This window comes from Oncorhynchus masou, chromosome 10 (genome assembly GCF_036934945.1).
Source record: "Oncorhynchus masou masou isolate Uvic2021 chromosome 10, UVic_Omas_1.1, whole genome shotgun sequence".
Taxonomy (NCBI): domain Eukaryota; kingdom Metazoa; phylum Chordata; class Actinopteri; order Salmoniformes; family Salmonidae; genus Oncorhynchus; species Oncorhynchus masou.
In genome coordinates, this window is record NC_088221.1 from 23,132,875 (window position 1) to 23,204,963 (window position 72,089).

The 72,089-nt window shown below is 41.6% G+C and overlaps 2 protein-coding genes and 1 long non-coding RNA gene across 7 annotated transcripts; 1 reads left to right on the forward strand and 2 right to left on the reverse strand.

Moving 5' to 3' along the window:
* Positions 1-311: 311 nt before the first annotated feature.
* On the reverse strand, positions 312-22,094 carry LOC135547363 (SPRY domain-containing protein 7-like). 2 transcript variants are annotated; one of them, XM_064976341.1, is made up of 5 exons: positions 21,775-22,094; positions 21,488-21,604; positions 7,793-7,959; positions 1,675-1,777; positions 312-1,193 (listed from the first exon to the last, which is right to left on the reverse strand). In XM_064976341.1, exons 1-5 carry the CDS (start codon positions 21,869-21,871, stop codon positions 1,096-1,098), a joined length of 582 nt encoding a protein of 193 aa, XP_064832413.1. In that variant the 5' UTR covers positions 21,872-22,094; the 3' UTR covers positions 312-1,095. The 2 variants fall into 2 exon arrangements, with proteins under 2 accessions (XP_064832413.1, XP_064832414.1); XM_064976342.1 differs by lacking the exon at positions 312-1,193 and adding an exon at positions 1,920-2,020 and having other exon boundaries at positions 1,690-1,777.
* A 14-nt stretch (positions 22,095-22,108) lies between these two features.
* On the forward strand, positions 22,109-26,088 carry LOC135547362 (tripartite motif-containing 13-like). Of its 4 annotated transcripts, none has more exons than XM_064976338.1 (2): positions 22,109-22,316; positions 24,333-26,088. In XM_064976338.1, the coding sequence occupies exons 1-2, from the start codon at positions 22,278-22,280 to the stop codon at positions 25,491-25,493; spliced, it is 1,200 nt and encodes a 399-aa protein (XP_064832410.1). In that variant the 5' UTR covers positions 22,109-22,277; the 3' UTR covers positions 25,494-26,088. The 4 variants fall into 4 exon arrangements, with proteins under 4 accessions (XP_064832410.1, XP_064832409.1, XP_064832411.1 ...); XM_064976337.1 differs by lacking the exon at positions 22,109-22,316 and adding an exon at positions 23,548-23,630; XM_064976339.1 differs by lacking the exon at positions 22,109-22,316 and adding an exon at positions 23,637-24,251.
* A 4,012-nt stretch (positions 26,089-30,100) lies between these two features.
* Positions 30,101-40,420, reverse strand: LOC135547364 (uncharacterized). The gene is made up of 3 exons (XR_010456694.1): positions 36,593-40,420; positions 36,352-36,446; positions 30,101-36,118 (listed from the first exon to the last, which is right to left on the reverse strand). It is a non-coding gene; the product is annotated as an uncharacterized LOC135547364 (long non-coding RNA).
* Between the last annotated feature and the right edge of the window lie 31,669 nt (positions 40,421-72,089).

Consider the following 72,089-nt stretch of genomic DNA (forward strand, 5'->3'; position numbering starts at 1 on the left):
TTTCTGATCAATTTGATGTTATTTTAATGGACAAAAAATGTGCTTTTCTTTCAGAAACAAGGACATTTCTAAGTGACCCAAAACTTTTGAACGGTAGTGTATATTACAAATTCCAATTTGTGGCTAACATTAGATAGGCTAGGGATAAGGGTTATGAGTTAGGTTAAAGGGTTTAGGTTAGGGGAAGGATTAGCTAACATGCTAAGTAGTTATATAGTAGCTAAATCTCTCCATGATGAGATTCGAACGCGCAACCTTTGGGTTGCTAGACATTTGCGGTATATTAAATAAAGTAGTCCCAAAAGAGGAAATGCTTTCAGAGACAAGTTTCTTTATTGTATTTGTATTTGGTTTAATATTCAAAATCTCATTAGTGCAAACAAAAATAAGCGTTTAACATTTAAGACCGTTTTCACGCTTCAAAGGAGGATATGCATTTATCTGACCGGTGAAATACAGTAGGGTCGGAAAATGTCACATCCCCAAATACAGCCAATGAGTAGAGCTTCGCCAGATTGCTGATATTTGGAATGCCAATCAGAGCAGTGACAAATTTCTTTTAAAGACAGATCATAATTAAAATAACAAATCAAAATTCATATAATTAAATCTAGAATTAGAAGTAAATTATCAGGGAAACAAAACATTGAACATTAGTGTCAGCTTAACAAATAAATATAAATAAGAAAACACCTAAACATTGTTTAAACTCTCTTTTCTGAAGCAGCACCCATAAAAGATTGAGGCAATGCAGGATGATTATAACTGAATAAAATAAATATTGATTGACTTGACTGTCTTTCAGTTGCAAATGCACACCACACTTGGTCTACTCTATGCCATTCACTGTTGTCTGGGGATCCGTTTTCTTACTGCTCCAGTGTTGGCATCAAACAAGAGCTAAACTACCCACATTGACCCAGAACAGCATTAAAGCAGAGCATAACCAGGACGCAACGCAACACACACAAAGGGATACTCAAACTAGTCGGAACGAAGAGGTCACAGATTTCTGCAGAGCAACAAGGAGCACTTTTAGCTGAGGGTTGTGTGTGTGTGTGTGTATAAAGGTCTGGAGGTATACGGAGGTGCTGCTCAGAAGATCTGCTGCTCAAACAGAATTTTCTCGAAGCCTTGCGGTGCCGCATGGTAGAAGTCACTGAACTGGCAGTCTAAGATGGCGCTGTCATCCACTAGAACAGAGGAGACAACAAATCAACATTGGTTCAGTCAGTGTTTCATGAGGGTACTTTCGCAGGCATAACTCACTGACTGCAACAACAACAACTAGTAGTGTTCAATTGCATTTACATCATTTGCTTCCAACCAAAAAGAAGGATATCAGTTTCAGCTATGTACAAACTGCCCTCTTGTGGCAGAAAAATACTACAACCATGACTACTACAACCAACTTTGTGGCAGATTTACTAGGCATTTGAGCCTGTTTTTTTTTCCACTGGGAATTAAAAGGTAGAGCATGGGTTAATATATAATATGTAAATAACAGTTCAGAGAAACAACATTCATAAAATAAAATAGTTTTATATTTGGTATTGGTGTGCATGCAGCAGTGTACACACACACACACAAACACACAAACACACAAACACACAAACACACACACAAACACACACACACACACACACACACACACACACACACACACACACTCACCATAAACCACCGGGAACACGGTGCCTCTGATCCCTGAAGCTGGACAGTGCATATTCTTCCCATTCAGATAGAGATTCATCTCCACGTGGTCATATGTGATGCCCTGAGATGGAAAACATACAACTGATTAGATCAATGTTGATTGTGGTCAGTTTATTCTATTCCTTTAGGCCATATCTTTAGAAGTATTTAAACATCAATACAGCTGATCAGTGATCAATCCAGTAAGAATTAGATTAGAGAACTTGTTGGTGGTCATTTCTTTGATAATCTCGCCCACTGGGCCGGTTCTCTCTGTTGAGATGTCTGGTGTCCGAGCGCCTCTGAACGGGACATGACTGGAAGCCTATGGCAGGAACAGACGAAACATCCAATGGTTTTAATTGACTGAACTCTGAGTCCATCACCATCTAGCGCAACCCTTAGAACCTCCATCTAAGTGTACTGCATCTGGGGGCCAGTATTGTTTTTGTGTTTCCCCACCCCCCTGAAAAATAGTATTATTATAAAAATGTTTAGGAACTCAGTCTGGCTTTCGACATACTCTTGAAAGTTGTAATAGTAGAATTTGGGTAGTGCAGTAAGTTTTTGGGAAGTGCAGCAAGTTTTCCTCTCATGTCAGTCATTGCATACCTTAGAGAGCTATTTATCAGAAATGTCCAGATCAACTAGCCCATGTCAGCTCATGTTTTTTAGCCCATACATTCTGTTGTAATGTTTGAGTCACTCAAAAATCACATGAATACACATTAGACATGGCAAGAAAATAAGCTTTAAAACTGCTAAAGTTTCTCTGCAACCCATGACAAAATGTGTAGAATTGCAGGAAATAAGATTTAAAACATGCAAAAGGTGTGAACAGTTTGTCATGAACAGTGCTTGTGCCCATAGAAACAGTGCTTGTGCCCATAGAAACAGTGCTTGTGCCCATTGTTCTGCACCACTGCCATTGGTACGGAAAAGACTGCTTGTAATTTTTACTGGGATAGTGTTCTGCACAACCACAACATACATCATCAACTGCCTTTGATGGCGTGTTTACTTTTTCTATTTGAAGACATTAGTGCACAGTGTATAATGTGTTACAGGACAGTGTCATGGTGTTGCCCTCTTTGGGTACAGCGAGCACCATCCCCCGCTCTCTGCTCCTTCAACCAGGCTGCTGTGGTCAGTGAGGCCGTAAATTCCTAGGGAAGACCCTGCCTCATGGCCACACAGTATAGAGATAGAGTGAAGCTTCATAGAGAACAAAGGAATTTCTTCCACCTCACAGAACTTGAGGTCTGAATAACATTTACGTTCCGGAGAAAGTATAAAAGATGGGTGAAGAATCCAGCTACGAACTGGTCCGTTTGTTACAACTTGGGGAAGCTCATGGGAGACGGTGCGGCCACATTACCATAACGCTGTTTATGTAGTAGCCTCAGATATGAGGTTTACATCTAATTGTTGTATAAGATGAATGAGTGAGTATGATACTGTTTGTAAAACTGTGTAATGTGATTTTGGACTGTTTAATGAAGGAAACTCCAATTCCCTTTTGAGTTGAACTAAATCAGAGGACCGCCCACGAGCCCAGTTAGGGTCAGGCATCCTGGGACAGCCCCTTTTCGGCAATTTTGAATAAAACCCCAATCTTGAGAATTCCTCAAGTAGACCATGTTTTTCTCCATTACGAGGGGACAAAGGTTGCAGACCATTGCTGAATCTTTTAACCATACTACGTGGATAAACTCTTAGATTATTGATACCGACAGAATAAGAACAAGTCTTTGATATTAATTACTAGTCTGTAGCTAGGAATTCTGTATCATTGAACGGGAAGAATGACAACCGCCGAAACATCCATCCTACAACAACATGAATGTCGCTCTGAACTATCCCCTCTAACCACGACAGACAGAGACAGAGAGAGAGAGAGAGAGAGAGAGAGAGAGAGACAATTCTACAAAAGAAAAACTTTTCAACACCGATCAAGACGACACACTGACCATAAATATATATATTGATTGCAATTGTTCCCGAATGAGTGAGCGTTCATGTGCAAAGGATTAGCATTTCAATTGTTATAATTATTAACTCTGTAGTGACTTCAGGTGAACCTCACTCCCCCTTTTGTCTAACAAGCCGCCATGCCAGTTTAGCCCACTAGGGCACATTCTCCTATAATTTCTTGAAAACATATTTACTTTGTTTGTTTATGCATTTCTGTGAATTATTTAGTTAGTAATAAATAAATGATTTAAGACGTTGATGTATGGATGACTCAAAGTGAAGACTGGGTTCGTGCATTTATGACGTTTGGAATGAGACTAACGTGAGGTAAAGTAAATAATTAATTATTCAGAAGGCTATTGATCAGATATGAAAATATCTGAAAAGTTATTTTAGGAAATAATAACTTTGTAATCTGAATATTTTCCTTGGTCCCCCGACTTCCTAGTTAATTACAGTTATATGATTAATCAGTTTGTTCACGTAATACTAATTACGTAATACTAATTACGTAATACTAAATATGTAATAGTAATTATTAGATAAAACTCAAAGTCTTCATTTAATGATAGTAAAGACACTACAACAGCTAGCAGAGTTACCCTGGTTATCGATTAGCATGAACGCTCTATGGTCCTACTACCTCGGGTTCCAATGAATTAGTTCCATGGTGCACCATAACAAACACTTTTAAGCCTCAATTTGGAGCCACGCCTCAGTTATGTGCATCTCTCAAAATTGGAATGATCATGTCACTCAATAAATCCACACAGTGATGGAGTGCTGCATCAGATGACCTGGCCTCCACAATCACACAACCTCAACCCAATTGAGATGGTTTACGAAAGTTTATTTTTTTATTTCGCCTTTATTTGACCAGATAACTTGTTCTCAACTAGCCTCTCATTTACAACTGCGACCTGGCCAAGATAAAGCAAAGCAGTTCGACACAAACAACAACACAGAGTTACACATGGAATAAACAAGCATACAGTCAATAACACAATAGAAAAAAAGAAAATCTATATAGAGTGTGTGCAAATGGCGTGAGGAGGTAGGCATTCAATACGCCATAGTAGCGAGGTAATTACAATTTAGCAGATTAACACTGGAGTGATACATGAGCAGATTATGATGTACAGGTAGAGCTACTAGTGTGCAAAACAGCAAAAAAATCTAATAAAAACAATATGGGGATGAGGTAGGTAGATTGTGTGGGCTATTTACAGATGGACTATGTACAGCTGCAGCGACCGGTTAGCTGCTCAGATGGCTGATGTTTAAAGTTGGTGAGGGAAATACTAGTCTCCAGCTTCAGCGATTTTTGCAATTTGTTCCAGTCACTGAAAACGGATGGCACTGTGATAGACTGCATCCAGTTTGCTGAGTAGAGCATTGGAAGTTATTTTATAGATGACATCGCCGATGTCGAGGATCGGTAGGATAGTCAGTTTTAATAGGGTAAGTTTGGCGGCGTGAGTGAAGGAGGCTTTGTTGCGAAATAGAAAGCCAATTCTAGATTTGATTTTGGATCGGAGATGTTTAATATCAGTCTGGAAGGAGAGTATACAGTCTAGCTAGACACCTAGGTATTTGTAGTTGTCCACATATTCTAGGTCAGAACCGCCCAGGGTGGTGATGCTAGTCGGGCGGGCGGGTGCTGGCAGCGAACGGTTGAAAAGCATGCATTTGGATTTACTAGCATTTAAGAGGCGTTGGAGGCCACGGAAGGAGTGTATGGCATTGAAGCTCTTTTCGAGGTTAGTTAACACAGTGTCCAAAGAAGGGCCAGATGTATACAGAATGGTGTCGTCTGCGTAGAGGTGGATCAGGGACTCACCAGCAGCAAGAGCGACATCATTGATATATAGAGAGAAAGGAGTCGGCCGAGAATTGAAAACTGTGGTACCCCCATAGAGACTGTCCGGGCAACAGGCTGTACGATTAGACACACTGAACTCTGTCTGCAAAGTGAACCAGGTGAGGCAGTCATTTGAGAAACCAAGGCTATTGAGTCTGCCGATAAGAATACGGTGATTGAGAGTCGAAAGCCTTGGCCAGGTCGATGAAGACGGCTGCACACTACTGTCTTTTTATGATATATATTTTAGTACCATGAGCGTGGCTGAGGTGCACCCGTGACCGGCTCGGAAGCCGGAGTGCACAGCGGAGAAGGTACGGTGGGATTCAAAATGGTCAGTGATCTGTTTATTAACTTGGCTTTTGAAGACTTTAGATAGGCAGGGCAGGATGGATATAGGTCTGTAACAGTTTGGGTCTAGGGTGTAGCTTTCCAATCTTTGTCGAGCACAGCTGATTTGTACGGGTCCAGGAGAAGCTGGGGAGGCTTGGGCAAGCAGCTGCGGGGGGGGGCGGAGCTGTTGGCCGGGGTTGGAGTAGCCAGGAGGAAGGCATGGCCAGCCGTTGAGAAATGCTTCTTGAAAATGTAGATTATCATGGATTTATCAGTGGTGACTGTGTTACCTAGCCTCAGTGCAGTGGGCAGCTGGGAGGAGGTGCTCTTGTTCTCCACGGACTTTACAGTGTCCCAAAACTTTTTGGAGTACAAATTAGCTGTGCTCGACAAAGATTGGAAAGCTGCCGCGGTCATCCCCCTCGGCGGCGGGGTAGCCTAGTGGTTAGAGCATTAGACTAGTAACCCAAAGGTTGCAAGTTCAAATCCCCGAGCTGACAAGGTACAAAATCTGTCGTTCTGCCCCTGAACAGGCAGTTAACCACTGTTCCTAGGCCATCATTGAAAATAAGAATGTGTTCTTAACTGACTTGCCTAGTAAAATAAAGGTAAAAGAATATATATATAAATTGGTTCATGACTTCCCTGAAGTTGCATATCGTGGGGACTATACTGTTGGAAAAGCATTCCAGGTGCTTTTGAAGCTCATGAAGCTGGTTGAGAGAATGCCAAGAGTGTGCAGAGCTGTCCTCAAGGCAAAGGGTGGCTACATTGAAGAATCTCAAATATTAAATATATTTTCATTTGTTTAGTTACATGATTCCGTATGTGCTATTTCATAGTTTTGATGTCTCCACTATTATTCTACAATGTAGAAAATAATAAAAAATAAAGAAAAACCCTTGAATGAGTAGGTGTGTCCAAACTTTTGACTGGTACTGTATAGCTCACTAGGTTAGGATATTTAAGCCTCCAAATATCCACTAGATCCAATATATCCATAATATTCAGGATTTCCTTGTGTGCATGAGGTGTATGAGGTGCATGAGGGTGACAGTTTGTAGTGCGATTTCCTTTACGGTCCATTGAGGTACTTAAAACCGTATTATAATCTCCCACCATGATAATTGAGTCATGTATTGCATGTAAGATCGATAAATTATTATATATATTTTCAAAGAAGCGTGGATCATCATTATTTGGACTGTATAGATTAATGAGCCAAATCGGTTTATGGTCCAATAGCATATTTAAAAGGATCCACATTCCTTGCGGATCCATTTGAACAGTTTGCACGTTTGGATCGAAATTATTGTTCATTAATATTGTCACCCCTTTTGAGTTTCTTTGCCTATGGGTGAAATATAACCCCCCACCCCCCCCACCCCAGTCATTTTCCCACTCAACTTCATCTAAAAGGTGTAGAATGAGTTTCCTGTAAACACCAGATATTAGATTCCTTCTCTTTTAGCTAGGTAAAGACTGATCATCTTTTCATATTATCTGCTAAGCCATCACAATTATAACTACCGGTAGTTATACTTATTTCACCACTTACCATAGAGATACAAGTTTTGATTACACTTGCCATAACATACGTTTGTAAATTTACCATTAAGAAGTACCATGATAATGGAGTTTCCATATAGCTGTTCCATGATATTTGCACTGTTAGTTTATAATTCTTACCTTTTGAAGTTTATTCCCTTCATTACCTGGATGCATTATTGAGTAAGTTTTTTTGCCTATGTATCTGGAGTTGAGGACTTCCTTTTGTTTATTAGAAAATAATAATATGCCTATGTTTGTCAAGTATGCCATGTGCTTTCCTTGCTTGAGTTGTTATAGCTCATGTTTATTGACACTTTATATAGACCTTGAGTGTGTTTAGTATGACTTTGTTGCGCTCCACCAAACCAGTCCACTCACCATGATGTCCCCCTCCTGTGGAAGACTGTTGGCAGGCAGGCGGTTTTTCTCCTCGTTGTTGTGGTACACCGAGCCATCATGCCTCAAGACAAGGCTGTTGATGTCCCGCCCCATGGGGACCTGGTTCAGGTTCACCTTCTGAGTGGCCACACCTATCCCCCATATACCTGCACACAGAGTTCAGAACCTTAAAAACAAGTTCCCCAACACAAACCGTATTGTGCTGCTTTTTAAACCATTTCACAAGAAGTTTACAGAGGTGCAAATACAGTGCCTTCTGAAAGTATCCATACCACTTGACTTAATCCACATTTTATTGTGTTCCAGTCGGAATTCAAAATGGATTAAATATATGTTTCTCACCCATCTACACACAATACCCCATAATGACAAACTAAACATGATTTTTTAAATATTTGCAAATGTATTTAAAATGAAATACAGAATAACATTTACATAAGCGCACAGTTCTGTAAGGCTAAGAAACTAAACAGAAAACAAGATCCCACAAAACCCAAAAGGAAAATGACAACTTATATATTATCCCCAATCAGAAACAACGATAGACAGCTGCCTCTGATTGGGAACCACACTCGGCCAAAAACAAAGAAATAGAAAACATAAACTTTCCCACCTGAGTCACACACACCCTGACCTAACCAAACATAGAGAATTAATAAGGATCTCTAAGGTCAGGGCGTGACAAGAATCACCTTTGGCAGTGATTACAGCTGTGAGTCTTTCTGGGTCTCTAAGAGCCTCTCTTCTGGGTCTCTAAGAGCTTTCCACACCTGGATTGTACAATATTTGCCCATTATTATTTTCAGAATTCTTCAAGCTCTGTCAAATTGGTTGTTCATCTTTGCTAAACAACCATTTTCAAGTCTTGCCATATATTTTCAAGTAGATTTAAGTCAAAACTGTAACTAGGCCACTTAGGAACAGTAAATGTGATCTTGGTAAGCAAATCCAGTGTATATTTGGCCTTGTGTTTTAGCTTATTGTCCTGCTGAAAAGTGAATTTGTCTCCCAGTGTCTGTTGGAAAGCAGACTGAAACAGGTTTTTCAATAGGATTTTGCCTGTGCTTAGCTCCATTCTGTTTCTTTTTTTATCCTGAAAAACTTCCCAGTCCTTAACGATTACAAGCATACCCATAACATGAGGCAGCCACTACTATGCTTGAAAATATGGAGAGTGGTATTCTGTAATGTAATGTGTGGTATTATTTTTGCTCTGTACAGGCTTCCTTTCCGTTTACTCTGGAAATTAGGTTAGTATTGTGGAGTAAATACAATGTTGTTGATCCATCCTCATTTATCCTATTACAGCCATTCAACTCTGAAACAAACATTTCTTTAAAGTCATGGTGAAATAACTGAGCGGTTTCCTTCCTCTCCGGCAACTGAGTTAGGAAGGACGCCTGTATCTTTGTCGTGACTGGGTGTATTAATACACCATCCAAAGAGTGATTAATAACTTCACCATGCTTAAAGGGATATTCAAATGTCTGCTTTAAAAAAATGTTTTGTGGGAACACTAACCATACCCTATAAAAAGGTATGTAGTCATTGAACCTTTTGTTTTTTTGAAAATGATTTCACACTGATATGAAAGATACGTTTTTGGAAACATAAGGAATGTATCGCAAGCGATGGGTGTTAATGTTTAGACTAGCATCGGGGTGCTTAACAAAACACTCCCAGTCAGAAGCTACTATTGTCAATAGGTGCTAAAAAAGTTAGCATCTACAGTATGAATGGGGTACATAGTACATACCCTGCCTTCTGTGCACGCACACCCACACCAAAATACATTACCCGTAGTAACTTATCTATTTTATCTCCCACACATAGACAGACACAGTGGCGACCAGTCATTCAAGACAGATAGAACCCCACCTGTTTAGCTTAAAAAAATAATTATAACTGTGTGATTTGCATGCGTGTCACATGTCAGTTTGCAAACAATGTAAAATAAATAATAATAATCATTGAGTTAATAAAGCCGCATACAAACATGGTCTCTTTTTTGCTTTCTTGAGTAAGGCAGCTCCAAAATACAGGTGTTTCAGACTAGCTCAGTGCTTTCTGTGGTGGTGGGGCAGCCAACTTAAAATACGGAGCATAGGGGTTGGTAATGTTCTCTAGTTGCGCCGTGATTGGCTCAGTGTTCTGTCACTCGGGGGAACACTACGCCACTGCAAAAACCTACCAGAGTTAGAAGTGCCCATCCAAGAAGGCTCAAATTCATTGGATTCAGATAAAATGATATCAATGACATCATCAGTGTTTCCTCTGCGTTCATTTACGTGGCGCTATGCCAAGGCAGAATCATTGCCGCTACACAAAAATAAACATCCTATTTCTACCAAACAGTTTCAATAAAGTTCTGTAAAACACATTCGCTTTTCTTGGTAAATAGATCATCTGTCTGGGTTCAACATAGTTCTAGAGGTTATTTAGCTCTGTGAGCTGTGGCAGGCAGCCTGCAATTTAACTAGTTGGCTAGCTAACGTACCTTTCTTGCAGGTTTTCACGTAGGTGCACTCTGACTTGATTCAAGTGAATTGTCTTTCGTGCCGCAAAGGTTCTGTGTTGGGCACTGGTCCCTGGCGTGCCGTTTCTCGCGCAGGTTCACTCTGAAGTGATTAAAGTTATTGTATTTCGCACTGCAGAGCGCTGGTCACTGGCGCGCTGTGTTTCTTAACTCCATAAGCTAGCTATAACCTAACCTAAAAACTAATTTAGATTATAATATTAGTGATAGAAACATGGTTAACAAACGTTACTAGTCTAGCAAGTTAGCTAGTTAATTTGGAAGATTCAAGGCAAGCAAGATGGCTACATTTATCGGTCCTCGATTAGATTTTTTCCCCTCAGTTTATTGAAATATTTCCCGCCACAGCAACGAAAGAGAAATGGGGCGCAGAGACAAGTGTCAGTTAACAACTTAGCTAGCTGTCAAATCAGCCTGAATTAAATGAAACTTGTTTAGTTAGCTTAAGCTTTTAAAGAGTTAGCTATCGTTTTTTATAAGATTATGGCTTACTGTACTGGACAGAGAAGAGGCAGAATCCCAGGAATGAGGTAGGGATGCATGAGGGACAGAGTGGAGCAGAGGAGAGGAGAGAGCCAGGAGGGGAGAGGAGTAGGCCTACAGTATTATGTGTAGTTTTGTAATGCTTGCTATCTGTAGTAGGTATTGCCCCAGACACCAGTAATTCCACTGAACTACACTCTAAATGTCTTCTAATGTAAAATATGTTTCAGATTGTGCACTAACCGTGGCTCAGTAATAACGCATTATGTCTGTTGCTGTTCACATGCTCCAGAACTGCTGGACCTTGCTGAATTGCTGGGTTCTGACTACTTCACAAAAGCTCAAGGTGTTTTTTGTTCATATTTTCTTCACTTGTTATTTAAATGTCACCTGACTTATTTCACAATGTTCTCATTTACTTGAAGATTGCCAAGAACACAAACTACAGGTCACACAATAGTGGACGAAATGTTGAAGATTCTGGCTCAAGTTGTGGAGGAGCCTATCCTCCATGCCATCCAGACTAGAGGTCGACCGATTAATCGGAATGGCCGATTTCAAGTTTTCATAACAATCGGAAATCGGTATTTTTGGGCGCTGATTTCCGATTATTATTATTTATTTATTTTTACATTTTTTGAATACCTTTTTACTTAACTAGGCAAGTCAGTTAAGAACACATTCTTATTTTCAATGACTGCTTAGGAACTGTGGGTTAACTGCCTTGTTCAGGGGCAGAACGACAGATTTTCACCTTGTCAGCTCAGGGGTTCCAATCTTGCAACCGCACAGTTAACTAGTCCAACGCTCTAACCATTGCACTTCATGAGTAGCCTGCCTGTTACGCGAATGTAGTAGAATCCAAGGTAAATTGCTAGCTAGCATTAAACTTATCTTATAAAAAACAATAAATCATAATCACTAGTTATAACTACTGATCCAGTTTAGCAGGCGAACCAGGTGAAATTGTGTCATTTCTCTTGCGTTCATTGCACGCAGAGTCAGGGTATATGCAACAGTTTGGGCTGCCTGGCTCATTGCGAACTAATTTGCCAGAATTTTACGTAATTATGACGTACATTGAAGGTTGTGCAATGTAACAATAATATTTAGACTTAGGGATACCACCCGTTAGATAAAATACCGGTTCCGTATTTCACTGAAATAATAAACGTTTTGTTTTCAAAATGATAGTTTCCGGATTCGATCATATTAATGACCAAAGGCTCGTATTTCTGTGTTATTATGTTATAATTAAGTCTGATTTGATAGAGCAGTCTGACTGAGCAGTAGCAGGGCCGTAATCATTCATTCAAACTGCACTTTCGTGCGTTTTGCCAGCAGCTCTTCGCAAGCACAGCGCTGTTTATGACTTCAAGCCTATCCGCCTAATGGCTGGTGTAACCAATGTGAAATGGCTAGCTAGTTAGCTGGGTGTGTGCTAATACTGTTTCAAACATCACTCGCATTTAGATTTGGAGTAGTTATTTCCCTTGCGCTTGCGCGGCTTTTGTGGAGCGATGGGTAACGATGCTTCGAGTGTGGCTGTTGTCTATGTGTTCCTGGTTCGAGCCCAGGTAGGGGCAAGGAGGGGGACGGAAGCTATACTGTTACACTGGCAATACTATAGTGCCTATAAGAACATCCAATAGTCAAAGGTATATGAAATGCAAATGGTATAGAGAGAAAGTCCTATAAATACTACACTGCTCAAAAAAATAAAGGGAACACTAAAAGAACACATCCTAGATCTGAATGAATGAAATATTGTTATTAAATACTTTTTTCTTTACATAGTTGAATGTGCTGACAACAAAATCACGCAAAAATGATCAATGGAAATCAAATTTATCAACCCATGGAGGTCTGGATTTGGAGTCACTCAAAATTAAAGTGGAAAACCACACTACAGGCTGATCCAACTTTGATGTAATGTCCTTAAAACAAGTCAAAATGAGGCTCAGTAGTGTGTGTGGCCTCCACGTGCCTGTATGACCTCCCTACAATGCCTGGGCATGCTCCTGATGAGGTGGCGGATGGTCTCCTGAGGGATCTCCTCCCAGACCTGGACTAAAGCATCCGCCAACTCCTGGACAGTCTGTGGTGCAATGTGGCGTTGGTGGCTGGAGCGAGACATGATGTCCCAGATGTGCTCAATTGGATTCAGGTCTGGGGAACGGGCGGGCCAGTCCATAGCATCAATGCCTTCCTCTTGCAGGAACTGCTGACACACTCCAGCCACATGAGGTCTAGCATTGTCTTGCATTAGGAAGAACCCAGGCCCAACCGCACCAGCATATGGTCTCACAAGGGGTCTGAGGATCTCATCTCGGTACCTAATGGCAGTCAGGTTACCTCTGGCGAGCACATGGAAAGCTGTGCGGCCCCCCAAAGAAATGCCACCCCACACCATAACTGACCCACCGCTAAACCGGTCATGCTGGAGGATGTTGCAGGCAGCAGAACGTTCTCCACGGCGTCTCCAGACTATGTTACGTCTGTCACATGTGCTCAGTGTGAACCTGCTTTCATCTGTGAAGAGCACAGGGTGCCAGGGGCGAATTTGCCAATCTTGGTGTTCTCTGGCAAATGCCAAACGTCCTGCACGGTGTTGGGCTGTAAGCACAACCCCACCTGTGGACGTCGGGCCCTCATACCACCCCTCATGGAGTCTGTTTCTGACCATTTGAGCAGACATATGCACATTTGTGGCCTGCTGGAGGTCATTTTGCAGGGCCTTGGCAGTGCTCCTCCTGCTTCTCCTTGCACAAAGGCGGAGGTAGCGGTCCTGCTGCTGGGTTGTTGCCCTCCTACGGCCTCCTCCACGTCTCCTGATGTACTGGCCTGTCTCCTGGTAGCGCCTCCATGCTCTGGACACTACGCTGACAGACATAGCAAACCTTCTTGCCACAGCTCGCATTGATGTGCCATCCGGAATGAGCTGCACTACCTGAGCCACTTGTATGGGTTGTAGACTCCGTCTCATGCTACCACTAGAATGAAAGCACCGCCAGCATTCAAAAGTGACCAAAACATCAGCCAGGAAGCATAGGAACTGAGAAGTGGTCTGTGGTCACCACCTGCAGAACCACTCCTTTATTGGGGGTGTCTTGCTAATTACCTATAATTTCAACCTGTTGTCTATTCCATTTGCACAACAGCATGTGAAATTTATTGTCAATCAGTGTTGCTTCCTAAGTGGACAGTTTGATTTCACAGAAGTGTGATTGACTTGGAGTTACATTGTGTTGTTTAAGTGTTCCCTTTATTTTTTTGAGCAGTGTATATTAACTACAACCTAAAACCTCTTACCTTGGCATATTAAAGTCTCATGTTAAAAGGAACCACCAACTTTCATATGTTCTCATGTTCTGAGCAAGGAACTTAAACGCTAGCTTTTTTACATGGCACATATTTTACATGGCACACATTTTTACATGGCACATATTACTTTCTTCTCCAACACATTATTTAAACCAAATTGAACATGTTTCATTATTTATTTGAGGCTAAATTGATTTTTATTTATGTTTTATATGACGTTAAAATAAGTGTTAATTCAGTAGTTGTAATTGTCATTATTACAAACAAACAAATAAATAAATAAATAATGGGCCGATCAATCGGTATCGGCTTTTTTGGTCCTCCAATAATCGGTATCGGCGTTGAAAAATCATAACCGGTCGACCTCTAATCCAGACATCTTGTAGCCAATGGCCTGGAGCCTGATGAAACTACAGATGTGGCAACTAATAAGTACCTGGATTTTACATGTCAGGTATTATTTCAATTGGAGTTGTACAATTATTTTAGGTTGTGATATTCTACAGTCATCGATGAGTAATAATGCAATTGTGTATGGATTTTTGTACGTTTTCCAGATACATGGATCAAGAGGGACACCTTTACAACCAGTTCCTCGGCCTGGTCTCAGTCCCTCGGCCTGGTCTCAGTCCCTCGGCCTGGTCTCAGTCCCTCGGCCTGGTCTCAGTGCCTCGGCCTGGTCTCAGTGCCTCGGCCTGGTCTCAGTGCCTCGGCCTGGTCTCAGTGCCTCGGCCTGGTCTCAGTGGCTCGGCCTGGTCTCAGACCCTCGACCTGGTCTCAGTGCCTCGACCTGGTCTCAGTGCCTCGACCTGGTCTCAGTGCCTCGACCTGGTCTCAGTGCCTCGACCTGGTCTCAGTGCCTCGACCTGGTCTCAGTGCCTCGACCTGGTCTCAGTGCCTCAACCTGGTTTCAGTCTCTGATGGTAAGGCAGACACCATCGTTGCTGCCATCAAGGTGGTGCTGCACATCAAAAAGATACCAACAGAGATTGTACGTCCTGGGCACTGATGGGGCTGCAGTGATGACTGGTATGGACACAACACAAAGTCTTAGCATTAACAATTTCTTCCATTTCTTTTTCTTTCACAGTATGTCCTGTGATACAAACAGGACAACTTAGTGGTGTGGCAAAACAGGATGCCTTCCTGTGGACGGTGCCTGTGGCTTGTGCTGCCCACTGCATTGCTCTGGCCTGTAAAGATGCATCAGCTGAGGTCCCCTATATGGACACTATCAAGGAGCACCTGCAGCAGCTCCATAGTTACTTTGCCAAAAGCAGTAACAAGACAGAAGTCTTGAAAGCTGCTTCAGCGACCTTGGGACTTCAGTACTTAAAAGTGAAGGCGAGATTATGCTTCACATTTCTTCACTTGGCTACTCTGGTCTCCTCTTGTTTACCTACTGCATCTACACTAAAATAAATGTATTTTGCAGGAAGTGAAAGATGTTTGCTGGCTGTCCCAGCACCTGACCGTGGCTAGTCTTCAGCGAAACCTCAGCGCAGTATTGGCTGAGGTGAACCGGTGCCCAACTGCTAAGGGCCTCGACGCTGTCTGTGCCATGTTCAGGTAGGCCTACATGTATTATAGATTATAGTGGACTCAAAACTGTATTTGAGTGGTCGACAATGTGGCTTTTAAAACCTATTTTCTATTGTGAATTGACAAACTTTCCTAACTCTCAGATTTGTGGCAGCACTTTACCTGCAGGGGGACATGATGCCACGCCTGACGCGGCTTTCAAAAGTATTCCGAAATGAGGATGTAAACTTCCTGGCCATAAAAGAGCAGGTACATTCTTTTCTATTTTCCTGTTCAAACATGTGCAAATGTGTCGGTTTAACGGTCACAGGACAGCACTACGCAATGAAATATTTAAGAACTATTTGTAATGGATGTGAAACGGCTAGCTTAGTTAGCGGTGGTGCGCGCTAAATAGCGTTTCAATCGGTGACGTCACTTGCTCTGAGACCTTGAAGTAGTTGTTCCCCTTGCTCTGCAAGGGCCGCAGCTTTTGTGGAGTGATGGGTAAAGATGCTTTGTGGGTGACTGTTGTTGATGTGTGTAGAGGGTCCCTGGTTCGCGCCCGGGTATGGTCGAGGGGACGGTCTAAAGTTATACTGTTACATATTGACACTTCATGATAATAACTTCAAGCAAAACAACTTGTGTTGTAGGTCCCTGTGACAATGGCATCACTCCTCGCCATAAAACATTCTGGTGATTCCCAGGGGTAATTTCTGAGCCAAGTCCACCAGGACCTCGATGACCCAAAGGGTCTGGGCACATTCAACTTCGAGGAGAGGGAGAGGCCCGTTGGAGAAGACCAAGACCAGGGAGCAGTTCTGGGCTCGGTTCAGAGAGGAGGTAAAAACATTTGTTTTCAAATGTTGTGATGAAAACAATGTTACATCAATTGTGTTGGATAAACTAAGACAGCTATTAATCACTCATTTTCTGTTTTGTGCTGTAATTAGGTCATGAATCCATATCTTGTTGGCCTCAAGGACAGCCTAGACTGGAGGTTCCAGCACCTGGAGATTCTGGGGGCCTTCAGTGTGTTAGGACCTCAGGCTGTGTTCTCTAGTGAGAAGATAAACACCTTTAACCTGACCCTCCTCTCCAGGCAGTTCTTGCAAGCGCCAGAGGCTGCTATGCTGCAAGAGTGGTCCTCTTACAAGCAACATGTGCTAGTTGGAGCATTCAAGGTATGGCATGAGTGTGATAATCTTTTGAAGACAACATTTTAGGCCAGTGTTGCCCAACCCTTTTTCCTGTTGAACTCCCACTCTGTTGGCTCTTCTTTAATGTTGTACATCTTTTTGTGTTTCAGGGCTTGGACCAGCTGACGGCAAAGACAAAGCTGGCCTCGCAGTTTGATGATTGGGGGCAGCTCTAGCGCCATCTTACCCAGCTGGTAGCAATCGCACTGACTATACCAGTGTCTTCCGTTAATTGTGTGAGGGACTTCTCTGCAATGCAACAAGTAAGAATATTTAAATGTGAAAGTAGATCATCTTTGTCCCTCACCCATCTCTTATTATTCTTTCTGTTATTTCAGGTCAAAACAGACTTGAGGAACAGCATCTAGCCACCTGCATGCAGCTCTTCATCAACGGCCACCCCCATCGAGGAGCTTCGAGGGAGGTCGTCGGAAATCTTTTTCCCGAAAGCCCAATAGAATAATGTGCTCTGACAAAGGCTGTAAACTATGTCAGAAATAGGTTGTCGTCAGAATCTGGAAAGAGATTTCCAACTCTCTTTTGTGAGGAACATTAATTAGTGGACTAATTCATGTTCAGTCAAATGTTTCTCTGTTAATTTTGTCAAGATAAACTTTTTATTTCAGAAATGTCTCTGTTTCTTTAGATAGCTGCAGCACTCAACCTTAAATTGCATCCTGTATACCAGGTATTCCCAAACTGGGGGGGTATGCGCAATGCAGTCGGGGGTATGCGAAATAAAAATGTGATTCACATTAAAAAATATATTATTTAAAAAAATTCAAAGAGTACATTTATATTTTCAATGGGGCTTTACATTTGTTTGTTTTTCTCGCCTGAGTAGCCTCGTTTCACTGCCCAAAATAAAATTCAACCATCTAGTAATCAGCGAAATAACAATGTCAAACACAGGTAGCCTAGTCAAATAATTAACATCCCATCACATTAACGGTTACTCTCTCGCGGGAAACCTTCACTCTTGCACAGACATTTAGAAACTAAACACGACCATTTGAAGAATAAGCCACAGGAGTTTGAGTGAGAATAAAGACAATTTTCGAGGAGTAAGACATGAATAAAAGCAACAGATACCATTAATAAGAAGGGGCTAGAAGTGTCTTATATGGTGAGCTACTGAGTGGCTAGGACAGGCAAGCCCCATACTATTGTGGAGGACTTAATTCTTCCTGCTGCCGCAGATATGGCTGGGAAAAGGCCCCCAAAAAACGATACAGACAATGCCTTCATCAAATAACACTGTTTCACGACGCATCAGTGACATGGCAGGAGATGTTTTGAAACTATTATTGCTTTGCATACAAGCCAGTGAATTATATGCGTTACAGCTGGATGAGTCAATACGTGGTGGGCCTGACACAGCTGGTATAAATCTGTTATGTTTATAAGGGGGTCAATTAAGGAAGACATAATATACGACAACTACTAGAAATAATAGAACATTATGAAACATTAAGAAGCCAGGCCTGGTATTTCTAGGGGATTTTGAAAAGGCATTTGATAAATTAAGATTGGATTTTATTTATAAATGCCTGGATTTTTTATCAATTTCGGTGATTCTCTTGTAAAATTAGTCAAATATAATGTATGGCAACACCAGGTGTAAAATAGTAAATAATGTCTATTTATCATAGTTTTGAATTGTCAAGAGAAGCTAAACAAGGGTGTTCGCTGTCACCATATCTATTCGTTATGGCCAACGAAATGCTAGCTATTAAAATCAGATCCAATAACAGAGGATTGGAAATCCAAGGCTTAAAAATAAAGGTGTCCATGTATGCCGATGACTCAAGTTTTATAATAAGTCCGAACGCTAGATCCCTGCAATGTCTCATTGAAGATCTAGATAACTTTTCTGTACTCTCTGGACTAAAACCTCATTATGATAAGTGTACAATATTAAGTATTGGATCTTTAAAAAATACAACTTTTACATGACCCTGCAGTTTACCTATAACATGGGCTGATGGTGAAGTAGACATACTTGGTATTCATATCACAAAATATATAAATAAGCTCTCCACAATGAATTTCAATAGAAAAGTTGTAAAAATAGACAAGATCCTGCAACCATGGAGAGGTAAATACCTGTCTATTTATGGAAATATTGCCCTGATTAACTCCTTAGTCATATCTCAGTTTACTCACTTATGGCGCTGCCTACTCCTGATGATTTGTTTTTTCAAATCATATGAGCAAAACATATTTCGCTTTATCTGGGACGCTAAACCAGACTAAATAAAGCGTGCCTATCTATATAATGAATATGAATTGGGTGGGTTGAGATTATTAAATATAAAAGCACTAAACCTCTCTATAAGCTTCACTTATTCAAAAGTTTAACTTGAACCCTAAATGGTTCTCAAGTAGATTACTAAGAAAAGCTCATCCATTGTTTAAAAAGGGTATTTTCTCCTTTGTGCAGATTGCCATGTCTCATTTTCGATTTATTGAAAATTATATTTTGAAAAAAAAAGTGTCTCTTTTTCAAACAAGAATTGCAGAGATGGCTACAATTTCAATTTCATCACCCTGAAAAGACGGAACAAATATTACAACAAATATTATGGCTGAACTCAAATGTGCTGGTTGATAAAATACCTGTACTTATGGGAAAGATGTTTGAAAATGGTATTTTGATCTTAAATGATATTGTAAATTGGAATGTTAGAGTTGTGTCCTTCATGGAGTTATCAGAATTGTACAGGAAGGTCTGCTCAATCCAAGAGTAGAACCAACTGATTACAGCATTACCCCAAAAATGGAGGAGGCAGGTGGCAGTGGGAGGAGGTAGGGAACTGGTCTGTCTGCCCAATATAAAGGATCAAAACTTGCGGAGGAATAAAAATAGCATAAATAGGAAAGTAAACCAGTTTAATTTGAGGACCAGGATGTTGACAACTGTGCCATACAGATTGCAAAATAGTTGGGAAGAGATTTTTGATGTACAGATTCCATGGTACAGGGTGTATGAGTTGATATATAAAACAACACAAGAATCAAGACGTCATGCTTTTCAGCTAAAATTATTATAAAGAATTCTTGCCACCAACAAAATGTTGAATATTTTGGGCATAAAATCATCAAAGCTCTGCAGATTTTGTTGTGAGGACACAGAATCAATAAACCATTTATTTTGGTATTGCCCTCAGGTTCAGGAATGGCTGAAAATGCATAGCATTGATCTAAAATTGACCCTAGAAATAGTACTGTTAGGAGATCTGGAGAGACCGGGTCAGTCAATTACTAATATACTAATACTCTAAGTAAAAGTATTTATTTTCAACTCGTAATCTGTGGATTCACTAATGCAATCATGATTCAACATTTCCTAGTTCCCAGTTGTGTTTAAAGCACCATAAATCCAGAGAATGCCAGACTTTGATGACAAAATTTGCCCACTAAGGACTGCCGCATTACCTTCCTGTTAAAGTGAGCACATCAAAACAAAGTGAGTCCAGAAATGTCTTGTATGCTGCTACATAAATCATGTAATATGCCAGGGATATAGTATTACTTTCATAGCTACAGTATACATAAGTGTTTGTTGTGTAGTAAGCTGTTAGTAGCCCATGCGCCTCACCCTTATAGTTTGGTCCCTTTAACCCTCAATTTGGCCTACTGTTCTGACTTGGTGGTGCACATGTAGCCTATAGCCTGTTTTAGAGAAATGTAATCTAATATTGTAAGCACTTTCATTGTCTGCGTATATGCCCCCTTTATTTATCCTACGTTTCTGACTTGGTGTACAGGGAGAGTACTGTAAGAACGGCCTATGTTCTGAATTCTGTCGCTGTACATTTCAAAAGTGCTGAACAAAGTTATATTGACTACATCTGTCCTAGATCGCTCATTGTCTTAATCGAAATTACAGATTGCCTCTTGGCCGCTCGTCGTCCCCTTACTCCATAGTTTGTACATCTCATGTGTCAGTAGAAACCACATTTGTTTAAGCAAGTCAACCATATCAGCTATATTTTTTTAAGGCAGAAAATGAGGCTAAATTAACTGTTTTGCTGTCAGACAAGGCTCCGCTGATAGCCAGGTGTAGCAGTGGTAAGGTGTTGGGACTCTGCTGTTGGGACAGTTTTATTAAGGCCCTAACAGTTTGTGGGCACTGTTTGTCAACATTATAGGGACACTGCCCTGTGTCGGGTGCCGTCTTTCAGATGGGACCTTAAATGGGTGTCCTGACTCTCTGAGGTCATTAAAGATCCCATGGCGTAAGAGTAGGGGTGTTAACCCCGGTGTCCTAGCTAAATTCCCAATCTGGCCCTCAAACCATCAAGATCACCTAATAATCCCCAGTTTACAATTGGCTCATTTATCCCCTTCCTCTCCCCTGTAACTATTCCCCATGTCGTTGCTGTAAATGAGAACGTGTTCTCAGTCAACTTACCTGGTAAAATAACGGATAAATTAAAAAAAGCAATACTAATAATTACAAAAATAGTGCAATTCATGTATTGTTTAGTGTTGTGTTGTGTAGTGGTTTTGCTGGCATACATTAAAAACAAGTGTTAGATGCTAATATCGCAACTGGACAGACAGGTGGACAGTATATGGACACATTTTCAATAATTTACTTACCTGTGGACTGGATCTTGAGCTCAAAGTAACTCTTGTTTTGGTGCAGGGGAGCGTTGGCAAGGCAACAACCGGTGCCACATATTCTCCGGCCACTCTTCACTATGACTACATCCGTGCCTAAAGGAGAAAGAAATCTAAATATTTTTTTATTTACGACTGCAGTGCCGAAAACAGCCAGGTGGATGTTAGACCCCTAGCAAGCTACGTTGATTTGTTAGCAAAGTTAGGCTAACCAGACCGGCCTTTACAGCTTAAAAAACAACCGTCGGAAAGTGTTTGCCTCTCACCCATATGATGCGTGTCTAACTGGACGGTGGGCATTTCTTTGAGAGGAAGATGCCCCGTTCCCCCATCTCCGCAGCATCCCAGACAACACGTAAACATTGCAGCAATTTTACACGGTCTCTTCTACTTACCACAGCCACAAAGTCATAAACCCCGTGTATTTCTACAATGTAACTTCTTTAAATGTGATTTTTAAACCTTTAACTATACTGCTAACCTTATGCCTAACCTTAAATTAAGAACACAAAGCACATTTTAGTTTTCATGAATTTTACGATATAGACAATTTGTGGCTGTGGTAACTAGTGGAAACCTTCCTTGCGCTGAAATATTATCCGGAAACAGAGTCACATCGACGAAGTCAACGAGCTCCGAAAGAGCTCATGAGAAAAGCTACCATCATTATGAAACAGGGACACCTGGTGGGATCCATAACACAGTGTCATGAGCCAAACATACGCTCCTCTCAAATGCGTCCAATCGCATTGCTTGCGAAGATACGCAGATGCTCCTGATGGCATGGAAACAAGGGAAGAAAATCAAGGTCAACATATTTTTTTTACACGTGACTTAGTAGCTATTGGTTATCAATGTGTCAAGCATTGGGACACATGACATGGTCGTGTGTGGAGTGGCAATTCCATCTCCTGCCAAAAAAGGGGAAAATGCCTATAATGAACACCCCTAATGTTGCTGGGTAGACCTATATGTAGTGAGTTTTTTTTTTTTTATGTAAGGAGCACTTTCAGTAGCATATCACTAAATCCTTTGATAGTGCTTCCAATTGGCTACTTTGTATCCATGCACTGAACATTGGTGGAGTTTAACATTAATTTACAAACTCAAACTCAATGGTGGAGTTGAACATTAATTTACAAACTTAAACTCATACCTGATTCATATATATACATATATCTCTATCTATCTATCTATCTATCTATCTATCTATCTATCTATCTATCTATCTATCTATCTATATACATATACATACACATATATATACATACATATATATATATATACATATATATACATATATATACATATATATATATATATATACACATATATATACATATATATACATACATATATATACATACATATATATATTCACATACATTTATATACATATATATATACACACACACATATATATACATATGAATGCTGATTGCCTGAAAGCCGTGGTATAAAAGCCGTGGTATATGAGACCATATAGCACGGGTATGACAAAACGTTTATTTTTACCGATCTAATTACGTTTCTAACCAGTTTATAATAGCAATAAGGCACCTCGGGGGTTTGTGGGACATGGCCAAAATACCACGGGTTATGGCTGTATCCAGGCACTCCACTTTGTGTTGTGCATAAGAACAGCCCTTAGCCGTGGTATATTGGCCAATTACCAGACCCCCTCGTGCCTTATTGCTTAAATAGATTATCGTTATTACTTCATAATGATGTATAAAAGTGGGGCGATAGACACAGTGAACAAAAACCGGGTGACTAAAAACATAGTGGTTGTGACAGTATTTAATGCTGTAATGTTTTGCATGGCAACAGTCCCCCTCCCAACTCCAACTTGCAGGGATCCTCTGTATTTTTCGTACTGAAAAAGAAAACGCATCTTGTTTGTGAACCGTTAAAAAATGTGTGCGTAAAACCGTTGTCCATTAATATTACTGAGATGGTTTCATTTTCTGCGCGCCCCTTGTATCGGGCGCTATTTGGAGCTGGAAGGTTCACTACAGCATAGCACTGTGATCATGAAATGGTTAATTTTTCTCCCGGAAAGGGCGAAGTCTGCACAGCAACAAGAAGTATGATTGCGTTGGACTGTGCGTCTCAGCAGCTGGTGAGGTCCCCCCCCCCAGTTGCATGTTGCTTTACGCCTGCAAAAGCTGTCATAGCCATACCCAATACCTTGCCAATAGGACATACTCGTGTGTGATCTAAATTATACACTGCAACTCGTTTATACGGAGTGGTAATCGTAAGTGTACGTTTGTGTTTATGTAGCATAGCTTCTACTGCTAAGGAAACGTTTCAGCGGGCTTTTACCGTTGAGGCAGGGAACATAATCGTTACCATCTCTTCTGCATATAGAACAGTTGGATGAAACGGTTGTGTTGTGCGTGCAACTTTAACGATTGCGTGATATGTCGTCTCAGAAAACAAAACAAATCTAGCGTGAACACTAAAAAGTAGGTCGTTGAACTTAGGCAAGGGTCCGTGGCGAAGCGTCTTTCAGACAAATAGCCAATGCAACTGGCATGATGTTCCACAGCGCTTTCTATTTTCATCCTTTACGCGGACACATCGACGCTTCTCATTTTGACGTTGGCTGAATTTTAACACCAGTCGCTGGAGTCGCAGGAGTTTCGTGCGTTTTAGTGTTGTGTGTAATTCTAGTGATGTGCATTTCCACCATCAATGGCTCTGAATCATTGCGCTGCTAGGTGATGTAGATAAACGGGTATGTATGATTGATGAATAGTGTATTGTCCTATTATTTTCGATTAGTTCTCCACTCAATCCTGGTTGTCTTTTTTTTCAGAACACCATGGAGCTTCTCGAGGAGGATCTCACCTGCCCAATTTGCTGCTGTCTCTTTGAGGACCCGCGAGTTCTGCCGTGCTCGCACAGCTTCTGCAAGAAGTGCTTGGAGGGGATTCTGGAGGGGAACAACCGAGGACCTGTTTGGAGACCCCCATTCAAATGTCCCAGTTGCCGCAAGGAGACCCCTCAAAACGGCATAAACACCCTCCAGATCAACTACTCCTTACGCGGAATTGTAGAGAAATACAACAAAATCAGAGTTTTACCCAGGATGGTGCTGTGCAAACACCACAGTGGTCAACCGCTTAATATATTTTGTGCCACAGACTTTAAACTTATTTGTGGATTTTGCATAACAACTGGCGACCATAAAGGACATAAATTCTGTGCCCTGGAAGACGCATATGAGCAGGAGAAAGCTGCGTTTGAGGAGCTGTTCCAGGGAGTGGAGAACTGGCGCAGCGCAGATACCATAACCTGCCTGGAGACACTGGAAGCCAGTAAGAAGAATGCACTCCAGTTAGTTTCCAGGGATGCAGAGAAAGTAACGGACTATTTCGTCAAACTGATCAGCACCCTGGACCACAAAAAGAACGAGATCCTCTCTGATTTCGAGACGCTGAAGTTGGTGGTGATGCAAGCCTACGATCCCGAGATTAACAAACTAAGCACTGCGTTGGAGGAGCAGAGACGCGCGCTCAGCATCGCGGAGTCCTTCAGGAATGTGACTGACCCCCTCTGCTTCCTCCAGCAGATGCAGGAGTTCAGGGAGAAGTTGCGCGTTGTCCGGGAAACGACGCTACCCTCCCGGATAGACATGGATATCGGTCACATGGTCCGGAACTTCGACGTCAAAAATTGGGACTCGGTGAAGCTCAAAGATGTGGACAAGCTCTCGGTCCCCCAAGAGAGTAGCGCGTATTGCTCAACGACTCAGCGTGTCAACGGCAAAACGCTAGGGAGAGTCGTCGTGATTGTTGTGTGCCTGTTACTATACGCCCTGGTGCTACCGCAGCTGGACAGCCTGACCGTGGTGTCAGCCCAAGTCTCCTCGCTCTGCCATAGTTGCCTGCGCGTGCTATCTGGCTGGCTGGAGATGGCTACCGGTGCGTGGCAGTGCTGGAGAGAGGTAGTGGATGCCTGGTGGCTGCGTGGCTGAAATGTATCCTGAACCTCTTTCAAACAACTGGCTAATTTCTTTTGACGTCGTAGGTTGCTTTAGATTTCCAAATATGTTATTTTTGGATCTGAAGCAAGCTGCAGCAGTTTGATAGAAAGCCTATATGTAAAAGTTATATGCCTAAGTAGATTTATAAAAAACACTAGAAAGCTGTTCAAGTATTTACAAGTACATATGTATCATGATTTTAGTATTTTATATAGAATATATAAACAGAACAACCATACCACTTAACGAGAATCAAAACACTATTGCAGTACATTGAATGTTGTCAGATTTGAGAACAGCTTGTTTGGTGAATGTTAAGCAGCAGCTCTGTCCTGGATCACCAGCCATCCTTCTCCAAGCCATATGATCATGATCATACACTTTAACAACGATAAGCCTGAGTTACCTCATATTCATATTAAAGTAAATAACGATCATGCCATAGGCTAGATTATTTAGCAAAGGCCTAATATTTACACCTAGAAAGTCTGAGTTTGATTTATTTTATGGACAGTCTGTTGTTGTCATAACGCCACATACCATGTCACCAGCCTCATCTTTTGCCAAAAATAAAACTTCAATTTGGTCTTTTTCTTCATCCTTTATTTTGAGTGACTGAGGGGGTTTCACCAAAATTGTCCGGCTGTTTTATGCACGTGCACTTTTCCCGGTAAACGTCAGAAGTGAAGCCTTGTCTATTGGTGTGCACACTGCTCAAGTGAGATGAAATACTGACATTATGAAATGCCATGCACTCGCTCAGACGTTCCAAATTCTTGTTTGATGCTGGCCTTCCCTGTGGATCCGTCATCACTGTGCATTTAACCTCCACGGGGGGCAAGGTTGAATGTTGCATAACTATACAGACATCGTCATGGTTTGTCAAAATATCACGTTAGGCTATATAGCAATTTAATTTTCATTATTCAAAAAAATGTTTTTGGCTTATGTAGACTTTATTTTTGCAAAATTGAAAGGCAACAATAAATTATAGCCTACACATCTGGGATGAAATACAGATTGACTCAACTGTACCAGTCCCTGTCAATGTGTGCTCAACTTTGAATGTCATGGGTTGTCATAGATGGCACTTGTTGCCTACACTGGGCAACTATGCAATCCATGCATGTTGCGAGTGGATCACAAAAGAGCAATTCTTAGAACTCATCGCGTTTTTTTTATTCCAACATATAGAAAACAAACCATGTCATAGGCCTACAACTTTTCAATTGAAATTTGCAGCACTGCATGTATATAGGTCCAATAAAAATGAACGTGCAGGCTCTACTGTCCATTGGTCATGTCCTGCAGTTTGGACTTTTCTGAAGGAACGAAATCCTGACGGAAATCCCGTGATCAGACAACAAACCTATCATGAACCTATGATGTAAGCACTGACCACAATTCAGGACCAACGTCACAGCATGTATATATATAGCCCGACTGTTGCCGGGCAAATAAGGTATGAAAATGTAAAGTTGGTCTCTCTCTTTCCTATAATAACTAAATTAATATAACTTATAAGACTTCAAACAAATGCAAATATACATATATATTATATAATTAGGCATAATGATGCACCCAAAATATTGGGTGATGACATGACCTGATGAAATGGTGCCTGCATACATAATGATCTTACATAACAATCATTTTCTAACAATTCCAATTCATTATTCATAATCCAACTAAATTCAACATATTGGATAACATTCCGTGGGAATAACATATAGGCCATGGTTTCCCAAACTTGGTCCTCGGATCCCAAGTGGTGCACGTTTTGGTTTTTGCCCTAACACTACACAGCTGATTCAAATAATCAACTAATAATCCAGTTTTGATCATTTGAATCAGCTGTGTAGTGTTAGGGTAAAAACCAAAACGTGCACCACTTGGGATCCGAGGACCGAGGTTGGGAAATGCTGATATACGCTATACCTCTTAATTGCATATGGTGCGAAAATTGCGCAATCAACAGAACTGTGTCTCAGAGGCCTTTCTTTACAATACAACATGTCCATTGATGTATTTATAACCCCCAAAAAGTTATCGACCAAATGTAAATATTTAGTTTATATTATGATTAACACTAGGTGTTTAAGAATATGCAATAGTTTAGGCCGAGTCTGACTAGTGAATTTTATTATTTCTAAAGTAAAATGATTAGTCTTATATGAAGGAACAGATGCGCACTTAAATGACCAGAATAAAAAATAAATGTTAAAAAAAATGATTGGTAGCCTTTTCCAAACGCGCAAAGAGAGGTTATAATGCGTGGCCAACACTTTTCTATTCCCAAACAGACATGTTATTTTATATTTCAAAGGCACTCCATCTTCAGACGTACAATTAGGGCCTCTCACTAAATATTGTCGAATAATTTCACAAAATAAAGCATGGAAAAGTCATGACATTGGGATGGGTGCTCTTCAAAACAGTTTTAAGAGAAAATACCCGTAATTAAAATGGCAATGTTTTTTTCGCTAATTATGTGCAGTGACAAAGTTTGGGAAGTAAAGGATAAATGCATAGAACTATTTTTGACCAGTGTAAAGCATTCTATACACCAACTGCCTACATAAAGTAAACTCCCCTGAAAACCCACCATAGTCGATACCCGAAATAGGTCTGTAGAAGTAATTGAGCAATTAAGTTTTTAGGCTAAGCATTTAATTGCAAAAAATGTATCATTTAAATATTATTTAAATAGCCTTATAAAAACGTGTGGGACACGGATCATCTCGGGATGGTAGTCTATAGTGCAATGTGTGTAGGCTAGGCCTATGTGTGTATTTGTGTATTATACTAAATTAACATATTGCTTTATATTCTTGCTTTAAAAAGTTAGAATAAGCCTAAAATAAGATATGGACTCAAACCATGCATATCCTGACTATGCGTTTATCTGTCCATGTTAGCCAGTGATAAGCCTTTTTCCCTTTAATTGGCATTGCAGCGCTCTGCACCATTTGCTTGTCACAATAACCGTATCCTCGGCTTCCAGGCCTCACTCACGTTGAAAGTCTGGTAGAGGCCCAAAAATCAAGCCTGTTATAGGCAAGCCAGAGATCAAGAAATCATTTTGCTAAAGTTTCACAATAATACACACTAGAATATAGGGCGTGGTTTGGTGGTTGACTGCATTAGCCTGAAACTTTAAATTAGATTTTAGGCCACAAGTGATAAATAGTGGGATTCATCTTGATAACAGGCGACGAGGTTTATTCCATTTGTGATAATTGATTGTATATAGGAATTTATAAAATTGATTTGTTTATGCTAGCTGGCACAATATATTACCTATGTAGACTATCCTCTTTTAAATTGCTGATAATATAGACACGCTATAGGTCAATAGACAGGTCACTTAGGGAATATCATTGGTACATTTCAAATTGGCCAAATTCCCTGGAAGGAACACTTAATAGGCTGATCACGCGCTGCAACGCCACAATAATCTGAAGGACATTGACAAAAAAGTATAGATCAAGCGTTAGCCTCGGTAGATTGCAAGTTGGCGAGTGTGACCATGCATGGCCTTGCAGGAACTCGTAGGCCATGGCTTGTAAATATATCACTGGCCTTTATCAAAGTTAGGCCTATCATCAGTAGCATATATGCCACGCTACAGTATAGCATGCCTTTCTGCCCACGATTAGCCAAAGATCTGTCAGTCCCAAATGCCTATTCGGTGACCTTACCGCTATATACAGGTGTGAAACTCGCTGTGTGTTGTGATAAACAATCGCGAATGTTACCTGCGAGTTTAGGTGTTGACACAAGACTGGTGCTATAAATATAAGCTAATTGTAGGCGAGCCACAATGAGTTGGACAAGTTTACGAGTCTTCGGTTGCCCATAAACTTGCTAAAATATATATGCCAATTGCAAAATTCTACTCATTTAGCCAAATAAGTCTATTTGTCTCTGCCTCATTTAAATTGTCAAAATAGACAACCACCCCCAAAAGCTTCGAAATTAGGGTTACATTATTATACACATTAAGTTTATTTAAAACGGATCAGCTAGAAATTAGTGTTTGGAATATTCCCAGAAACAAAAAAGCTAATTTACCCGAATTGGCCGATATAGCCTGTTAGTCAAAGTGAATGGATGTAAATAAAACAGTTGAACTTACAGTGCGGCTCACTTGAGGCCTATACACAGGCTAGGACGCTACTTCGTTTTACTAACTCTTGTTCAAGGCCTATCTTTACCAAAATAATGCTCAATTGATTTGCTCAGCAGTGCAAAGGTGAAGGTTCTAATGTGTATTCTTCTCCCACAAAAAGGCATTGTAGGCGGTTGAAAAACTAGATCGTTACAGCACAGTAAAACGTTTTACCAAAAGCTGGTGCAAGAGGCCTATACACATTATAACCTTCATAGAATTCAAATATATGGTCAATTGATAAATTACGTTGCTTATTTGTATCGTTTCAATAATTGGATTTTCTCTGAAGTGCATGGAGATAGAATTAGCATTTGGCTTGACAATACACATTAACAGCATGATGGTCTATTGTTGTACCGTAACTTTAAAACACTACGAAGTGCGAACTTAATATAGTGAGAATATAAAAAAAGGAAAACGTGCATCATTTCAAAAACGTTTATTAGAGAATGCAATAGAAATGCGTTTCAATACAAAAAAACATGGGCCAGTTTAAATTACTACTTGTTTGCATGATTTAATGTGCAAAGAAAATGTTAATGTATATACAAATATATGAACATAACCCCCCAAAAATTAACTATAAAATAAAACATACATGTAAAAAAAGTTTAATGGACAAAAACAACTGCTTAACCTAATAATTATGTACCCGTCATAAAGATGACGACACAGCGTCCCTCTCCATTCGGTGTCTTCTCCTGTGCACCGTTCACCTGCGATGCGCAGTAGAGGGACTGATGCATGCAGACTCGCCGTAAGTTAACGGTGGTAAGCGGTCAGCTTTGCTTCAGCAGCACGTTCAATACTGGAGGCTTCAGCAGTAGTTTTAACTCCAATATTTACGTGCTGCTACAGCAAGGCAGCCAGTGATGAGGCAGTCGGATCCCACACACACACTCTCCCACACTCTTTTCCGGGTAGTTCCACAGATGCTGTCTGTCCAGGCGTTACTGCGGCAGCACAGTACGGCCTGCATCTCTGTGTAACCCACAAACCATTCTGTGCTGCTACAGCACCACCACAACCAGCTCCATCTCTCATCATCTGATTCTCTCCCTTACACACACACACACACCTCTCACTCCCTGCATACACACACACATCCTCTCCAACTCCCTCTCCTGCATACCCTCATCCTCTGGCTCACTCTCTCCCCCTCACACGTTGGAGAAAGAAACAGTAATTCCACATGAAACTAGAACAAAAAGGGATTTTTGGGGGGATTGTCACAATATTATCCATAAAATGGTCCTTTGGATGAAGTATTGTTGACATATATTTGAAATTTGTATTTAGAAGCATATTTGAGAAATAATTATTCCAAGTTAGCATATTTTACATTTCAGCCCTACCCAGGAGCATTGCAAGATACCATAACTGTTGATCTATATGGGGGTACAAACGGCATCTTATCATTTGAAACCTCATTGTGTCCACTAAAATGAGTAAAACATTTCATTATGCAAGATTTCAATGTACATTTCATATTTTGAAAGGTATCACAAATATAGAGACTTCAATTTCTCATATTTTACTGACAGACGGTTAGAGTGGGATCTCTGGGACTTTTTTGTTTGTTAGTTATGACCAAATATATGTGGGGTATGTAGAACTCCATTCATTCTATTGCCAGTACAGAACAGAAGAGTAGCGTTCAGTACAGTACACCAGAGTACAGTATAATGTACTCGCAATAGGAAGAATGGAGTTCTACATACCCCACATATATTTGGTCATAACAAAAAAAGTCCCAGAGATCCCACTCTTACCTTGTGTCAGTAAAACAGTCCATAAAACACAATGAGAAATGTATAATTTTCATACTTTTCAAAATCCTAATAGATTTAATTATGTAAATGTTTCTCATTTTAGAGTACACAATGAGGTTTTAAATAACATGAAGATTATGTTTGTGCCCCATATAGAGCAACAGTTATGGTGTCTGGGTCGGCCAACACCGATCGATTATTTCTCAAACATGCTTTTAGATACAAAATGTCAAATATATGCCAACAATACTTCCTCCAAAGGAACATTATATGGATTACATTGTAGAAATTAAAATAATTTCTCAAATTGTGAGGAATCACCCGAAAGCAGCATCCAGATGGCCTATCAGTGTCTGAAAGGAACTCCAGGACTCTCAAACCATCTGAAAAGCACAGAAGAGAATGTGGGTAAATAATCATCTAAATAAAAAAGGCAAAGTACTGAGGTTGTACTTTTTCTCTCTTCTACAACAGATCACGTGTGTTTGTGTATTATGACTGGTTGAGACTGAATCAGCTACATTGAAGGGGTGATGCAGTTTCAATCACTTCACTTTCAAATCGCACATCAGGCCAGTTTTACTTAGCTAAACTATAGTGCCATGTTTATAAATCTGGCCTCAAGGCTTGGGTTAGAGTAAATATAATTTATCTGCATACAGCATTTTGTTTCCAAAATTACAAATATTACAGCTCAGACATGTACATCTTAATTATTCAACAATAAAAATCTGGCAATTGCTATACCTCTAGAAAATGCCCATTTTGAAAGTAATCAGTCAGTTCAAGAATGAAAATTCATAACTCACTATATCCCCCAAGATCAGTAGAACATAAGTACTATTAGACTGAACCACAGCATGACAAATGGACATAAATCTCTAATCACAATGTCAATGTCCAAGTCACTTGACAGACTAGTCCCAAACTCTGCTAAGTCACATTTATTATACTGGGGGAAAAAATACGGTTGACTGTTTGAACGAAACATCCTTCAACTTCCATCTGGTCAAAGGGGAACCTATTGAAAAGTAGAGCAGCAAACAGACAAACAGGGTTTATAATGTGATACACCAGTTATGGTGTGGTATTAACTAGCACCATAGGCACAATTATGGTTACCCTAGTTTCCAAATATCGCCTGCTTCCGCTGATTTGATCAGGTCCGATAACCACTCTGGTAATATCACTAATGCACTATGGCACAATTCAACAACTCTGATCAATGTCACCAACAGAAAAAAAGGGACGTCTGGAAGACCATTAATTAGTTGATGATCCACTCCCCCCTGGCCAGCCAGCGATAGCATCTTCATAAATGATTGGTGTAACTTATTAGAAGGGGACTGGGTTGTGTGTGAAAAATGACCACAAATCTGTGTGTACAACAGAGGCATCCAAAATCCAAGGATATGAAGTCCATCACCATGAATTACAACTGGACCTTGTCAGAGTTTAAAATAAAGCATTTGGAAAACACATCAGAAATGAGAGAATAATGTGTGGTTTTTCTATTCTAAGCGGGTGTTTATAATGATTAACAAACAATGACGCCATCTGGGGCAACTGTGGGTGTATAAGGAAATAACCCAGCGTTAACAGTGCTGTGTCGAGAGATGGGCCCTGGTATTACAGGGTGGGAGCAGAGAAGTGAACACAAACACATTTGGCATCTTACAGTTTAATTACACTACAACTTCTAAATTAACAGCAGGACTGCCAGTTAGCTAAAAAGACATTTGGCCTAGGATTTTCTCACAGGATTTAATTTTCACTCAAGTTACACCATATGAGAAATAATATCTTTAGTCATTTACCCCCCCCCCCCCCAAAAGGTGAAATTGTACTAAACAGCTGATAGGATGTGTTTTAATTTATTAGAATTTCAGATCGTTGCGTCCTATGGCCTCCTAACACAATCTTTTCAGTATTTCATATTCTTCACCATTTCAGTTAAGATTTGAGTGAGCCTCAACTTGAAGCCTTTTCACCTGTACAAGACTCCACGGGAAGTATGATACACAAAATCTACATGACCAGGGGATAGTGTTGACCATTGATGGCAGTATCCCAGGTGTTCTGTGGCGGAGTGCTTTTGGGTTACAAAAGATAATGCCTGCTCCATTGTGTTCTGCTAAGTGTTCATAGAACAGAAAGTACTTAACCAGGACAGAGTGTGAGCGAGGGATACAAATACACTCTCCCTCTCTGAGGCACAAATATTAATTTGGACAAGGTGGGTCAAAAGACACGCAAGGAAACTAATGATTAATAGATTTCCGTTTCCCTCATACAAATTCTCTCAGATAATTAGTTAAATAGCCACTGACAACTAAATGTGCAGCAAAGCAAACCACAAATGACTTCTAGATAGGTCACTTAAATATGTCCCCTTTTTAAAAGAGGTTTTGAAATGGGGGCCTCAATTGCAACTGGCCTATATTTCATGACGCTGACAAGAAATATTTCTAGTTAAGGTCCAAGTTTTAGTGGTTTATCTAGAACACTAATTAAAAATGAAAATCTGCGTTAGCAAAGGTGTATTCTGGTCACTATGTAAATACAAACACGAGAAGTGTTAATTATTGCCTGAATAATATTAATGCTTCAGACTCATGTACATCGTAATAAATAATTAAACTGTACCACTTTACATACCAGCAACTACAGTATACAGACTTACTTCATTTCAGTTGATTACATTTCACATCAGGCATGTCATATTTTTCTAATTAAATTGCATTCCCACTCTCCCGGCTGATTGAAAATAAATCTAACCCGATTTGATCTAAAGAAAGAAAAATAATACACTTGTGCACTCCACACACCACTCCCACTCCTTGAGACATTCCCTCTCTGGGTCTCTCTCGCTCCCGCTTTACCTTCATGAAAAATCATAAATTAACTCAAACCAGGTTATTGAATGAGGCCTCAGACTGCATCAGTGGGCCAAGAGGAGCCTTGACCAGTTGTCACTACAACCCAATATCCACACACACCATTATGGCTTTAACCTTTCCCTGCTCTCTCCCATTGTCGCCTCTGTTCCTCAGCCTTTTAACCAGTTCCTATGGCTCGCACCCTGAATAAGCAACTCAGAGTGACCTGACTCTGGGGGCAAAGGTCGAGTGACCCCTTTCCACAGGGGCAGGACGCTCTAGACCCCCCCATCACAAACCCTTCTCTTGTCAAGAGCAAATTTAGTTTAGCCTCACTTGTAACACAAGTCTGTTCTGCTATGTGTGTATGTTGTGTAGGCTATATGGTACATTTCTAAGAAGTTTCTACACTATACTGACAATTGTTTTATGTAAATGTTAAAATGTTGCTTTATTGTTATTCAATAGGAGAATGATTATCATTTAAATAATTAATTTGATAAGAGTTGATACATCCAGACTTCAGTTGAGGGAAAAGTTATAATTTCTTTGATTATTTTAAGTAGGTTATGAGGATTGTATGCACAATGCTGTTGAGTATAAAAAGCAGTTACATCATAATTCAGTTTAGACAGCAACTAGTACCAAACATGCAAATACATTTCAAATAACTGAACAAGTTATACATGCCTGATATTACATTCTGGGAAAGGATTTTAGTTTTGAAAGCAGTCCCATGCAACTTCACATACATCTAAAATGGCACACTAGATAAAATAAATAAATAATATAGTTAAAGTCAAACTCAACATAATAGGGCAATTTCCTTAGCTATGGCTTTATTTTCAAGAACATCCCTCCATACACAATAACACAGATGTACTTCCAACTTTAGTCTAGTTACACCATGACATGGTGTAACTACATGATGTAACTAGACTGAAGTTGGAAGAACTGGGTACTTGTGTATGGAGGCATGTTCTTGTCCATTATCTAAGAATGCTATCTTTAAAAAGTCAAACTATCACTTTCTAAAATATAATATAGGCCTACATTTGAATTATACTTCAATGACACACAACCTACAAACACATTTCTTACTATCCCTCTCCCACACACGACACTGCATTTTTCATAAAATCATTATAATAAATTGAACAGAATATAATCACTATTAACAGAACCCAACTACCAAAATCCAGTCACATTAAACCAAAATCACAATTATCAGCATTCATCAAGAATGGTTAGGGACTTAAAGCTGACCATTCCACACTTGGTTTGGGTGTATTCATGTATTTTAGAGAGTTCATTTCACCCTAAAATAGTAGAGTTTAATGTGGTGAGTAACTAGCCAGAGGTAACTGTTTTGGACAGGGGTGTGTGCAGGCAGGGAGGTAGAGGTTCAGTTTATTGTTTATAGTAATTTACACCAGGCCTGACATCTATAAATAGGAACCCTTCTGAGCCATAGAAACACCGGTCATGCAGTTGTGGGTGTTAATCCTGCAAAAACTCCAGCAGTCCGTTCCCACTTGTCCAACACAACACAACACATGCCCAGTAGAGCACAAGGCAGGCAGAGTGACCGCAGAGCTAACTGACTGACTGGGGTTCCCTCTGCACAACACCAATGTCAGAGAAGGTACACACAAACCAAGCCTACAGTTTGTTAATTTCACGCGACTCCACTAATGGAGACTTGCGAGTGACCTCCGAGCACCAATCTATCTCCCCATTCACAGTCAGGCGGGTCTGTTACAGTAGGGCCCTTCTCACTCCAACACAGCACTAGAGAAAATAAAGGAAAAAGATCAACTGGTAAACACTACACAATATATTTTCAAGTCAATTAAATGTTGAGGACTGAGAACACTAGGGATGAGAAAAAAAAGCCTGGCAGGCCGACCATCTGATAATGCAGAAGAGGAGAGGTAAACAAAATTCAAACCCGGTTGTATGTGGAAAACATAAAACCCAATTGAAAACATTAACACAACCAGCCTTATCTCAACTCTACATACCGGTCCAGATGCATGTATAGTAAACTGGGGGGGGACATCCAGCCAAGGTTAGGGAGAGGGCTTCCCATACAACTATTCCCATGAACAGCATGCGTCTGGAGAAAAAGAATGCCCCACACAAAAACCCCAGGCTCACAACTGCCCTGCCTGTACGGTAAACCAAACACATGAATGTACATTGTACACAAAACTTGGTTAACTACCAAAACACTAGAACTAGGTGTTTCTCTTGACTACTTACCACTTCAATAGAGCCGCTCTATCTCCCCACTGCAGGGCCAGAAAAGCCATCAACAGGAAGTAGACAAAGCAGAAGCAGTGTGACGCCGGCCATTTCAGAGCTACGTCCTGACCGACGCCTCCTCGGCACTGGACCCACAGAGAAATGACAGAAACAACCCTCACCCGGCCATAAACACTGACACCAAACCAACGCCTGTCGCATTAGTAATCAACATGAGTCATCTCTCCATGAGAGGAGCAGGCCAGAGAACTAGCAGTGAGGGAGATTAGGATCCAAGCTCAGTGTGTGAGAGAAAGAGGAAGAGGGGTGTGTGAGAGAAAGAGGAAAAGAGGGGTGTGTGGATTTAAGAGACACACCCCCAGTGTATCCAAAGCACTCTCACACGTACACAGTGCACCCCATCAACATGCTTGGGCCAAAACTCTCCATTCTGACAAGTGTCTAAACTCACACACAAACCCCAACTTACAGTTAAACTGTTCTGCGATGCATTCCCACATTTGAGTCCTATGACAGTCTCTCCCTCCCCATCCCACAAGCTAGGTTTAGCATAGGGCCCCAAAATATAACTACAATGTTAGACACATTGATACATTTTTTTTTTTAAATTTATCCACAGTTCCCGTTCGTGACGTGTAAAGAGGGCTATGCCACTTTGTGATGCTGGGGGCCGGTGGAGTGGGGACATCATGAAACATCCCCAAACCCAGCGGAAGAGAGGCCCAGCAGAGTGCCACTACGGTTACATTCTCACATCTCCCCCACGCGGTTGACTGACTGATAAGATACTCCATTTCATTTGATGTGGCCTAAAGAGAGTGACTATATCCCATAGTCATCTTACAGTTGTGTGGACTGGCACCCATACACAAACAATATGAATGATATATTTTTACACAATTAAGCTCAAGGACCGCTTGTAACCATTTGACTACAACCAGTGTAAAAAAGAAAAGTGAAAAGCCGAACTGGAAGGCTGAAGCTAGAAAGGACAACCATATTTTCAAATGTTACTACATAATATTCTGTAAGTATGAGTATTTTAAGTAAGTGGGGCAGCCATGTTTACCAGTATCTTCCCTTAAGGCAAGCCTGAATTGACATGTAAAATACACCATGTGTTTCAATAGGATGGAGTCAAACTTATTGTGGAGGATTTAAAAATGGTGCAACCAGACAGCATTAGTTAAAATGTCATGAGTGATGTTATCGGCATCACTAATACATTAAATACTGCATTTAGACATATCAGCAGTCTAGCACATCCATACAACCACCATAAGGTGTCTACACAGTAAAGCCATAGAATTACAGCGTTAGTCACAACACATTATGTTGTCCATACAGACTGAGCAATATTTACTGGGATATAAAAGGTTTTGCACTGCACAGTACTATATCCCCACACACAAGACAGCCTTCAGAAAGTATTCATACCCCTTGACTTATTCTACATTTTGTGTTAGTCTGAATTCAAAATGTATTCAAAAATGTATTCAATGTTTTCTCCTCGCCCATCTACACACACACACAATACCCCATAATGACAAAGTGAAAACGTGTTTTTAGAAATGTTTGCACATTTATTGAAAATGAAATACACACCCAAGTGAATACTTTTCAGAAGCACCTTTGGCAGCGACTACAGCTGTGAGTTTGAGTTGTGCAACATTAGCCCATTATTCTTAAACAAAAAAATTATTCAAGCTGTCAAATTGGTTGTTGATCATCACTAGACAACCATTTTCAGGTTCTGCCTTAGATTTTAAAATATGTGTAATTCAAAACTGTAACTTGGCCACTCAGGAACATTCACCATCTTATTGATAACCAAATCAAGTGTTTATTTGGCCACGTTTTAGGTTATTGTCCTGTTGAAAGGTGAATGCATCTGCTTTCCACCAGAAACTGAACCAGGTTTTCCCTCTAGGATTAAGTTTCACCATAACATGATACAACCACCACCATGCTTGAAAATATGAAGTGGTACTCAAGACTGTTGATTTGCCCCTAACATAGCGTTTTGTATTCCGGACATTAAATTAATTTATTTGCCGCAATTTCAAACAGGATGAATGTTTAGGAACATGTTTATTCCGTACAGGGTTTCTTTTCACTGTCAATTAGGTTAGTATTGTTGAAAAACAATGTTGTTGATCCATCCTCCGATTTCTTCCATCACAGCCATTAAACTAAAGGTTTTTAATTTACCATTGGCCTCATGGTGAATACCCTGAGCAGTTTTCTTCCTCTCTGGCAACTACGTTAGGAGGGACATTATCTTTGTAGTGACTGGGTGTATCGATACCAAGTGTAATTAATAATGTCACCATGCTCAAAGGGATATTCAATGTCTGTTTTTATTTATTTTTATAACCCATCTACCAATAGCTGCCCTTCTTTGTGATGCATTGTAAAAACCTCCCTGGTCTTTGTGGTTGAATCAGTGTTTAAAATTCACTACTCGACTGAGGGAACTTACATATAATTGTGCGTGGGGTAGAGATGAGGTAGTCATTCAAAAGAAAAAAGTTTAACACTTATCGCACACGGAGTGAGTCCATGAAACTTAAGCACATTTTTACTCCTGAACTTAGAGGCTTCCCATAAAGGGGTAGAATACTTGACACAAGACACTTCAGCTTTTCATTTTTAATTAATTTGTAAACATAATTCCACTTTGACATAGGGTATTGTCTATAGGCCAGTGAATCTCAATTTCAGCTATTTTAAATTCAGTCTAACATGTGTAAAAAGTCTAGGGGTGTGACTACTATCTGAAGGGACTGTGTGTGATAAAGATACACACTAAATAAGAACTGCACAAACTTCACCAACATTTTTCAAAGCCCTTACTGATATACAAGTGGCATTGCCACTTCATCAGCATAAAAAAAGACTAATATATTTGCCCATAACACCAACCTGAGATATAGTTTTTAGTAGGCCTACACTACAGGAATCGTAATTTAGTAGAAGGGGCAGGTGTAATAATCTGCCGTGTGCAAATGTGACACTAGGATGCACTGTGGCCTATGCAAAGACTGACGCCAATGCAAAACAAGTCAGGAAAAACGTATGCATGACAGAAGCAACTTAATACGCTCCACATTATATAAGCACTGGTGACATCAACAGCAGCCACACATTTTGTGGGGAGAACATATCAATACAACATTTTACATAATACCATAATACTCAACAAATAATTTCAAACATGGATTCCCCACAGTGAACCAGTTAAGAGTAAAAACTATCAGGACTTGTGAAGTAATATCCTGTTTTATGAGGGAGTCACCACTATTGCCTCTTTATGGCCTGCCTTAGACATGGCATAGTTGTGGACCCACACTCCACGACAGTGTCCTTGAAAATAACCAACAAAACCTGTAAAAACCTGCTCGCATCATGGTGAATTTAAATACTACAGAGTTTGTGCTGCATGGGGTGGTTCTCTACAGACCGGCTATCACACGTGTGAGCAGGCCGGGAGAGCAGAGGAGGCACAACCCCACCAGGAAATGGGGGTGGGAGCCCATTTTGCCAGAGGGGCCTGAGAATACAGAATGATGAGTCACCAAATGTCATTAACGTTCTAGAACTACACTAACACTTGTGTTTCACTACCGGGCTCACCTGACTAACTTGGTCAGATATATCCCTTTTCTCAGCAATGATATAGCTAGCACCAATATTTCACATCCAAAAATATCCATTAGCCTACATTTTTTGTTGATGCAGATAATTAAAAAATGTTTCCTATGCCACTGTGTCTACTTCCTGCAAATGCTGCACTGCTAACTTCACTATCACTTCTTGATAAAAAATTTGCAAGACAAAACTACCGTAGTGAGCATGATGTGGGCTGCATATGACACTCACAACTACACTCATGTTGCATTGGAGGGTCTCTTTTCCCCGTTTCTCTCTGGAGAACCAGGTTAAACTGGGCAAATAAATACTTGACACCAGTCTGCACTTGCCAGTTTAAGTCAACACAAACATACCAATAATCGACATTAGGGGGAAAATGTTCACTTGATATCACTCAAAACAGTAAAGTGTATTTCACATGGTGCATTCTACAAACCCAAGTTATCTTTTCAAATTCGGATGCATTTCCTTATAGGAATGACAACGTGAGAACTTCATATGCTCAAGATTGGGCTTGTAAAAAATAAATAAAAAACAGAAAAAAGCTTCATGCATTACCACCTCCACAATGTGGTTTTGAGGGTTTTTCCCCTCACGCTAGGTTTAGCAGAGATCACAGGAACAAAATTATATTAGAACTACTCCTGTCTAAGCCCAGGGTTTAAAACTAACTCCCATCTGCTTTAACTGACCATAGTAGGGTGGCCTAATTGATACAAAATCAAATACATCTATCATCTCTGTTCTGCTACAATGGTAGCTAGTAACAATAGATATTTTGTCTTAAGTTCAAGTATAATTGATATTTCCCTGTACATACGAGTCAGGCTATGTCACTTAATACACGCCTTGGATTCAACAGGAGCCAATTCAATAGATATTTGATTATGCTGTAGAAGTCGTGAGCAGTTTAGACAACCCAGGGACAGGGTTGCACCAAATCGAAAATATTTTAAAAGAAAAGCAATCAAACCTGTTTTTTGGGGGGAAATTCCTTGAGAAAAATAAAGGGCAAGAGTAGGTCATATTCAATTTCGAATGAATACAATTAGAAAAGCCTCAACTCTAGAGTAGGTAGAGTTCCCGAGGGGAGACTTTGTCTAAATGCAATGTTCTTGGGACCAAAAGACGTGGAAACTGGCCCAAGTTTTAATTCTTGTTAACCCCATTTTGACATCACATGACAAGAGTAGAACTCTTTACATCAATTAAGACGTTTGACCCCTAATGCAGCAGACCAGTCGCCACTTTTAGTTTTGTCGACAAGGAAGGGGGAGTTCTGAGTAGTTTGGTAGGCTACAAAACATAAGATGACTATAATTGCTTGGTGGAAAGGAGCTCAGGATTAAAAAGTAAACTGAAATAAGGTTATTCTGTATGAAGAGTTGTAGTAGAAGGCCATGGTGGGGCAGGATTAAAAGAACTGAAGTGTATATTACGTGGGGAAATAATATAATGTCCTTGTTGAGCAGGCCTAACAATACGACACGCTTTTTTCTAGTTGGATAAAGTTTTACACAGCGCCACGATTTCAGTACAGTGAACGACAGGACGAAAATAGTATGACTCGTATTAGAGCCTACCATATTGCATCGGTCTAGTGTCAGCAAGCCGCCTCCCCCGCCACCGAATAAAGCGCACTAGTAAATTAATTGGTAGTTTAAACTGCAGTAAAGGACTCACTCTGGTAACAAACGTTACATTATAGCATACTATTAATTATTCAATGCGGTTAATATTCTGGATACCTAGTGAAAGTCAATCAAGGCTGAAACATTGCATTGTATTGTATCAGACATTTACGCAGCCTTGACAACACCGCTTGTACATTTTAATTGTCTTAACTCACGTACTGTTTGGTCAAAGTTAAACCGTATGTTGCAATCACACAGGCGAGCGCCACATTGTAACGACTGACTGAGCAAACACCATCTCATTCATAGGAAAAAAGTGCTAACTAGGCCAGCTGATTTTTATTTTGGTCGCTTTGGAAATAACTAAGATGTTAAGTCAAGATACATTAAACGATAGCAAAACTGGCAACTGTTCAGACAGACAATTAGACTACCTACACAACGTAGCTAGTTATTCATTAGGCTGAAAACATCGGGATGTCAAAACAAACGAGACAATCAGTGAGCAAATAGACGTATCACAAGCTGGTAGAATTGTCGATTTGGTGGCAGGCTAATTCATTCTCTTGTTAGTTGAAACAGCAATCAATACACACACTTACCATGAGAGGTTGTGAAAAGCTTTCCATCAGGCGAATCCATTAACGTTAACTAGAAAACATGATCAAATTAGTAGGTAAGCGACTACTTATACTTAAATTCCTCAAAAATAGAAAAAAAAGTGGATAACATGAAACGGGGTCCTCAGCCCTACAACCCTTAAATGTAAATCATTGTATCGTCTTCAAAAAGGGAGCGATAAAGCCACAGCTTGCCGTGCATGTTGACAGCCGCGCCGACAGCCCGTTCAGCGCCTCCCGCTCAAACTGAACGTAACAAAAACGGACTATAACTGTAACAAATCCACATTCCACCGGTCATACTCCACTCACTTGACCCTGAAATAATTTCTACATTTTTTAATTATTTTTTAGAAAGGTCCACTAAATTTGTCGCAAATGTATTTCTAAAATGTTGCATTTCTCAAGGTAGCCAAGTCAGACACCCCTTTCTTCTCGCTAGCATCCACTAGCTAACCATCTAACGTCTCCACCGGGCGATACGACGTACTATTTTCCTTTAATTCGTCCACCATCCGTCGGTGTTCTTTTACCGGGATAATTTTAATATGTTTGTGATATTTTTTGAGTGTCTGGAAATAATTTTCTTCTCTTTCGACAGCTCCAGCACTCGACTCGCCTACTCTCAGCAGCCGCTCCTCACAGCTGTTGAAGCAAACGCAGCTCACTCGAAAATGGCGCCGAAAGATACTCTCTTCATTCAAATTCGTTAGAGCCACCCCTTCTCCCCATTGGGCATATCGGGATTGAGCTCTGTGTATCGGATTGGAGGAGAAACAAAATGCACTCTCAAATGATCTTGCAGCCCACGCAGCGTTCTCTTCTATGGCCAACGGAGGGGGGAAATTAACAGTTTAGGTCCCGAAAGAAAATTTTACAGCCCGTTTTAAAACGTATAAAATCCTATATAGTCATACTGTCACACTTAAACACAAATGGTCCCTTTGAACACAGACGTATTACTCAAGTAAGGATGAGGCGTTTGAAAAATAAGAATTCAGATTAAAAAAGCGAATATTTTCCAGTTTCGATGTCAACAGCAAAATAGCACGATACGCTACCTATACGAAATCCATCCTGACAATGCAAACGGGTGATAAAAAAAAACCTATTTTAGGCACGGGGGTGTGGATTCAAGCTACTTTCAAACCTTTCGACAAATCGGATGTTTTTGGCTTACGCAATTGATTTTCAGTAGGCAACACTTTGACTAAAAATCATGTATTGTTTTCTAAGCTTCCTTTGAATGAAAGACTCGGGAGACTGCAACTGCCGGACTACATTATGGCGGGGGGGGGGGGGGGGGGGGGGGGGGGCATAGTCTGTGGCGCTCATGGATGTAGACTTTTAAAGAAAGCACATCTTGTGTCTTGTGTCTTCTCTGGTTTGGGCACATTTCGGTGATAGGGAAAGTCAAAAGCTTTCTGCCTAACAGAAAGTTAAGGGAAAGACCTGCAGTCTTCCCAACTAAACACAGCAGCAGCAGCGCAGCTCAGTATGGGATGTGGGCGGGGGGTTGGAGCAGGGAGAACGATTTGCCAACTCTCATTAAAGCCACGGGAGTGAAAGGCCGAACGCGGTGCTGCAGGCATTGTTTGCAGAAAACGTGATCCCCCATATTGTGAATATGGGAATGGCAGTCTTCGTGGTCAATCTTTCTGTAAATAAGTAAATAAGGAAATATTTAGAAGACAATCATAGTACCAATAATTGCTTCTAATGCACTAGATGCATGTCCTTGAACCGAAAAAAAGTATCGCACACAGAAGCAGTTATAAGGATAATTTAGTTACTAATAGCAGCCTGCAGTACCCTGGTCGGCCTTCAACTATAGTTACTCAATGAGAGGGGCAGCACGGAGAGCCTGCAATGTCACTTCCTGGAGTAGCTCAAACTGCGCATGTTATGTCTTCATGAGATGCCATCTTAATTGACTGAATTTGGCTTCAATGTGCTATTGAGTCTTCACATAAGAATGAATGTTGTCACGTGATCGATGGCTTTGTCAATTATTTTTACAGTCATTGGGTTGGTGGAGAGACTGGTCGCCTCTCTCAGTCACTCCTGCCATGGCAACTTGAACCGCTGCATAATTTGTAAGGCTGCTATGAAGTGTATACTTTCTCGCAGACACATGAAAGATAGACGGAGTTCTCAAGGAACAACAATAGGCTATTTGAACAGACACCAGCCTATTGCGCAAGTTTAGGATAGGCTTGAGTAGCCGAGACTGACTGAGCGACTTTGCAGGATCCATTCGCTTGCCGCCTGCTTATAGCACACAATGCTAAATAAGTTTAGATACATTATTCACTTAAATTGTCAGATAGCCTTATTCTATAAGCACAACCCCATTTTAACTGAGAGAGAGAGAGAGTGTGAGAGAGAGAAAGAGAGTGTAAGAGTGAGTGAGAGGCCTATTCCAGTGCATTCGGAAAGTATTCAGACCCCTTGACTTTCTCCACATTTTGTTACGTTACAACCTTATTCTAAAATAAATTAAATTGTTTTTCCCCCTTATCAACCTACACACAATACCCAATAATGACAAAGCAAAAACAACCTTTATACATTTTTGCAAATGTATAAAAAAAATAATAGTAATATCACATTTGTATAAGTATTCAGACCCTGTAACCAGTATTTTGTTGAAGCATCTTTGGCAGTGATTACAGCCTCGAGTCTTCTTGGGTATGATGCTACAAGCTTGGCACTATTACATTTGGTGAGTTTCTCCTGTTATTCTCTGCAGTTTCTCTAAAACTCTGTCAGGTTAGATGGAGAGCGTCGCTGCAGAGCTATTCTCATGTTTCTCCCTAGATGTTTGATCAGGTTCAAGTCCGGCTCTGGCTGTGTTTAGGGTCATTGTACAGTTGGAAGGTGAATATTTGGCCCCAGTCGGAGGTCCTGAGCGCTCTAGAGAAGGTTTTCATCCAGGATCTCTCTGTACTTTGCTCAGTTCATCTTTCCCTCGATCCTGACTAGTCTCCCAGTCCCTGCCACTGAAAAACATCCTCAAAGCATTATGCTGCCACCACCATGCTTCACTGTAGGGATGGTGCCAGGTTTCCTCCAGGCGTGATGTTTGGCAGCCATGCCAAAGGGTTCAATCTTGGTTTCATCAGACCACAGAATATTTGTTCCAAGTGGGCTGTCATGTGCCTTTTACTGAGGAGTGGCATCTGTCTGGCCACTCAACCATAAAGGCCTGTTTGGTGGAACGCTGCAGAGATGGTTGTCTTTCTGGAAGGTTCTCCCATCTCCACAGAGGAACTCTGGAGCTCTGTCAGAGTGACCATCGGGTTCTTGGTCACCTCCCTGACCAAGGCCCTGCTCAGTTTCCCTGGCCGGCCAGCTCTAGGAAGAGTCTTGGTGGTTCCAAACATCCTCTATTTAAGAATGATGGAGGCCACTGTGTTCTTGGGGTCCTTCAATGCTGCAGATTTTTTTCTGTGCCTCGACACAATCCTGTCTTGTAGCTCTATGGACAATTCCTTCGGCCTCATGGCTTGGTTTTTGCTCTGTCATGCACTGTCAACTGTGGGACCTTATGTAAACAGTTGTGTGCCATTTCAAATCATGTCCAGTCAATTGAATTTACCACAGGTCCACTCCAATCAAGTTGTAGAAACATCTCAAGGATGAGCAATGGAAACAGGATACACCTGAGCTCAATTTTTTCGAGTCTGAAGGGTCTGAATAGTTATGTATTTGAGGTATTTCTGTTTTTAATAAACATGCAAAAATGTCTAAAAACCTGTTTTCACTTTGTCATTATGTGATATTGTGTGTATATTGATGAGGAAAACAATTACTTAATGCATTCTATAATAACGTAACAAAATTTGGAAAAAGTCAAGGGGTCTGAATACTTCCGAATGCATTGTATATAACCTTATGCAGAATTGTAGGAATAGCCTACATAGGGTGGTAACCAATGATGATGGTAACATGGATTGCTGGATTGCTGTTTGGTTTGTATAATACCCCAGAATTGACTATTTCTTCCATGGACAGTGAAGTAAATGTGATCGGCCTAGTTTTATTGGGAGTTCCCCACAAAGTAAGAGGGCACTGGGTTAAATTAAATACCACACAAATCCTCTCAATCCACATGAGGATTATGGTACAAGATGACGTTCAAAAGAGTAGGCCTATAAGCAGGGGAACAAGAGGCTTGCAAAAAAAGACAGTAGGCCTAACCAAGGAACAAGCAGCTATCAGCTCTCCAGTCTTTCGTTCATTAATCTATCATTCTTCACTACCTTATGTTCTCTATAATGTGTTTAACACAGTCATTTAGCAGACACTTTTATACAAAGTGACTTTTTAAAGCAACAACATGGAACTTTTTGGGCTTCCTGACCAAATTCACATAGACATGTGTGTTAGATCTGTCATTCTCATTGAAAGCAAGTCTAAGAAGCAGTAGATCTGTTCTATGTGAGCTAAGTTTATTTTTTGCATCTTTTACTTTTGGTTTTGTACACTAGCTTCAAACAGCTTAAAATACAATATTTAGGGTTATTAAAAAAATAATTATACAGCGATTTAGATGGTACAATGATTCTCTACACTATACTTGATGTTTTGTCACTTAAACTGAAATTAAGCAAACAATTCAAATTTTAGCAACCAGGAAATGATCTGATCTGACATGACACGATCGGAGTATAGCAATGTAGGGGTATGGTATCCTGCTAGCCCTACTCTCACCTATATGTTGAAGTGATACAGCCTACCTCCGGGAATGGAGGATTCATCCAATAATGCATTTAAGTATTAGAACAGATCCTGAGACGACACACAGCCGTATACAGACAGGCCAGGCCAGGCCAGGCCAAGACAGGGGGCGGGTGGGGCCTGTTATCACCTCCAGCGCTGTGTGCACCTCTAGCAAGTTAAACACAGAAAGCCACCCCCACCCCACCCCCACACACCATGTCTACAATACCCCAGGGCACTCAGCATCTGCTCTGCTCAACACTCAGGCCTAATTTCCTGATATATTATACATGGAGGAGAGCTTGGGATTGTTACATTATTTTGAATATGGTGACTGGTTTTAAAAACCTTTTTCGACAGGCACTCGTGACAAACAGCTCTGGTGACAGACAAAGTGGAACTCTTGTTTCTTATATCTTTAATCAAATACATTTGGTAAACTTTCCGTTTGTATTCTGTCACTGTGTCTTCCCCATCCTGTCACATTCAGAGAACATACACCATTTATTAAATACATACATATGTTCAAATCAAACTAACTGCACCTGATAATTAAACAAGTGTTTAAGTTCTCAGTAAAAAGCTTCCTCAGTACAGAGGCATACACTATGAGAGAGAGAGAGACAGGCACTTGTGACAAACAGCTCAGAGAGAGAGAGAGAGAGAGAGAGAGAGAGAGCGCGTGAGAGTGAGAGCACGTGCATTCATTGTGTACATGCCTTCTGGTACAGTGTGGACAATGGGACTGGGAGGAAAAAAACATGTTTGTTTACAGATAAACTGGTTTGTACAGGAAGCCAGTTAGGAGGAGCTCTGTGTTGTTAAACAGGCAGAGATGAGCCAGCAAAAACACCCCCATGGCCTGGAGGGAAAACCCTAATGCTAGCCTAAGTTTGCACACATACAACACACACACACACACACACACGTCAGTTATCTACAGGATCAGTACACTTCAGCTAAATACGATCTTTCTTACAAGCGGAAAATAAGAGGGGAAAAGCAAGAGATTAAGAGAGTGACACAAACTCACTGTCATTGCTAAAATGTTAAAAGCAACTAGTTGGACCAGACAATGCTTTATTATGACAAATCTAGGAGATAATGTGAGCTGTAGCCCTATGGGTCTCCCACTAATAGCAACTGTACACAGTAGCCGTGCCCAAGCCCAAGCCATCCCCTGGAATACTACACAGCTTGTTCTGCATTGTGTCACTGTCACATGAGCACACACACAGCTTTGCATTAAGGAGGGAGAGATCTTTATGAGTCACATGTCACCACACACAAATCTGTGGTTCTGTTATTTTTCTCTCTCTCGCAGGGTCCCTAAATGAAATCACATAATGCATCTCTTCATTAGGGGACGTTTGGAACAGAAGGGGGGGGGGGGGAACAAGAGCCACAGTGTGGTAGTTGTGGCGGCGCAATTCAGGCACAGCGGACGATCAAGCACACAGCTGACCACGCTGGTGCTGCTGCCTGATACTTTGATTTCATGTTAGACTACTTGCGTACATGGCCAGGTTGGCCGTAACACTCTCAGCTGCTTCTCATTCAAGGTGTTCTTGGTTCTGAGGGTTTATTTTTGTCATGTGACTGAGGATGGGTCCCTTCACACCGCAAACAGACATGGGACGACATCGCATCATAAAGGGATGTGGGCAACAGGGGAGTTCACACAACACACTTGCAGTCTCTACAGCAAACCTGGATATTACATGTGGGCCTATGCACAGCACACACACACACACACACACCAAGGAGGGGCATCACACCCTGACAAGGCCCAGGTAGTGTGCATATACACTGAACAAATATATAAACGTAACGTGCAACAATTTCAAATATTTCAGTTACAGTTCATATAAGGAAATCAGTCAATTGAAATAAATCCATTATGCTCTAATCTATGGATTCCACATGATTGGGAATACAGATTCACCTGGTGGTCACAGTTACCTTTAAAGAAAAAAGTAGGAAGTGGATCAGAAAACCAGTCAGTATCTGGTGTGATCACCATTTACCTCATGCAGCGTGACATCTCCTTCACATAGAGTTGATCAGGCTGTTGGTTGTGGCCTGTGGAATGTTGTCCCACTCCTCTTCAATGGCTGTGTGAAGTTGCTGGATATTGGCGGGAACTGGAACACGCTATCGTACACGTCAATACAGAGCATCCCAAACGTATTCAATGGCTGACATGTCTGGTGAGTATGCAGGCCATGGAAGAACTGGGACATTTTCAGCTTCCAGGAATTGTGTACAGATCCTTGCAACTGCTCGCCCACACAAAGCCATACCGAAGAATTTCTGCGCAAACTGTCAGAAACCGTCTCAGGGAAGCTCATCTGCGTGCTTGTCATCCTCACCAGGGTCTTGACCTGACTGCAGCAATGTAACCAACTTCAGTGGGCAAATGCTCACCTTTAATGGTCACTGGCAGTGTGCTCTTCATGGATGAATCAGAAGTTTCAGAAGGTCTGCCATCTGCCCGGTACAGTTGAAACCGGGATTCATCCATGAAGAGCACACTTCTCCAGCATGCCAGGTAGTTGGTATCAGAAAATTCTGCAGGTGAAGAAGCCGAACATGGAGGTCCTGAGCTGGTGTGGTTACACGTAGTCTGCGGTTGTGAGGCCGGTTGGACGTACTGACAAATTCTCTAAAACAACTCTGGAGGCTGCTATAGTAGAGAAATGAATATTCAATTCTCTGGCAACAGCTGGGGTGGACGTTCCTGCAGTCAGCATGTCAATTGTACACTCCCTCAGAACTTGAGAACTCTGTGGAATTGTTTTGTTTGTTTTTCGTGGTATCCAATTGTTAGTAGCTACTATCTTGTCTCATCGCTACAACTCCCGTACAGGCTCGGGGAGAGACAAAGGTTGAAGGTCAACCAGCCAACCAGCCGTACTGCTTCTTAACACAGCGCGCATCCAACCCGGAAGCCAGCTGCACCAATGTGTCACCATACACCTGGCAACCTTGGCTTATGCGCACTGCGCCCGTCCCACCACGGTGGTCGCTGGTGCGCGATGAGACAAGGACATCCCTACCGACCAAGCCCTCCCTAACCCGGACGACGCTAGGTCGCGGCCGGTTACGACGGAGCCTGGGCGCGAACCCAGGGACTCTGATGGCACAGCTGGCGCTGCTGTACAGCGCCCTTAACCACTGCGCCACCCGGGAGGCCTCATTTTAAAGTGGCCTTTTATTGTCCCCGTGCACAAGGTGCACCTGTGTAATGATCATGCTGTTCAGTCAGCTTCTTGATATGCCACACCTGTCAGGTGGATGGATTATCTTGGCAAAGGAAAAATGTTCTCTAACAGGGATGTAAACAAATTTGAGAGAAATAAGCTTTTTGTGTGTATGGGACATTACTGGGATATTTTATTTCAGCTCATGAAACATGGTACCAACACTTTCCATGTTACGTTTATATTCTTGTTCAGTATATTTAAAAAAAGAGTAACCGACATAATGCCATCTTTCAGTTTCTCGACCTCTGTCTGTCCAACCCTCCCTCAGTCCAGTCATCCATTGTACAGTTTGTAAACCTGGCCAATCTACCTGTCCTTCACCTAGCCACCCTCAACTTAGCCATGGAAGGGTTTAGGCCAAATCTGTCACATTGTAAGTCTCCCTGCCTCTCCGTCACAACATAGGGATTCGGACAGAACAGTCAGGGGAAATCCCTCCTGTGTTCAGCTGAAATAACATAAAAGAGCAAATACACACTTGACCCACGGCCAAATATAGACAGCGCCAGTCTATTATTTGAAATCCGTTAATACTCTCCACGCCCGGCTCTACACTGAGACTGTAAACATGGTTAGTGGACAATGCCCCGAGATTGATCTGTGTCACATTATCGAATCTAACACCTCAGCCTGGTCCACAAACAAAGTCAGAGAAGTTCCTTTCACCCTGCTACACCCCAAATAAACACACAATTCATTTAAAATCACTTTTGTAACCTAAAGAATAAAGAGGATTGAGTATGAAAAGAGTCCTAAACAGAGTGAAAGATCACTTCCCAAAACTCTGATATGGAGAAGTGTGGATGTGAGTGGCTGTGCTCAGCTGATGGGTGTGGATGTGAAGGCAGCTTGTTTACAAGAGTCAACTCCAGAAAAATGCTCTGGTTGGGGACTGTCATGTGGCCTGTGTGGGCACTAAACTGGTGCATACAGATATCAGGAGCAATTCTTTAAAGAAAAGTACATTTGAATGGGGACTGGTGAACTGCAGTGTGCCGAAATAGAGTTTGTTTATTGAACAGATTATTATTAACATTATTACATATGTGAGCACACATACATAGGCCTGCATAAATGCATATAACATAACCTGTCTCTATTGCACTTGTTTGCATCTGAAGATGTCTTCGTCCCAAACATCTTGGTTCCAAACAGCTTTGTGAGTCCCAGAGAGAGTGCTCTAAAGAGACACTCCCAGAGCCCCTCTATTGATGTGTCCCTGGTTCTCCTCCCCCTCGCTCCAAAAGACATCTGTAGCAGCTGCCCCCTTGTACTCCTGTCAGCAGGGCAGTGCAGGGGGTGGGGTGGGGTGGTGCGTGTGCGTGTGCGTGTGGAGGTGGGGTAGAGTTAGAGGGGGTGTGTTAGGGCATCTCCCCTTTGGGAGGGGGCCAACTCGCACACTTGAGTAACATCACATACATCAATGGCTAATAGTCGCTGGCAGGTCACCCTGAAAACACAACGTCGACCTCTGACCCTTTTTAGCACAAAGCCGGTGCACTGGTCACACTAGTCCTTGATGTATCTCCTCTTCCTTTCGCTCTATCCCTTTCTTTCTCTCTTACTCATACCACTGTGTGGACACAGATGTATGTTTTATAATAGCACTTTCCTTACATATTCATAACTCATAAACAAGTGGAATTAGCGATTAGTAAAAAAAAGATCTCCGTCCTAGGCATTCATATAGTCTAGTATAAAAAAAAACATGGCTAAAGTGTGTCTATCAACATAGAAAAAAATGAATGTGTTACCTGCTAAACGATATCACTTTCTTGGCAAGCTTAGGACTTGCAGCACAAGTAGCCACAGTCTGTGGCTGTGTAGACACACACACACACACACACACACACACACACACACACACACACACACACACACACACACACACACACACACACACTTATCACATTAAGCGTGCAAAACTCCAGGAATACGAATTGCATTTTACACATCCAGGGTGAAAGGGAGAGAAGCCTGACAAACTTCTACTTGGCTCTTTCTCAAACCACATAGAAATATAGTGAATATTAGGCTATCATCCATGTTTCACACAACTTCATAGAACAAACAATAGGCTGTTGTGAATACTGGATTCATTGGTGAATACCTTTAGGAGTAGGCAAGGCTATGAGATGAAACCCATAAAAGGCTATCAAATCAAGTTTAATATGTGAAGTATTTGTTCCTCTAGCGTTCAAAGCACACATGAACTGCAAGAACTATACAACACTATAAACAAATATTGTTTCCTATTTTAAACCGTACAACTCCATTAGTCTCACACTTTGGCTGTCTGAACTCAGAACAGCTCTTGAACTCCTTCGGAAGTCCCGCCCTCCTTCTGTACCTCGATGATGTAACCACTTTCCAAGTATAGAGTGTTGGCGATGGTTAAGCGGCTTTACCTCTGGCGGAGGCTTCTGTCAGTTAGGTGACGTCACCGGGATCGTGTTATTATTGTAAACAGCCCGCCTGCTTTCCACTGACGCTCTCTGCGGAGCCGACTATCCCCAGTCCTTTGTTCACACACTGCAAATACCAGCGCGACAAAGCAATAGGACAATAACGGGTTGCCTGCGCAAGTGGTGGATTAAAACACGGAACAAGGTTTAAATGGGGTTGTGAATAAAATGACAAGTATAAATGAATTTGAGTTTATTATCAAGCTAGTAGCATATTCCACGAAGCCGGCTACTCGATACGATTGCCTACAGGGCAACACTTTGATTTGACGTTTATTCAAAAAATATACATAAGATACGCTATGCATGCATACCAATTCTGTAGCCTAAAAGAAACGCTGAAGAATTGTGTCTAGAATGGGTCTTTATTTAGGCTACTTTAGTCAGAAATTGCAAGATGACAAGACACCACAAGTAGCCTAAACAAGACAATGTCACCAGTGTTATTCACTTAATAGTTAATGGCAAATTGGTTCCCAATAAAATGCAGTTCAGAGTCATTAATTGAAGGAGGTCGAAATTCAACATGAATCTGATGGCACTTTGTGTTCAATTTCCAAGGAAAACAAAGCGCAAACAATCCTATGGTGAATAATCAACATTTATATTCGACATTGAAGTCCATTAAGGAGGATGCAAATGGCTAGATCTAGGACAGAACCCCGGCATCAAAATCAAAAAGTTTAAAGAGTACGAATGGTTAATTCTACTTACTATGCGCCTCGGAGACCAGTGTTCGAGTGGGATGACACAGCTCAAATCGCTGCCAGATAAACCCCCGTCTCAATATTTCCTTTCACTTGACAACAGGGATCCGTGTCCCGATTAAGTGCAATTTCAGCAGGAGTCACGGAAGTTGTTCTTTTGTTCCAGTATTTATAGGTTGCGTCAATGTTGCGAAAAGGGTAGGCGGAGCGGTGGCACAAGCGAGCTAGAGAGAGAGAGTGGAGGGAAAAAACATATAGGCTATGAGCGTAAAACCTTCGAGCCTCGAGCGCACGATGTAGCCAGAAAACCCCTTCTTCCAAATCCTAGACACAATCGTATGATCAGATTAGGTCACGTGTTCTCAAACGACCAGCACCCCTCCAAACTCCAACAGACACGAGCGAGCAGACCCATCTCCGCCAAGGGTATGAAAGGTAGGCTACCGGGCGCTCACCGTGCGCAGCGGAGACGAGAGTTGCGGAGACGAGAGCTGCTAGCCAGCTATAGGACCGGGAAATGCAGGGACACGCCAAGTGCAGACCAAACTCTTCCTTTAACGTCGTGATGACTCACTGAATCAACGTATAGGCTGAAGGTTTCATGCGCCAATGGTTGGCAAGCTGGAGAGCTCCCTGGAGTCTCCGGTAGGGAGGACAAATACAGTTTAAAGCTTAGATGCGCTCAATATTGTTTTTATATCCTATCACAACTTGGAAGGGGATTGATGAGCATTGAATTGTAAAATCGAATAGCCTCCAAAAGACTGCTCGGAGTGCCTCGGATCAAAAGGTGAGCTTGTCCGTTTCCCGCAGTTACCATACTGTTGCATCAGGAAGTTCGCTCGTGACAATGTCACCACCAACAAGCCATGTTCTCATCTCCTCCCCATTTAATTTGTCAAAGTTGACAGGCAACAGAACGTGTGGGAAATGACTCAGATATCACCCGTAGGATTTCTTTGTCTAAACTATCCATTTCACATAAACATTATAAACAAAGGAATGCCTATGTTTTTACGCAAATGCTGTAAAACCAATTACTCAGTCAGTCAGTTAGTCTATCATATCCATATGCTGCAACATTAGGTAAATAAAACATACATGACTCAAAACTGTGGAATAGAGAACCAACATTATCTGCAACGCTGCGCCCCGCCAGAACAATAACTACCTGCTTGCAGCAGACTGCACCATCTCTCCAAGCGCACCACAGCAACCTTTATAGGCAAGTTTTTTCAATTAATCATAAATAACCGAACGGGGGAATAGTGAGCAAAAAGGCTAGATTGTTCTCTTTGAACAAAAAAATAAGCAATGCACTTCAGAGGCGAGCTAGTATCCAATTTTTGGCAATAGGCTACACGGACCCGCATGTGCAAATGTAGTGTGGATCGTAAACTGTCCCATTTTGTGAATATTAAAATGCTTGCATATTTTTCGGAGCGACTGGATCATGTGGACTGGTTACAGTTACATCATTATGCATTATGAAAGGTCTAGCCCATAGAGCTTCCAATCAGCACGTAAAGTCACAGGGTGACGTTCAGCTCAACCTGCACCAAATAGGATATTTCAGTTTCCAAATGGAATAAAGCAGCGACTAAAATAGACTAATTACATGCCAACTGCGGCCTGCAGCCGTGCTTCTAAATGTAGTTATTGAAAAAAACACGGCTAACATCAGCTATAAAGCATGAGGCCACTTGAACCCAATATTATCCTGTTGCATTAGAGACTATTTGTTCGGTTCAGAAACCCCAAAACCATTTAAGCTATTTACACTTAGTGTCCCAAGTTCTCTCAGTCTCTGGTTTCATTGGTTTAAATTAGAGTAGGACTAGCCTATAGTCGACCAGACGTCACCAAAATAGCCAGTGGGTTCCATACATTTAGTCTAGGCTACTCATGGCCATTTAATATTGTGATTTTTGTGTGTGTTGCGTGACCTATACTGTTTGACGGTCCAGTTCTTGCAAAAATGCCTGTCTGGATCTTTAAAAAAAATATCCAGCTGCGTCTGTCATGGATTGGAATAATAAGGACATTATCCATGCTTTCAAACAGTCACTAAAACACAGGGCAGAGAAGGCCTGTTTGACCAAAGTATTTTGACACGATGTCTGTGTATTGTATGCCTATAAAATATAAATATTATTTTCCACAAAAACTTTAAAAAATTACATTTTAAGGAATATACTGTACTGACTAATGGAGAACTGAATAGTCGATACATTATTATTATTATTGGCATAGGCCTCATCTACGTATGAATAATGTTACAACGTTTGAAGGTATTCATGAGAGAGAGAGAGACCAGTGGCCCACAATACCGCGTAAAGTTTTATTTTTGAAGGGACGAAGCTTTTAGGAAGTTAATTTGCAAAGTGTTCTATTTATGGAAGAGAAAAACATTGCTCTCGCACATAACTGTTTGCACAGCTGAGGTGAGCTGTCGGCGTTTTCCAGCAATTACCTATTCATCATTGTTTTTTCAATGCCCTATAGGCCTACCAAAAGGAAATTAAATGAAACGAGTATTTGTGGAAACAGGTGTAAACTTCTAAATATATTTAATTCAAAGTAGGGCTGAAAAAGTTTTATTTTACACCCATATTCGGTCATGAATTTCAGTGTAGCGACCCGCATTAAAACAGCAAATATGTGGCTATTTTGAGATGCTCGGCCACTTCTTTATCAACATAATAACCTGGCGGTGCTGTGAATACGTCTGAACTAGGCCCATTGCCGCATCTTATTGTCCCGCATTTGTTTCACTATAGGCCTATTTATCAAACAAAGAGAAGAAATCAAATCAATGAAGGCTAAACATGACTTCGATTTTTTTTGTCGTGGTTCATTGCATTTGCTACGGATTGTGTGGGGATGGCCTAATATATGTATGAATCAAAATTAGCAAATGAACGAAATGTGTTGAGGGACAATAGCTGAAATCAGAGATCTTTGCCAAACATTATCAGAATAAGCATATTGAATTTAAGTAAAGATCAAGGTTTAATGTGAATGACCATTGAGACCCTTTAAAAATATATTTTTTTCTAATATTTTGAAAAATATCAAATGCTTTTCCTTTCGAAATCTGAACAAACTATTCCCTGCGTATGGTAGCCGCCTATAAGAAAGATGAGTTATAATTGTATTCATAAGTACATGCATATTGAAATCCGCGCAATTCGAAGGGGGTAAAAAAATAAGATGTCCAGCTTTTCCTGTCACTGATAAAACACGCACTTTAGCTTAGCGTTTAGAATAGGGACAATGTTGTGCCAATCTTATAAACGATGTCCAAGTTACTACCAAAATTATGCTAATGCTGCTGGTTGTCCATTCATTGAAGTAGCCACGCACCGCAGAGGCACTGTGACTGAGGTTGACCGTCACTCTTTTTCTACTCACCATATAGATAGGCCTACAGCAGTTACACTCACCTCAATATACCCTTTGGATGACCTACCTTTTTCTTTCATCATGCGAATGAATGTGACTACAGTCTTCAGCACATCGCCAAATCATGCTTTCGTGTTACTTGTTGTGTGAGAGAGTGATGGTTCCGGTAACCAGGTTTCCACCCAACCTTTTTATGTAGTAAAAACATGCAGTTTAATAGGCTATAGATGAAATAACTTATGATGAACTTCACAAGGTGGTGAAAGTGATCCAAGACATATCGACGGTCTTATTTTGGTGACATGATGATCGATTTTTGGCTGCAATTTGACAAAATAAAACAATCTTGCTATTTTGTCCATAATAATCTCGTGTATCTACGAGCTTTTGGCTATAGCGCATTAGCCAATATCACATTACCTATCTAATGTAACATTTTTAGTGACAAAACCATCAGTGGTGTTGAAAATGCGATGGAAACCCATTAAACTTGTATTGTTCTATTTGGTATATGGGAATTTAACCGCACAAGTTATTGTTATGTGCACTACGCCTTTAATCTGCAACAAGTAAATTTGATGGAAACATCTCTAGTGGGAAAATGTTTTTATGCGGATTTGAGAATATTCGCATGAAAATCTGTCGCCAATTGGATAGAAACCTAGCTAATGTGCCACTTTAGTGAGGCTCAATTGGTGGACTATGGCACTTGCAACGCCATGGTTGTGGGTTAGATTCCCACGGGGGAGCAGTACAAAAAATGTAGGCACTCACTGGGCTACTGTGGATAAGAGCGTCTGCTAAATGACTTAAATGTAAAAATTGACATCGAACTACAGGACGCATACATCATCACCAATTAAATTGCTAGTTTACCTGGGAATAATAGCCTAGTTGCTGATTTATCAAGCATAATCTCCGGTAAAATGAGGCCAACTAATTCATATATATCTAGTATGCAATTCAAATCTACGAGTACCAGTTTTTAGGCCTGTAAAACATGGTCAGAAAACAAGAGAAGAGACCGAATCGCTGGGGTATGTTTGCTATAAGATAGCATTTTTTTTTAGATCGGAAATGAATACAAATATTCTATTGATTATTCTGTCTTGGATAAAGGCTTTGATAGGGGGATGCAGGTCATTTTATGAATAATTATATCACGCACACACTTACAGACACAAACACACAGACACACATACACATACACAGTCTATATTTATTGGCGTATTATGTACTTCGTTATTTATATTTTAACCATTTTTGCTCCCCTACATTCCTGAAGAAAATATCTACATTTTACTCCCATACGTTTTCCCAGAAAATAGAAAGTACTCTTTCCATTTCGAATGCTCAAGCAGGACAGAATTATCAATATAACGCTTTGTCACCCCTACTGCCTCTGATATGGCGGACTCACTAAACACAAATACTGTGTTTGCAAATTATGTCTGAATGTTGTAGTGTGCACCTGTCTAACCATAATTAAAAATAACAAGACAATTCTGCCTTCTGGTTTGCTTAATATAAGCAATTTAATGTATATAATTCACTTTTCAATCAAGTATGACAATTGAGTACCTTTTCCACCACTGTACTTGACTAAATTTACTTTTACACTTCTACTCAAGTAGTATTTAACTGGGTGAATTTCACTTTTACTTGAGTCAGTTTCTATTAAGATATCCTTACTTTTATTAAAGTATGACAACTGAGTACTTTTTCCACCACACACACACACACACACACACACACACACACACACACACACACACACACACACACACACACACACACACACACACACACACACACACACACACACACACACACACACACACACACACACACACACACACACACCTCCTACAAACTTGTTTGATGTCGTTAAATGTGTATGTTTGTGTGTGATTAGTTTGCCTGTCTGCCAATACTGTGGCACAGTATTATAACTATCAGCTCATTTGCATGGTGTGTGGGCAGACGTACAGTCAGAATGCAAACAGGACAGGGTAATCATCAGACTGATCTGCTGCTCCCTGAAAGGTCATTCATGCCACTGCAGACAGCACACAACCAGAACCACAGGTTCAGAGCAAAAGGACTACATCTCAGTAGTCTAAGTGGCATCCTAAATGTCTTTACCATTGTCTCTATGTGAGTTTCTTTCTGTGGAGTTTGCATGATACAAAGACAATTCATGTGAAAGGAGACATAGTCAAATTGAACTTGAACTCAGTGACACTGTGTGCAGGTCACATGAGTGTGTAATGTGCCGTGCTTGTATATATATATATATGTGTGTGTGTGTGTGTGTGTGTGTGTGTGTGTGTGTGTGTGTGGAGAACATGCCGTTATAAGTCTGGTTCCACTTGTGTTCCAAACACAGCGCTGTTGTCTTCAAAGGAGCAGACAGATCTGTGCGTGACAGACAGCCAGGACGTCCTCCTCCCTCCTAACGACCAGGCCTTTGATTTACACGAAGGCTGCACTGCACACTTTGTGTGTGTGTGTGTGTGTGTCTGTGTGTGTGTGCGTGCGTTTGTGTTTCAAACAGCCTCCAGACTAACTGCTGAAAATGAGGGGGAAAAAGTTGAACAATGACATTCAGCCAGACCACTGAGACCAATCGTTTTTGTACCAAAATGTCACTGAAGAAACAAAGTGTTTGATTAGGATTTTAAACACAAAATGAATGAATAGCACGCTGCATACCACTGGAGCTGATAATAATAGGCTGAAGATATTGCACATTTACACAATATTGTATTCTTTGTCTGCAATGGCACTGACCTCAGTCACTTCATAAACAGTAACTAACTACATTGTGATTCAATGTAGAGTTTCATGGGTAGGCATTTTTTAAACAAACAGCAGACTGCAAAAGAATTAAGGAGACAAGGATTGCCATGGAAATGATTAAAATAAAACAACATCGTAATACTATACGCTTTTTAACCAAATTGTGGCCGATATTTAGAATATGAGGAACTGAAAGGTCATATTGTGTGGGAGGCCTCTTTTAATGACTCACACTGACACACTGATGCTGTGTGTGTGAGTGTCTGTGTATGTGTGTGTTGGTGTGTGTATGCGCATTATGGTATGCATGTGTGTTGCTCTGTACGTTTGCATTTCTATGTGTGTATCTGTGTAACAGCATGTGTGTGTAAGACTTCCACTGATACAACACGATGTCTCAGCTACCAGCAGCTTTTCACCCTTTAAACAAGGTTTTGGGTGGGGTGTGTAACCGAAGGGTTAATGTCAGCCATTTTATAAACAATGTACAGGAAAAAACACATTCAAATACAGTGGTAAAACAGAGCTACATTTAAGACACTCTTGTTTGTATGTGAATGTGTGTGTGTGTAAATGCATGTGTGCATCTGTGTACATGCATGTGTGAGTGATTGTCTGTGAGTGTGTGTGTGTATATAGTGCTGGGTGAGGCCTCCCTGGGTCCTTGTTAGAACTAGGTCAGAGGAGACCACTGGTTGGTCAGTTGGAACGGTGCTGCTCTCTCACACAGAAGAAAGAAAAACATAGAAGGAATTCTTGCCTTGGATTGAGGGATAATTAGAGAGTGTTTGACCTATTTGTCCCCTTAAATAAACCAAACGTTGGTAATTTTCTTCTGAACGCTTCGCAATGCACAGTTTAACGGTTTCGTGGGCTCCCCTGTGAATGCACAGTTTAACGGTTTCGTGGGCTCCCCTGTGAATGTACAGTTGAACTGTTTCGGTGGCTCCGCTGTCAATGGGTTCTCAGTATTTACTCCACCATTGGGATCAATTGCATTGCAAGTCTGTCAATTCATTACTAACGGATTTTATTCTCTCTTTCTCTATCTTGCTTCTCTATCTTTGTCTGTATAGGACAGGTCATAATCAAATAAAGACAGTCATGTTACACTGAAAGAGAGAGAGAGAGAGGGAAAGAGACAGGGAGACAGAGAGTACTAAAACACTAAGAAACACTCACTTGAGCTCGACAAAACACCCTCTACTTTCAACGGTTTATTTTCTTTGGTTCTGCTCTTTACATTACACTGCTATGGTAGAACCCACCAGACAGGTATGTCAACAGGATACACAGGCCAACAAGAAGTGAAAGACACGTACACAAACACACACACACACACACACACACACACACACACACACACACACACACACACACACGCACGCACGCACACACACACGCACGCACGCACGCACGCACGCACGCACGCACACACACACACACACACACACACACACACACAGCACAATAGGTGTTATATTTTCTAGGGCAATGCTTATAGGTTTGTTCCCATAGGGCCAGCAGTTGCTGTGTGTCTGTGCTCAACTAGCTCTCACAGTCTCACGTCAGAATTAGACGTTCAGCCATGTTTCTCAAACTTCCAATTTCGAGGTTGTTGGAAACATAACATTTAAAAGTGTTAAGGCTAAGTTTAGGAATTAACTCAGAATTTTTAAGGTCAGAGTTAAGTTTAGGCATTAACTTCAACATTTTAAGGTTAGGCATTAACTCCAAATATTTAAAGTAAGGTTTGGGATAGGCTTAAAACCAAAAACGCTGGAATCAGAGACAGATGCTTAACCCCCATCCAGCATCCCTGTCCACAACACCTTAGCAAAACTGAAACCTACTTGAAGGTAATGGCGCTCACTGTTGCCCCCTAGTGGCCGGTTTCCATGTCATCTCACAACGTCCTCAGACATGGATGGACTTCAAATACTGACTTGAATCACAAGTGACCTGGCTGCTATGCTTGGCCATCCTGGCCTGTCTCGTTCTGTCAGTTCATAGAGTTTGGATGGAAGCACAATAGTAATCTACAGGCAACATGGCAAGTTGAGTCAGAGACACCTGCTGTTTTCGAGCAAATATATTTTCTCATATATCTGTTTTTCTCTCTCACACACACATGCTGTGCACAAACACATTCAATTTAACTCACCACGTCAACGAACAACACTGTGGTAATGATGAAGCTCTATGCTTTCCTCACTGATAAAGACACTGGTAGAGGCGCACATATCCACTGGGGCTCAGCTGGAGATTTATGAGAGAGGCCTGTGACTAAGACGGGCCGAGACTAGGAGGATGACGACCATACCAATACTGGACAGAGAGAGAGAACAGGGAGGGAGAGAGATTGGGGGTGAGAGAAGGAGAAATAGAGAAGGGGAGGTTTGGAAGAGAGGGGGAGGTGGAGAGCGAGAGCGAGAGAGAAACAGAGATACTCATTCAAAGCCAAGGGGGAGTGAGAGAATGATGGAGGGATAGATAGAGAAAAGGGAGATGCCTGTTTGGAGAAGATGGGAGGAGAGAGATGGGGAAGGTAACTCCAAATGGCTTGAAATAGACCCACACACTGGCATCACTGTGTGTGTTTGTGTGGGGTGTCATTCCTCACATCCGTGCATAAGCTGATGAACATCTTTATCCCACAAGTGAAATCTGTTTGTGATGAGTGTGTGTGTGTGTGTGTGGTCTATGCATATGTGGTGTTGCTGTGTGTTTGATGTGAAAATAAATGTGTGTGCCTGGTGGAAACGTGTTTGGACAGTGTGTGTCTGTGTGTGCGTGCGTTTGTTTGTTTTTGTTTGATTATGTGTATGTCTGTATGAAAGTTTAAGAGCATCTGTAAAGCTATATTCATGCATTGAGGGTCTACAAATAATCTCTCTCTCTCTCTCTCTCTCTCTCTCTCTCTCTCTCTCTCTCTCTCTCTCTCTCTCATGCCAGTGTTTATTTATGATTTGCACACCATGATGACACATTTCCTGCTGAGTAGCACATTGGACACTCTGCTATCACGACTCTTTCCCCTCCCTCCCTCCCTCCCTCCCTCCCTCCCTCCCTCCCTCCCTCCCTCCCTCCCTCCCTCCCTCCCTCCCTCCCTCCCTCCCTCCCTCCCTCCCTCCCTCCCTCCCTCCCTCCCTCCCTCCCTCCCTCCCTCCCTCCCTCCCTCCCTCCCTCCCTCCCCCTGCCTTTCTCCATCTCTTACTTCTGCCCTTTTCACACATATACAGCCATCTCTCTATCTCTCCAGTTGAGTCAGATGTGTCATATGTGTGTATGTGTATGGCATATTTTCCTATTTGCTTTCAGAAGATCTTTATGTTATTATTTACCTTTGTTGTCAGGAGGGTGATGAGACAGATAGATTCCCTCAGCCAGCCGATCCCTTTAGGTCCAGGTCAGAATACACAGGTTAAGACAGACAGAGCCTATTGCAATAATGCACCAATGCATTTTGACATGAGCCTTTATCAGAGTATTTGATCAGGAGCTATAGTAAGACGGAGTGTGAGTTATTTGTCAGTGATGAGGCTGGTCTTCATTCTCAGTAGTGGATTCAGATGGCAGGACCATGAGGCACGCTGGGAGCTCACAGTGGAGCACAGCACAGCCAAGTGGACAACTGTGGAATCACGTAGAGAAACGAGAGGGGTGTGACATATGAATGTGTGTGTGTTTGTGTTTCTACTAACCTTAGCCTACAATTTCCACGCTCCCGCGGAAATCTAATATAAACTAGAGATATCACAGCATGGGCTGCGTCTCAATCCACCACATATGCCGATGTTGCCCTTCTGCACCTGCCGATGTCGCCCTTCTGCACCTGCCGATGTCGCCCTTCTGCACCTGCCGATGTCGCCCTTCTGCACCTGCCGATGTCGCCCTTCTGCACCTGCCGATGTCGCCCTTCTGCATCTGCCGATGTCGCCCTTCTGCATCTGCCGATGTCGCCCTTCTGCATCTGCCGATGTCGCCCTTCTGCATCTGCCGATGTCGCCCTTCTGCACCTGCCGATGTCGCCCTTCTGCACCTGCCGATGTCGCCCTTCTGCACCTGCCGATGTCGCCCTTCTGCATCTGCCGATGTCGCCCTTCTGCATCTGCCGATGTCGCCCTTCTGCATCTGCCGATGTCGCCCTTCTGCACCTGCCGATGTCGCCCTTCCACATCTGTGGTGAAAGGTGGCAGAGCTAAAGTGTTGTTTGTCAGACCAGGAACGTCTGTAGTGTCTGAACGGTTTGGCCTACTGACTATTATGACTTCTCCATGGAAAGACGAGACTCTCAAGAACAAGACTTGTCTCAAGGTCCTGGTACCAGTTAAAACAATTTAGAAAATTATATATGGAGATAGATTAGTGCCTAAAATAGGGGGATAAATACATGTAAAGAATTATAAAAATAGTTTCCTGATCTTTCTTATATCTCTCAGATATAGGACAGACACTTCAGAACACTAAACAGTCTACACTAACAGCACTAAACAGTCAAATTTATGTATTTTTTTACATGTATTTAACCCTTTATTTTTGGCAGTAATCAGTCTCCATATACAGTTGAAGTCGGAAGTTTACACACTTAGGTTGGAGTCATTAAAACTCGTCTTTCAACCACTCCACAAATTTCTTGTTAACAAACTATAGTTTTGGCAAGTCGGTTAGGAATCTACTTTGTGCATGACACAAGTATTTTTTCCAACAATTATTTACAGACAGATTATTTCACTAATAATTCACTGTATCACAATTCCACTGGGTCAGAAGTTTACATACATTAAGTTGACTGTGCCTTTAAACAGCTTGGAAAATTCTAGAAAATGATGTTATGGCTTTAGAAGCTTCTGATAGGCTAATTGACATCATTTGAGTCAATTGGAGGTGTACCTGTGGATGTATTTCAAAGTATGTATTTCAGTGCCTCTTTGCTTGACATCATGGGAAAATCAAAAGAAATCAGCCAAGACCTCAGGAAAAAAATTGTAGACCTCCACAAGTCTGGTTCATCCTTGGGAGCAATTTCCAAATGCCTGAAGGTACCACATTCATCTGTACAAACAATAGTACGCAAGTATAAACACCATGGGACACGCAGCCGTCATACCGCTCAGAAAGGAGACACGTTCTGTCTCCTAGAGATGAATGTACTTTGGTGCGAAAAGTGCAAATCAATCCCAGAACAACAGCAAAGGACCTGGTGAAGATGCTGAAGGAAAGAGGTACAAAAGTATCTATATCCACAGTAAAATGAGTCCTATATCGACATAATCTGAAAGGCCGCTCTGCAAGGAAGAAGCCACTGCTCCAAAACCGCCATAAAAAAGCCAGACTAGGGTTTGCAACTGCACACGGGGACAAAGATCATACCTTTTGGATAAATGTCCTTTGGTCTGATGAAACACAAATAGAACTGTTTGGCCATAATGACCATTGTTATGTTTGGAGGAAAAAAGGGGAGGCTTGCAAGCCGAATAACACCATTCCAACCGTGAAGAACGGGGGTGGCAGCATCATGTTGTGGGGGTGCTTTGCTGCAGGAGGGACTGGTGCACTTTAGAAATAGATGGCATCATGAGGCGGACAATTATGTGGATATATTGAAGCAACATCTCAAGACATCAGTCAGGAAGTTAAAGCTTGGTCACAAATGGGTCTTCAAAATGGACAATGACCCCAAGCATACTTCCAAAGTAGTGACAAAATGGCTTAAGGACAACAAAGTCAAGGTATTGGTGTGGCCATTACAAAGCCCTGACCTCAATCCCATAGAAAATTTAAGGGCAGAACTGAAAAAGTGTGTGCGAGAAAGGAGGCCTAGAAACCTGACTCAGTTACACCAGCTCTGTCAGGAAGAATTGGTCAAAATTCACCCAACTTATTGTGGGAAGCTTGTGGAAGGCTGCCTGAAAGGTTTGACCCAAGTTAAACAATTTAAATGCAATGCTACCAAAAACTAATTGACTGTATGTAAACTTCTGACCCACTGGGAATGTGATGAAAGAAAGAAAAGCTGAAGTAAATAATTGTATCTAAAATTATTCTGACATTTCACATTCTTAAAATAAAGTGGTGATCCTAACTGACCTAAGACAGGGAATTTTTACTTAGATTAAATGTCAGGAATTGTGAAAAACTGAGTTTACATGTATTTGGCTATGGTGTATGTAAACTTCCGACTTCAACTGTATACTTCCATTCAACTGGTACCGGGGACCTTCAGACGAGTCTTGTGAGGCCTGTGGACATCCTAGGCACCCTAAAACAACCGCCATGTACGTGTTTGTGAGAGTCTCAACTTTGCACAGAGGAGTTAGTGTTCAGATGCAACAGACAGAGGTTTGCAGACCGGCTGTACTGACTTCAGAGGAGTGAGAAGACAGATTTTCGGGATGTCTCAGGGTCTGACAGACAGGATGCGGAAGTGTGACAAAAGCCGATGTGGTGGATTGAGACGCGTTCAATGCAAAAAATACAGATATCTCTAGCTGAAACTGACAGATATTCATGGAGATTTTTGTATTATTTTAAGTAGATTTTGTGTATGGGCGCAGACATCGACCTTAGGGGGTTGTTAATGAATGAACTTTTCCTGTTGAAAAACAATATCCCAAGTATAAATACAAGTCATGGAACTGATATTAGCATTTTTTGCACATCATCTCCAAATCATCTGAAAGTATCTAACATTGATTGTGAAGCTCACTGATTGCGAACCTTATAGATGATATGTACATGATGCAAAAAAATGCTAATATCAGTTCCATGACTTGAATGGGATTTGTACCACAAATGCTAAAACATTAGCAATTTGAAACAGTCCCAGGGAAATAAAACCAATTCACGGATTGCTGTCATACTTTGTCCATAGACAGCTTACAGGGTAAGGAAACCAATGTGTTATTTTGAGATTTTGGTGAACTATCCCTTTAACGGTAAAAATAACAAGTTTAGATCAAAATAGTGTTTTTTTTAGACACAAATGCAAACTTCAAGGAAAACGCCATTCAAGAAGTTGGTCTGGTGATCTGATGTGATGTTGTCGTCCTTCCACTTGCTTGCGGGTACAATAGAGAATAATAAAGGAAAGCCCCCCCACTTGTGCCATGTCAAGTCATACCTGGACCCACTATTGAGATGTGCATTTTGTTAAGAAAATCAGATGATAATTGATGTGAAAAGGAGGCTAGAGTAGGACTTTAATTTGTGCATGTGTGTTTGTCTGTGTGCGTGTGCGTGTGTGTGTGTGTGTGTGTGTGTGTGTGTGTGTGTGTGTATGTCTGTGTTTTTGTGTGGGTGGGGGGGTGTTGTTTTGTATAGATGTTTTTGCTGCCTGTCTGCACTCTCGCTGTGCATTTCACTCAAGGGTTACACTACCTGCTCACATAGCGAAAGGGAGATATGTTGAAAGAAAAAGAGAACATGGAAGGCGAGAAAGACAAAAGACTGATAAAATGGACGCAACTGCTGTCAGTGGTCATCAGCTCTCCCTCTTCTTTTTATTGTCTCTCTCTCTCTCCTTCTCCTTCCCTCTCTCTCTCTCTCTCTCTAGCAGGAGGATGCTAACTCGTCAGGTCCCTTGGCTCCAGCCCAGAGGATGATGTCATTTTGGATGACATCACCATGCGATGTCACCCCTCCTCCCTCCAGCCCCCCTCATTTAGAGGGAAGGTGCTGCTTGACAAAAGCTGCCAGAACCCAGACCATCGGCCAAGCACCCGCTGTCTCGCTAGCTTTACTATTTAAGGGGAGGGAGGGTGAGAGGGAGGGAAGGAGGAAGAAGAGGGATAGAGGGTGGTATGGAATGACAGGAGTGGAGAGGTAGAGAGAGGTTAGGGAAGTAAGGCACAGGGGAATTTTTATAACCTTTATTTAACTAGACAAGTCAGTAAAAAATAAATTCTTATTTACCATGACAGCCTACCGGGGAACAGTGGGTTAACTGCCTTGTTCAGGGGCAGAATGATAGATTTTTACCCTGTCAGCTCGAGGATTCAATCCAGCAACCTTTCCGTTACTGGCCCAATGCTCTAACCACTAGGCTACCTGGTGCCCAAATGGGGAGCAAGGAAAGAATGGAAAGAGGAGAGGAGGATAAAGGGAGTAAGAGTGATAGAGAGAGAAGGAATGGCATCAGGAGGAGAAAGTGAGCGATAGACAATGTGGGACGAGAGAGAGAGAGGGACTGAAGGAGGAATATTTAGAAAGGGATGGTATGAAGTGGGAGAGGGACAGAATGAGAGTGGGAAAGAGGAAGAAACGGGCAGCCTAGTTTAATTGCCACCATTCCACCACAAGGCTTAGACAAACACTGTCATTAGGTCTGCCCATGGGAGAATGGCTGGCATAGGCTGCTGCCTTCAGAATCCATTGTCTGCTGTGTTCACCACACTATTTTAGTCGACTCAGCCCTGGGAAAAGAGCTGATAGACTTTTTAAAAAAGGTCATTATTGGACACAAAAAATAATAATTCTAAACAAAGAGATATATGTTTTCAGGTATAGGGTGCTCCGTCAGTATAAAGTGCAAGCTGACAGACTTATAAATGTTTAAGCCACAGCTACATGTTAGTTTGTCGAATACACAATAACACTAAAATGATAGTGGAATATTACCTATCCAGCTGTGGTAGTGCCACACAATCATGAACAGAACCATTTCCACCACCAGGTCAGGTCAACAGACCTTTTTGTCAGAATAAATAATGTTTCAAAGTATTTTTCAAATATTTTGATATTACTTGATGATTGACATCCTGCATGTGCAGCACACATGAAGTACATACCACCAGGTCTCCCAATGCAGCTGGTGCACACCCACATTGAAAAACTCCTGAGTTTTATTGAGCTGTTGGCACAGACGGGAGCTGATGATGTCATTCTCAGTACTGGGCCAGCAATAAGGGGATCAGCAAGATTCAGAAATGAGGAATAGTGGGGGTGAGGAGAGAGAGTGAGGTGGAGGGATGGAGATTGAGCGAGAGGGGTGGGGAGCGAGGGAGAGATGGATGGGAGGGTTTGGGAAAGAATTGGTGCTGAGGGAGAAATGGTGGAGACGAAAGGCGGGGGATGGGGGGTGATTGGGGAATGCAAGGAGTAGAATGCATTGTTGAATTCAGATCTAATGTCCGCTTTGAGTTTCTATCCCAATGCTTACGGTCAGGAATGGAAGAGGGTAAGCTGATGCTAGATCTGTGACAACTTCTACTCTGAGGTGTTTTTAGCAGGCTGGGGTGAGGTAAATAAAGGTATTATACATCTACAGTATATGCAGTATGTGTACCATAGATGTGTATGGTGTGGATGAATTTTGCCGTTTAAGTTTGGGTGTGCGACACATGATGACGCACATTGTAATATTTACAGTGTTAGGGAGGTGGTAGTGGAGCTGGCGGGAATTAGTGTATTGTGACGGTGAGACGCACAGTGTGATTGTATATGTGTATGTTTGTGCCTGTGTGAGTCAGTGTCAATGGGCTAGGTGTTTGTGTGTGTGTGTTTGTGTGGTCTGGTCTGTGTTTGAGTGTGTGTATGTGTGTCTTCGATGTGTGTGTGTGATAAAGGGGTGTTACACACTGTGACAGATCTCATCATGCGCTCTATAATTAGTGTGTGAGGTCAGGGGCTCTGGTAGTGCCGTTCACGCGTCTGTCACCTGAGTAAGGGCCAGGATCCCTGTCACCGTCACCTGCTACAGCAACCAGGAGGAACACTGCTAAACTTAGCCCAGAGAGGAGGCTCCGCCATGGGGTGTGAGGAGGCAGCGATTGCCTCCAGATTGTAAGAGGACCGGGACCCTCATCCACGTGCCAAGGATGGAGGAGGGAGAGGAGAGGAGGGGGAAAACAGAATGACGGGAGGGGTGGTCTCCCATATGGGCGTAGGCTATCAACCAGAGGTAGGCAAAAATATACTAGCACCTGTTGTCCTGTAGTCTCTGTGGTACACGGAACACTCCTTTGTCCAAGAGGAAGAACCCCAAGAATTTCCACCTGTGTGTGTGCGCGTCCCCCCCCCCCCCCCTACATTGACATGCTCTGGGTCAGTGCAGCCGATCTGATCTCCAGGGAAGAATTAGCATGAGAAAAAGAAAAGCCCACAGTTTTAAAAGCTGCGTTTCCAATTTGCCGCCACATGTTTCAAATTAGCCACGTATTTACTAAGGTCAGGGAATGGCCATCGAACCCTTAAGGTAGTCCAGGTCTGGCTGTGGTAGGGCGTCATTGTCAATAACAATTTGTTCTTAACTGACTTGCCTAGTTAAATAAAGGTTCAATGTAAAAATGTAGTCCATGTATGGGGTTTGGAGTGTGTGTGTGATAGAGAAAGAGAGCGAGAGACAGTGAGTGAGAGAAGTGAGTGTGCATTCTCATTGCAGATAGCAATTGTTATTTAATTGTATTGGAATCGACCCCAACCCCATTTAAAGTATACGGGTACGATCATATCTAAAATGTCCAATACCCAATTTAAAGCACAAACATTTTCAACCAAAACATGCATGACAGCCAAATCAGTGTGACACCACCCATGTTTTTACACTGCTGCTACTTGCTGTTTATTATCTATGCATAGTCACTTTACCTACATTTACAAATGATCTCAACTAACCTGTACCTCCATATTGACTCGTACCCCCTGTATACAGCCTCATTATTGTTCTTTTATTGAGTAACTTTACAAATCATTTTTACTTTAGTAAATATTTTCATAAAACTGCATTGTTGATTAACGTAAGGTTATATTCAGCACGTGACAAACAAACATTGATTTGATTTTGATTTGACATTTAGCTCTGTTCGAAATGTACAGACATCTCAGAAAGAAAGAGAGAAAATGAAAGAATGAGAGAGAAAGAGGGGAAAGGGTCTGTTTTATTTCCACTTGTGGTTTTTAACTCTCCAAAATGTTCGGTAAATAAGCTAAAGAAAATTAACACAATGGTCCAAGGGTACTATTTCTATCCATTTTAAAGTAGTCTCAATGTGATTAGGTTCAGTGGCTGATTTAAAGAGAGCTTTTTCCTGGCAGGACGGAATACGAGAAACTGTGGTCTGGCTTCTGTCAGAAAGCTAAAAGGCAAGCAGCTTATTATTATACCTTTTTAGTTGAGAATGGAGGCTTGTTTAATTTGTTCTGTGGCCAAAAGACATCCTTATCACACCTGTTGTTGCTCCTGTTTATATAAATATTCACACTGAAAAAGGTTCCTGGAAAGTGTGTGTGTGTGTGTGTGTGTGTGTGTGTGTGTGTGTGTGTGTGTGTGTGTGTGTGTGTGTGTGTGTGTGTGTGTGTGTGTGTGTGTGTGTGTGTGTGTGTGTGTGTGTGTGTGTGTGTGTGTGTGTGTGTGTGTGTGTGTGTGTGTGTGTGTGTGTGTGTGTGTGTGTGTGTGTGTGTGTGTGTGTGTGTGTGTGTGTGTGTGTGTGTGTGTGTGTGTGTGTGTGTGTGTGTGGGTGTGTGTGTGTGTGTGTGTGTGTGTGTGTGTGTGCGTGTGTGTGTGTGTGTGTGGGGGTGTGTGTGTGTGTGTGTGTGTGTGTGTGTGTGTGTGTGTGTGTGTGTGTGTGTGTGTGTGTGTGTGTGTGTGTGTGTGTGTGTGTGTGTGTGTGTGTGTGTGTGTGTGTGTGTGTGTGTGTGTGTGTGTGTGTGTGTGGGTGTGTGTGTGTGTGTGTGTGTGTGTGTGTGTGTGTGTGTGTGGGGGGTGTGTGTGTGTGTGTGTGTGGGTGTGTGTGTGTGTGTGTGTGTGTGCTGTTCTGAGTATGTGCATTATACACTGAGTGTACTAAACATTAGGAACACCTAATATTGAGTTGCACTCCCTTTTGCCCTCAGATCAGCCTCAATGCATCGGGGCATGGACTCCACAAGGTGTGGAAAGGGTCCACAGGGATGCTGGCCCATGTTGTCTCCAATGCTTCCTACAGCCGTGTCAAGTTGGCTGGATGTCCTTTGGGTGGTGGACCATTCTCGATACACACAGGAAACTGTTGAGTGTGAAAAACCCAGCAGTGTTGCAGTTCTTGACACACTCAAACCGGTGTGCCTGGCACCTACTACCATACCCCGTTCAAAGGAACTTAAATATTTTGTCTTGCCCTCTGAATGCCACACATACAGTATTTCAGTATGTATAGGGGTGGGGCAGTGTGGTGTATGTGTGTGTGTTCGGGTGTGTTTTCTTACTAAGCCCGAAAGTATAAGAAGGAATGGGAGAAG

Coding starts and splice junctions, on each gene's coding strand:
- LOC135547363 (XM_064976341.1), bottom strand. CDS start 21,871: ATGTTTACGTGTTGTCTGGGATGCTGCGGAGATGGGGGAACGGGGCAT. Junction 21,605..21,774: donor GTTAGACACGCATCATATGG/GTGAGAGGCAAA, acceptor TTTCTCCTTTAG/GCACGGATGTAGTCATAGTG. Junction 1,778..7,792: donor CACAGGAGGGGGACATCATG/GTGAGTGGACTG, acceptor TTTCCATCTCAG/GGCATCACATATGACCACGT.
- LOC135547362 (XM_064976338.1), top strand. CDS start 22,278: ATGCTCCTGATGGCATGGAAACAAGGGAAGAAAATCAAG. Junction 22,317..24,332: donor AACAAGGGAAGAAAATCAAG/GTCAACATATTT, acceptor CTTTTTTTTCAG/AACACCATGGAGCTTCTCGA.